At 35.5% G+C, this 72,089-nt stretch overlaps 2 protein-coding genes and 1 pseudogene across 4 annotated transcripts; 2 read left to right on the top strand and 1 right to left on the bottom strand.

Annotated features, from left to right (window-relative positions):
* Nucleotides 2,713-9,450, top strand: LOC109707608 (probable inorganic phosphate transporter 1-3). The gene is made up of 2 exons (XM_020229015.1): nucleotides 2,713-2,774; nucleotides 7,638-9,450. The coding sequence occupies exon 2, from the start codon at nucleotides 7,724-7,726 to the stop codon at nucleotides 9,311-9,313; it is 1,590 nt and encodes a 529-aa protein (XP_020084604.1). The 5' UTR covers nucleotides 2,713-2,774; nucleotides 7,638-7,723; the 3' UTR covers nucleotides 9,314-9,450.
* On the top strand, nucleotides 10,097-23,290 carry LOC109707607 (vam6/Vps39-like protein). 3 transcript variants are annotated; one of them, XR_002215548.1, is made up of 14 exons: nucleotides 10,100-10,634; nucleotides 11,535-11,746; nucleotides 13,115-13,246; nucleotides 13,343-13,486; nucleotides 14,924-15,036; nucleotides 15,476-15,893; nucleotides 16,778-17,107; nucleotides 17,708-17,929; nucleotides 18,025-18,267; nucleotides 18,476-18,910; nucleotides 19,033-19,131; nucleotides 19,350-19,567; nucleotides 19,703-19,791; nucleotides 22,712-23,290. XR_002215548.1 is itself a non-coding variant. In XM_020229013.1 (13 exons), exons 1-12 carry the CDS (start codon nucleotides 10,178-10,180, stop codon nucleotides 19,548-19,550), a joined length of 3,006 nt encoding a protein of 1,001 aa, XP_020084602.1. In that variant the 5' UTR covers nucleotides 10,100-10,177; the 3' UTR covers nucleotides 19,551-19,567; nucleotides 22,712-23,290. The 3 variants fall into 3 exon arrangements, 1 of the variants encoding a protein (XP_020084602.1); XM_020229013.1 differs by lacking the exon at nucleotides 19,703-19,791; XR_002215549.1 differs by lacking the exons at nucleotides 19,703-19,791; nucleotides 22,712-23,290 and having other exon boundaries at nucleotides 10,097-10,634; nucleotides 19,017-19,131; nucleotides 19,350-19,492.
* On the bottom strand, nucleotides 26,869-32,059 carry LOC109707609 (annotated as a pseudogene).

Here is a 72,089-nt window from a genome sequence, read left to right on the forward strand (position 1 = left end):
ACTGTACTTTCACAATTAGAAACAAACAGCAGAAGTGAACTAATTTTCTCTCCAACTCCACTTCAACCCAAAGTCCATTTCCATCCCAAGTCTACTTACGTTGAAACAAACATGCTTAAGCCAAACTCAAGCTTTGCTCGTCTATGTATACTAGCTCAACTCACCCGTTGTATATTTTTAAGCTTAAAGGAAGCGGATACAAGGGAATTGCGCTTTTAATGGTATAGTATATATGGATCCAAAGGCCCAAAAGTCAAAAGTTTATGCTTTTAATAGTATAGTAGCTCAGCTCATTTTGATGTGTCAATTTTGAAAACCCATTTTGTTTTTGTCCTAACTGTTGGAAATCCGGTACTCCCCCTATTATCGAATTTTGAAAATCCGTAATTCGTTCCGATATCAATTGCTGTTGATCTGATACTGATTGTTTGAATTCTGCAACGAAAACGTCGAATCGGATTTTTACGATAAACCCGTCTTTTCAGCAAAATCTAATACAATCACAAAGAAAAGAAAAAAACTAAACTGAAAATATGAAGATAAAATAAGATTTATTAAATAAGAAAAGATTACACCTGACTTCTCTTCTGTAACAGAATGGTTACAACTCGAGCTTTCTTTTGAATCTTTCTTATCCTTCTTTCATCTTCTATAAACCCATAAAAAAAATAACTCTCTCTTTTTCTCTCTTACATGCCCCTGTGCACTTAAATGCATACAACTGGGCTTAGTCTTCTCCACGTTATGGTCACCATCATAAAAAGCTCTCAGTCATTCGTACCCAAGATGTACCCAAATCCTAGCACTAACATTTATAGATTTTTTTTTTTTTGGGAAGCTTTCCACACCATTATGTGATTTATCATTGTTTTATTTTGGTATTTTATAGTTTTAAGGGAAAACTTCAAAAACCCCCCCTGTGGTTTCGTGCATTCTCACTTTGCTACCCTGTGGTTTAAAACGTATCAATTTACCCCCCTGTGGTTTCATTTTTATCTTTTCGAAAGCTTTTTCGTTAATATTTCGTTAAATTATATACAAAAAACTTCAGATAACCATCTATATTTATCGAATAGTCACTTTAGTATCCTTTAATTTTAACTTTGTCACTGATTTTAAAAAATAATAATAATAAAATTGATAACAAAAAAATAGAAACGAAACCACAGGGGGGCAAATTGATACGTTTTAAACCACAGGGTAGCAAAGTGAGAATGCACGAAACCACAGGGGAGGTTTTGAAGTTTTCCCTAATTTTATTGTAGAGGAGTAATTGTATAATCAATAATGTTACACTCATTACATAAAAGAAACTAAAAGGAGCTCTGAGTTTTCGTCTCTGCGCTCCCATCTCATTCCCGGAATTCGAACCTTCGCCGGCGACATTGCCGGCAGCAAGTTTTGCTGATGCTCAAAGTTTGTCTGCGAGCAATTCTACGTCGGTGAATTCATCTTTCTCTTGTCGTATCTTGCGGCTTCATCTCCTTCGCCAGAGTTCAAACCTTCGCCGGCGACGTTGCCGGCAGCCAACTTCGTCGGCGCCTGAAACTTCGCCGGCAGCCAGCTTCGCCGATATAGATTGCGTGCCGATGAAGCTTTGAGCACCAGCATAGTTGGCGGCCGACAAATTTTCAGGCACCGGCGAGCGAGATGGCAGCGCAAAGGCGAAAACTCTTAGTCGCTTGGGCCCCAGTTCATTTCTCTCTCAAATGGAATTTCGCATTCCCTCTCAGGGAACAAGATTAGTGCATAAATAAAATGCTGTGGGTATAGAAATAGTGTTGAATGTATAATACGATATATGCTTGGTGAATTCCAGCATTACAATAACAAGCAAATCTAAAGATCGATTAGTTTGAGCTCCTTTCACTTTTACAATAAATTCACAACATTTTTTTAAGTATTTTTGTTATTTTTTCGACACACTAAAGAAAATATCCAAACAACTTTCCATAAATATAAACACCACCCAAAATTTACTTCAGATATATTTAGTAGCTAAAATGAACAAAAAAACCGTGCTAAAACTCACTACTTTTAAATATTTAAAAATAATAACCATGCCAAAGCTGAAAAAACATGGACCCAAAACCACTAAATTTTACTAGAGACAATCTATTAAGCATATCTGGAGTTTCATTTATTAACAACGAAAAGGTTTTATAAAACAGATTGTGCAACTGCCCCTGAATTCTATCAAAGTGTCCTCGAATTCTCAACTGTCAAATTCAAGCATTTCACACCCCAAACTCAGGAAAAGTTGTCTAATTATCATCCTTTCTATAAAAACTTAGGTTACCACATCTAACATTTCCCGATTTTTGATGAGACTAAAGATGGAAATGGATGCCGACGTATGACATGGTGCAGTCAAAGAAACAACCATTCATGTTGGTATCCAAATCTGAATTCGACAAAGTCGAAGAGGTAAAAAATACCTAGTGGCAAACTAGTTTCATACAAACACAAACCAACAAAACAACACCAAACAGATTCAATCAGAGACTGCGAAGTTGCTATCACCGAAAATAAAAAGCCAATAAAAATGTACCGCTTGATGACCAGTTATTAACACCANAGTTGACCACAAAAAAAATGAAGTTATTGTTGTGGTTAAAAAATACATAGCATATCTCTCTCTCTCTCTCTCTCTCTCTCTCTCTCTCTCTCTCTAATATATATATATATATATGCACCTCACTAAATGGAAAACTCAACCACAAGCAATCTATACCGGCCTCCTCTTCAAGCCTCAGCAAATCTCCTCTCTCAAGGTTTGCAAAACTCTCTCTCTCTCTCTCTCTCTCTCTCTCTCTCTCTCTCTCTCATCTTTATCTTTGACTTTCATTTTTCTGTATTTTTTCTTCTCTTTGTTCTCAGCAGCTAGCTAGCCTTTGATATTTAGTAAAATTAGTACATGTATGTGACTAGTTATTACTTCGAGTTCAGCTCAGAAAAAGTCACACTAACAAACAATAGTGCAAATATTTATTCTGCATCTCAGTTTTCTTTATAACTAATCTAAAATTGCAACCCAAATGTCTAATTAGTTACAGATTTCATTCAAAGTGTATTGCATATATGCATGGTTTCTGTAAGTTATAAGATAGCTTCATCTAAGTCAAAATCTTCTAGTTTTAGCAAAGGCTAATTAAGTACAGCTTAATGAATGTAATGAATATTGTTTTCCCTAATTAATTTTTGTTTCTATATTTGGTTTTAGTTAATCGAGCTAGAATTTTTAGCAAATTAAACACAAATTTGGATATTTGTATATTTGTGTTTTGGTGTTTGTATTAGCAGGGAAGAAACTAGACTTTCGGTTTGGAAGGGGTAAGAATACATAATATATTTATTGTAAAAAAAAATTATAAAAAAATCATAATAAAAGTTTCAATGTGTAAGGTACAAGCTTTTTTGGAAAAAAAAAATCACTTATAACTTCTAGAATTTGTACTTATGTAATTTTCAAAAGGGTAAACTTCAAATTGTGGCCCTTTGGTTTAGAACAAGTTTGTAGTTCATAAGGTTTCACTTTGGCCCTACTTTTTATTTTATCAAAAAATTCTACATGAAAAAGGATGACAAAGTAAAAATTTTTAAAAAATCATAAAATGTCGAAGTAAAGTAATACAGTAAACCACGGTCGGGCGAATTACAACTTTTTAAACTATAGCGTGACAAAGTGAAAAATAAATTAAACCACAAGGGGATAGTCTCTCAATCGCTCTATTCCTGTGTACTAGTACGGATGTATTTAAATTAAGGAATGATTGTTTATAGCTTTTCATAAACATATCGAATAGCAGATATATATCTATAAAGTTTAAGTTTCAAATTTATCATTAAAAAAGTTGTAACGGTTTCAAATATACCCATACTGTTTGTGTCCGTTAGAAAAATATAGTTAATCATAGATAAAATACTTAGTGTGTGAGATAAATTGACCTTTTTTTTCTTATGATATTATTTTTTTTTCCCTCAATCAAAATCCTAGTTTGATTAAAACCCTAGCAATGGAAATTTTTCTTCCTCTTCCTCATCCTCTCTCTCCTTTATGCTAGTTTCGAGTTCGTAACTACGGTTTTTCTATCCCTATTCGTTTACAACGTGTGTTGCTTTACCCATATCAAGTGTCGGGAAGTCATAGATAGGTAAAGGAGAAGATGTTTGAGAGATGTAGAGAAAATGTTGCAATAATGATAGATTAGATTAGTTTTTATAGAGGAAGAAGCTAGATGACCATTGAAATTTTTTTTGAAAGGATATTTCTGTACGATTCTAACAGTTGGGCATTTAGAGGGACTTATTTGTAATAAGCAAAATTAATATTTTACTTAGCTTTTGTTTAAAAATAAACAGCCAGCTAACGGTAACACAAAGGGACAAATATGAATATCCCTAAACTTTTGAAAGGACAAATATGAAAACTTCAACTTTCTAGAGATATATCTACTATCCGATATGCTTATAAGGAGCGTGTACGAAATTACCCCTTAAATTAAGTACGATCTATAATAGACACTAAAATTTTAAAATAAAATGTCTTTGTTTCTTATTTATTATTATGTATACACTATGGAATAGTCAATTTAAGTCTTATTAATATAGNTGACTATTCCATAGTGTATACATAATAATAAATATGAAAACTTCAACTTTCTAGAGATATATCTACTATCCGATATGCTTATAAGGAGCGTGTACGAAATTACCCCTTAAATTAAGTACGATCTATAATAGACACTAAAATTTTAAAATAAAATGTCTTTGTTTCTTATTTATTATTATGTATACACTATGGAATAGTCAATTTAAGTCTTATTAATATAGGCACAGAAAACAAAAATTAGTCTTGATTTAAAATGAAATGACGAGAGAAGGCATTAATTATAAGTCTAAACAACTTGGATTTTTTAAAACTATCAATTAGATGATTCTTTTAGTATCGATCCTTTTAAATTACAATTGTGATTCAGGTTAATTGTTGATCCTAAATTCCAAATAGAATAGCTTATAAAATAAGGCACTATTTTTTTTTTAGTTTTATTGGTCGACCCGCTCCACAAATTAATGCAACTGGCCATAATTTGCGGAGTCAAACTAGATTTGCAGAGTCAATTGTAAAAAGTTTTGTTTATCAGAGGTTGCATGTATTTCCATTACGGCTCTGTTTGGATATCAGAATAAGAAATTCATTGACAATTTACGTAGAATGAAAATCTTTTTGTGCTTTCGAAAGTTTGAAGTTTGATTTTTTTTTTTTTATCCTTCTTGAACTTTGTTTTGATGTCAGTATAGGTTATTCAAAAATAATACATTTGGTATGAGAATTTTGTTGTGTGACTGAAAGTTAGGAGTTTAATTTTTGCTCTTTGGAGGCCTAGTTTGGATGTACGGAAATCTTATTTAGCACATTTCTCAGATTTATTTGAGGAGCTTGTATATTTGGTAGATGAAGAGTGTGATCAGACTTTCAAGTTATTTTTTCGAATAAGATAATTAATTATCTTATAGGTAAAATATACTATTCTATCAAATTATGAGTATCAAAAAAATTTAATTAGCAAAAATCAAATGCACGTTTTATAATCATATTAGAAAATTTTTATCCTGATAAGTTATCCTAGGATAACTTTTATGACTTTCAAAAAGGGTAAAAATGTTCTGATATTTATAATTTGATAGAATAGTATATTTTACTTACGAATTAATTTATTTTATTTCAAGAAAATAATTTAATTTAAGGCCGGCCAAATATACTATTCCATTTGAGACATTAATCACACTCTCATTTTACCAAGTACTATAAGCTTCTCCATTAAATCAAAAAAAAATTTCTAAACAAAACAAGCATGCATCCAAATAGAGCTAAAAGTCTTGATATTTATAATTTAATATGATAATATATATATATTTTTTATAGAAGTTGTTTTATCTTATTTCGAAAACAGACTCAAAACCAAGAATATTTTTTATTTTAGACATTTGATAATAATTTCTCATCTACCGAGGAGTAGGTCAAATTAATATATGTGTCGAATAAAATATTTGTGCAACCTAACAGTGTAGACATGTTTGTGACTTTTCACACTTTAAACGAAAACTATTTTTGAGTATAAAATTTTCCTTTCTTTGTAATCAAACCTACAAGTTGACTAGAGAAGTTGCTGTGGAACTACACTGGAGTAGGGATGCAAACGGGGCGGATCCGGAGGCGGGAGAGTTTCCCCACCTTCCGCTTCATTTCTTATCGGGGTGGGACGGATTCGGGGCCGGTTACTTTTCATTTTATTTTTGACTCTTACTTACCATTCCATTCGGGGCGGATCGGGGCGGGAGCTGAATTTTTGACGGATCGGGGCGGATTGAAGGAAGAAAAGAGTCTCCCACCTCCCCCTCCATTTACTTGGCGGATCGGGGCGGATTCGGGACGGGTTATATTTTTTTATATTTTTTGTTCCCACTTACCACCCCATTCGGGGCGGATCGGGGCGGAGCTCCACCAACCCGGATCCATTTGCATCCCTACACTGGAGTTCTCTCTCACAAATATTCTTATTAAAAAATAAACACTTTTATTTATTTATTTATTTATTAAGAGAAAGGTAATAAGCTATATCCGTCTTCGTTTATATCTTAAAAAAAAAAAATTCAATTAGGAAAATAAAATAAAAAAGTTTCAACCTTGGAACCTTAGTACTTACCATCAAATTAATTCTTAACCAATACTATTAGGTGCAATTAGCAACATAACTTTTTTCTTATTGGTGTTAAAAATGTACGTAATTTATTTGAACTATGAATTATGGATCATTTTAGATCGACTATCTAATCTTTCAAAATTTTGATTTTATTACTTAATCTTTCAATTTATTTAATTTGAATTAATTCTTCAATGATATTTTGGCTTTAAAATTTAAATTAATTACTTATTTTAATAAATTTATAACGGTGAGAATTGTATAAATTAAGTATACTGCCTAACCATTTAAAGATAGACCCTGTATTCCAAAATTGAATCAATATATTGTCAACCGACTCAGATCAAATAAATTAAAGGAAAAACTTTAAATACCCCTCCTGTGGTTTAGCACTTTCTCAGTTTAGCATCTTATAGTTTAAAGTGTATCAAGTTAGTACCCTGTGGTTTCGCACCTTCTCACTTTAGTACCATGTGGTTTTAAGTGTATCAAGTTAGTACCCTGTGGTTTTATTTTTGTATCAAGTTAGTATCATGTGATTTTAATTTTTTCTTTCTTTTATCCTCGTCGAGGTATATAATTTAATAAAATATTAAATCACATGGTACTAAAGTGAGAAAGTGCAAAACCACAGAGTACTAACTTGATACACTTGAAACCACGTGGTACTGTGGTACTAAAGTGAAAAAGTGCGAAACCACATGGTATTAACTTGATATAATTTAAACAATATAGTACTTAAATGAAAGAGTATAAACCTACAAGGGGGTATTTGAAGTTTTTCCATAAATTAAATAGTTAGATAGTAAAATTAAAATTTTAAGAAGTTAACCAGTCAACGCAAGAAAGTCCTTAGATCTTATAATTTGTGGGCTAGCTTCTAGTCCTGCGCCGCTTGATCAGTTTGAGAAATTTTTGAAAAACTACATGCAGGTCAGGTAGGAACTTAAGCAAAAACTGCTACTATCACCACCACTGCCGCCGCTGCCGCCACCGCCACCGCCGCGACCGTGACCGCCATGGGTCGGACGGAGCTGAATGTTCTGAGCAAGCTCGACGGGGCGAAGACGCAGCTGTACCACTTCACGGCGATCGTGATCACCGGCATGGGGTTCTTCACCGACGCCTACGACCTCTTCAGCATCTCCCTCGTCACCAAGCTCCTCGGCCGCATCTACTACTACGACCCCTCCTACCCGGCCCCCGGCATCCTCCCCCCCAACGTCGCCGCCGCCGTCAATGGCGTCGCCTTCTGCGGCACCCTCGCCGGCCAGCTCTTCTTCGGCTGGCTCGGCGACAAGCTCGGCCGCAAGTCCGTCTACGGCTTCACCCTCCTCCTCATGGTCCTCGCCTCCCTCGCCTCCGGCCTCTCCTTCGGCCACTCCGCCAAGGGCGTCATGGCCACCCTCTGCTTCCTCCGCTTCTGGCTCGGCTTCGGCATCGGCGGCGACTACCCCCTCTCCGCCACCATCATGTCCGAGTACGCCAACAAGAAAACCCGCGGCTCCTTCATCGCCGCCGTCTTCGCCATGCAGGGCTTCGGCATCCTCGTCGGCGGCATCGTCTCCCTCATCGTGTCGGCCGCCTTCAATGACCGCTACCACGCTCCGCCCTTCAGCCAGGACCCCGCGGGCTCCACCGTCCCGCAGGCCGACTACGTGTGGCGGATCATCCTCATGTTCGGCGCCGTCCCCGCCGCGCTGACCTACTACTGGCGGATGAAGATGCCCGAGACCGCGCGCTACACCGCGCTCGTCGCCAGGAACGCGAAGCAGGCAGCGGCCGACATGTCCAAAGTACTGCAGGAAGAAATCAGGGAGGATGACACTGAGCTTGCAGAGCAGCCGACGGTCGCCGACGACTGGGGCTTGTTCTCGCCGCAGTTCGCTCGGCGCCACGGCATCCACCTCCTGGCGACGTCGACGACGTGGTTCTTCCTCGACATCGCGTACTACAGCCAGAACCTATTCCAGAAGGACATCTTCAGCAAGGTCGGGTGGATACCGCCGGCGGGCAGCATGAACGCCGTCGAGGAGGTGTTCCGCATCGCCCGCGCGCAGACGCTCATCGCCCTCTGCGGCACCGTCCCCGGATACTGGTTCACCGTGGCGTTCATCGACGTGATCGGACGGTTCTGGATCCAGGTGATGGGCTTCTTCATGATGACCGTGTTCATGCTCGGCCTCGCGGTCCCCTACCACCACTGGACGACGCCCGGGCACCACGTCGGGTTCGTGGTCATGTACGCGTTCACCTTCTTCTTCGCCAACTTCGGGCCGAACGCGACGACGTTCATCGTGCCGGCCGAGGTGTTCCCGGCACGGCTGCGGTCGACCTGCCACGGGATATCGGCGGCGGCGGGGAAGGCGGGGGCGATCGTCGGGGCGTTCGGGTTCCTCTATGCGTCGCAGGGGAAGGCGCTGGCGGAGAGGGACCGCGGGTACCCGGCGGGGATCGGGATACGGAACACGCTGTTCGTGCTCGCGGCGTCGAACTTCCTCGGCCTCGCCTTTTCGCTGCTGGTGCCGGAGGCCAAGGGGAGGTCGCTGGAGGAGATGTCCAAGGAGAACGAGGGGGAGGATGAGTTTGTCATGGATAAAGCTCCTTAAAAGTTAATTACGTAATTAAAAAAAATAATAATAATTTGTGAAATATGTACATGTATTCCATCCCTTGCCTCAATTTGAACTTTGAAGCTTTTCTTGCATGTGTGTGGTTTATGAACATTTGTTCATTTTGCAAGTCTCTGCAGTTTCTTTTTCTTTCTCCTAAAAGGTCGAATATGATATCCTACTGCAGCTATTTTCTTTTACCGTCTTCAATCATCAAATATTATAAAATTTTATTTAAATATCAAAATAAAATTTCTAATAATAATATATTCGGTATAAAAATATTTTTGTGTGATTAAAAATCAGGAGTTTAAGTTTTGCCCTTGAGATAGTTTGGCATGTATAATTTGGTAGATTTTTTTTTTTTGAGAGAGAGGTAACGTGTTACCCGCTTTATTTATTTTTTTAGAAATAAATTTAGCTGGAAATGTGAAACAATCATATTTCAAATTTGAAATCTCGAATATCAACCACCAAGTCTTTAGCCACTTGCGCTGGGGACAGATAGCGCGCTTTCTCCAAAAAAAAAAAAAAAAAAAAAAAAAAACAGAATGCATATAGTTACAAATTTACAATTGCTGCATTTNAAAAAAAAAAAAAAAAAAAAAAAAAATGAAGGCCGAATACCATACCAAGGAGAAGGGAAGTGGCTAGACCAGCTCAAGTTTTGGGCTAGCCAAAGGCCTAGGCCTAGCTTCTTTGGGCTAGCTCGAATCGTACCGACACGGCCCACATTGCAACAAAAAAGAGTTGTGAGGCCAGCGACTCAATTTATCATTCTACCCTCGTCCCCTACGCCTCTCTTTGCCCTTCGCCCCCCGCGAAGCAGCGCGTCGCTCGATCCCGCGCCCCGCGCCCGCGATGGTGCACAGCGCGTACGACTCCGTGGAGCTCCTCCGCGGCTGCCCCGCCCGGATCGACGCCGTCGCCTCCTACGCCTCGAAGCTCCTCCTCGGCTGCTCCGACTCCTCCCTCCGCATCTACTCCCCCCGCTCCCTCTCCTCCTCCGACGACGCTTCGGCATCCTCCGCCGCCGCCGCCGCCGATGCCGCCGCCGCCGAGATCCGCCGCGACTCCTACGCCCTCGAGCGCGCCATCCCGGGCTTCTGGAGGCGCCCGCCCCTCGCCATGGAGGTGTCCGCCTCCCGCGACCTCCTCCTCTCCCTCTCCGAGTGGGTCGCCCTCCACCGCCTCCCCTCCCTTGAGACCCTCGTCGCCGTCGCCAAGACCAAGGGCGCCTCCGTCTACAGCTGGGACGACCGCCGGGGCCTCCTCTGCGTCGGCCGCCAGAAGCGCGTCGCCATCTACCGCCTCGACGGTAACGCCCCCATCCCTCCTCCACAACCCCTCTTCTTCAGGTCTCAATCGAGACGCGTGGTCGCAGTGTCTAAACGTTTTATTGCAATTGATTCTAACAACCTTTCGAATCGTCGTAGTGCCGACATCCAACAATGTAATTGCGAATGTTTTGGCTACAAGCTTTATATGCAGAGGAAAAGGGAAGATCTTTGATAGTTTTCTATTCCAGATTTCTTATATCCTAATATAAAGGTGATTGATATAATGCAAACTGATTTATAAGTTGAATGGACCTGAAAAACCCCGGTTTTTATGGCAGAATTTCTTACAAAGGTCGTGTTTTTATTAGTTTAGACTTAAGAAGCAGTTCTGATCACTTGATATTTATTGGTTACTTGCCTCTTCAATGGAACATTTTTCAGGTCGAAGAAATGATTCTGACTTCCTTTTGAGGTTAAATTGGCGTAAATATGTATTTAATTTGGAATATCTAGATCACTTTCCTTTATGCCGGGCCAACAATTCGCCTACTGGAGATTGGGGTATTCAGAACTGTAGGTTAATTTAATAATTTACCAGCCAACAATTCAAGAACTGAGGGGCAATTTAACAATCTGTCTACCGGCCAACAATTCAAGAAGTGCGGGGCAATTTAACAATTCACCTACTGGGTAACAAGTCTAGAAAGAGTTACTAAAACCTGAAATCGGAGTAATTTCTGTGTAAAACTATCTGATTAAGGCATCTAGAAGGCAGTTATGTACTTATAGTATATTTATGTCTCTTTTTTCTTTTAGTTATCGTTACCTGTGAGATATGATGGTTCGTGCATCAATAGGGTTCTTACCTGGTGCTCTATATATGGTCTTTCCCTTGGTCATCGTAATCTTTGCAACTTAAAATGTTCTGCTTTGGTTAGGTGGTCGAGAGTTTGTGGAAGTAAAGGAGTTTAGCGTTCCTGACGTGGTTAAGTCTATGGCTTGGTGCGGGGAGAACATATGTCTGGGGATTAGAAGGGAATACATGATTATGAATAGCTTGACTGGTTCATTATCCGAAGTTTTCCCTGCTGGGAGGATAGCTCCTCCATTGGTTGTCCCTCTTCCGTCAGGGGAGCTGCTTCTCGGAAAGGTACTTTTTTATTTATGCTTTTGTTTTTTTTTTCCGGGTCATTTTCCTCCGTGGCAATTTTAAATTTTTATCGCAAATGTTCTCTTATGAAAAAGGCATGATCATCTACATTTTTAGCATTTAATGTGTAACATGGTTCTGATTTTTTGCTTTTTTTAACTTGATTTAGTAATCAGTAACTTTTGCTTATGAGATTCATGTATTCTTGTTTTGTCTCTCTCAGGTAATTTTCTTTGATAAGGACACGCAGATTCTAGTATCGCTAAATGATGTTTCTCTATTTTCTTTTCTCCTTGTAATTAGCACATGTAAACTGTAGTATCACTAATGTTTCTCAACACTCTATTATTATCCACAAAATTAGGAAAATGTAGATTCTGCATCCTTAATTGGTCTTCTATTCTCCATGTAATCTCTTTAAGAGTAAATTTTATTGTGTAATTGTTGGCTACTGGATCAAACTCTAAGGTCTATGTATCATGCTAAAATGATACTATGCTAAAATATAGAAAAAGAGTTTAATACTTGTTAAATTGTTAATCAAATAAAAAAACCTCATATGGCACATCTTAAAGCTTTACAAGTCTATTTACAAGCATTGTCTTAGCTGTTGTACTTTTCTAGTAGTTGTTCTAGTCCGTGCAGTGGAGTAAATTATTCCATGATAGCAAGTTCCTTCGTTGAATAATGCCTTCTTCCACCATGATCTGGATCTTTGAGGAGTATAGTGCATGTTGATTATTGCTTTGATTCTTTGAACTGCATGACCTTTAAACGCTTACTTTATATTGCAAGTTTTCCTACTAACTAGTTGGCCTTTACTGTTTTTTTGTGAGCATTCCTCTCTGTTTCCTTGCCTCCACTTAGGACTCAGAAATATGTACCATTTAGTTCTGGGCAGAGAAAAAGTACTTTTTTTGTGGTCATGGCATTAATTAACCATAGGTTTGGATTGCTAACCTATTTTAACATGTGGAGTTAGGGTATTAAGGCAATCCATGCAGCTAATAGGTGCACTTTTCATGACCTGGCTTAACGGGAAAAATATCATCACATCATGTGACACTCCAATAGTCCCGCATCGGATGGAAATGGGGTTGTCATTGGGTATATAAGAGGACTCCACCATAATAATAATAACTGGACTTAAGCATTTTTGGCCGGTGGTTTTGGCCCAACGAGTTATTATTGCTAGTAGGCCGGATCGTTATACATCATCACTCACGCTCATTGAATATGATTCGGTTACCAATGGAAAGTAGTATATAAATATTTTAGATTTCTTCCTTGTCATTCTACTAGTACCTAATGCATTTTGGTCTTTTCATTGGCTTGTTGAAATTAATCTTTTGATTTGCTATTTTACAGGACAACATTGGTGTATTTGTTGACCAAAATGGGAAGCTTCTACAAGATGGCAGGATATGTTGGTCCGAGGCTCCTGGATCTGTTGTCATCCATAAACCGTATGCTATAGCTCGCCTACCCAGACATGTCGAGGTGGCTCAAGCATTTTACTTATAGTTGAGATAGGTACATTAATCCATTGCTATCGTTGCATTAGATTTATATGGCCTAATGCATAAATTATTGCAGGTACGGTCGCTTAAAGCTCCCAATCAACTGGTTCAAACAATTGTTCTCCGTGATGTTCATCTGCTTCTTCAAACCAACAATTGTATACTCGCTGCATTAGGCAATTCTGTTTATGGTCTATTGCCTGTCCCTCTTGGCGCGCAGGTATATCCTCTATCACTTGAGTTTTATTGCTTCCATCATTCATTTTGTCAACACATATTTGTATCAACTCTACTGTTATATTATTTTTCTCGCAATACTAGGAAGCTAATTTATCTAAATATCTGTGTGCCCATTTTAATGTCTTATCTCTTAATGTATCCATATGGGAAATGTTGTGCAAGGTAATTCTTTGTTTGGTTTATCAGGTTTGATTGTCCAATATAGAAAAAGTGCCATAGGTGGGAAAGATGAGAAGAGAGGAAAATGAAATGGGGGGAGCAGGAGTCACTTTGGGTAGGGAAAGATATAGGAAATAACCATATCCTTTTTAATTAGGGATTGCCCTACTGTGCTGAGGCCGTGGCGACATGTGGCATGGGATCGTGCCGACACTGTATCAACAAAATAATAATTTTTTCTTGTTGTGGGATCTTTTTGACTTTTTTATGTAAATGCTTCACAAAAGCTTTTTCATACTTCAAATATATAGATCTTGTAAATCTACTTACATTTGGAGCAATTATGTTCCATTGCATAATAAGACCAATTTTGGTGAAAAAGTACGAATAAGAAGATTTTCTCCAATTTCTTTTACCATTTTTTATCTAGTGGTTTTGCCTTTAGTAGTGTTGTCCTATAAATTTTTATCCAGTAATGACTTTGGTTTTGGGTTTTTGCATATACTTTCCTAATATATATAAAATAATTTTTTTAAAGATTTTAAGATGTTTATTACTTTTTCTTACTAAATTGTGTGAGATATAATACATAAAATATTATTATATCCATTAGAGATATTAAAACACTCTTAAAAAACTAATTTTTCTTAAAAATTTAATAAAAAAAGCCTGAGCCAGTGAGGGCCAACATGCCAATGGCATGCCACTGGCACGGGGCGCACGCCGTCATTGGCATGCCCAATGCCGTTGTATCCCAGTGCCGTTGTATCGTGCCATACTGTTCTGCCGGCACAGTGGCACGGGTTGTGCTAGTGGCACGACAATCCTTTTCTTTAACTAAAACTTTTAACTAAAACTTTCAGCACTTTAATATCAATTACCAAATGATGCCCAGGTTACTTACTATAGGTCCTGTTACCCATTTCAAATGTATACCAGGAAGGGAATAAGGTGAAAATAGATAGGCCTTGATGGTTGATGCCATCTCATAGGAACATATCATTCATGGAAACTCTGCAAAGAGTCAACCTGATTAGCATATACTTCTTTTTTATGCTTGAGTGGAATTTCTTTTCATTCCCGAGGACTGCTGGAAATTAAGGGCCATTAGTTGGTTTTATTATTCAGAGAATGGTCAGACTTCTAGAATATTTCATTACTTGCTTCTGGACCATTCTTTGTTGTTTTTATGTGCCCTAAAATACCTTTTTGATTTGCTATGGCTTTTTCTCTTTCTTTACTGTCTCTGGGAGTACAGATAGTACAATTAACTGCATCGGGAGATTTTGAGGAGGCCTTGGCTTTATGCAAGCTACTTCCACCCGAGGATTCAACTCTGCGAGCAGCGAAGGAGAGCTCAATACACATAAGGTGATTTTCTCCTTCAATGACCTACTCATAATATGGTGAGCAGTCAGTTATAGTTGATGTTTGAGTAGTTGTCTCTTTAATGTCTAGGCTGACCTAACTAAATCTCCAACTAGTCTAAGTGCTGTCTCATTCACTAAAGACGGTAAGAATATCTGTATTGGATGTAGACACTTTTATCCTAAGTACACAGTTACATGTATTACAATGTGAATTGTGTTGGCTGATATATTGCCCTAAATAGGTCCTGTACTTAAGTTTGCTATATTGTATCTGTTCAGTTGAAATGCTTGATTTTTGATTTATACGCTTATTCTTTTTCTTATTTTAAAGTACTTTCTATTGATCATATCAGGAAGGTGCAAGCTTATTTTCCTTATCAGTATGTCCCTTTCCTTCTCGTAGTCCTTTTTCTATCAGTTTATTTGTTTTTATTTTCCAGATATGGTCACTTCTTGTTTGACAACGGAAGCTATGAGGAGTCGATGGAGCAATTTTTAGCTTCACAAGTGGATATCACTTATGTTTTATCGCTATACCCGTCCATTATACTTCCCAAGACGCTTAATATTACCGAGGCTGATAAGCTCCATGACTTGACAGATACTTCACATCTATCCAGAATGTCATCTGATGCTTCAGATGAGATGGAATCCTCCCTCCCTATCCAACATCAGGAATCTGATCTTGAAATGAAGAAAATGAGTCACAACTCGCTTACGGCTCTTGTAAAGTACTTGCAGAAGAGAAGATTTAGTATAATTGAGAGGGCCACTGCAGAGGTAACTGAGGAGGTTGTCTCAGTTGTACAGGACAGTATGGCCTTGTCTGATCCACATAGACCGAAAACATCAAACAAGGTGACCTGATCGTAATTCTTCCTTAAGAGTTCTAAGTTACTTATGGCTATGTTTAATTTTATGCACTATAAAGGATATTCTGCAAAATTTCAGAGTTCAGTTTTCAACATGGAAGTCTTACCTGAGCATTTCCTATTTCACTTTATGAACCTCATTTTGGATCATTCTTGTTAAGGGACATTTGGTGTCATCGCAGGATATACTATTTGCATAGTTTGCACTTTGCACTTTGCACTTTGCACTTTACACATTTCAACTTCACTTTTTGTTCAATACAGTGTTGCTTTAGGCTTCATTTGGTAACACCTACATTCTTTTTTCTTTACTTAAATTCTATGCAAATGAATGTGCCCGCAGATGATAGATTGTTTGCAACCTATACTCCTATGGGTCTTGTTAGGCATTAAAACACGAACAATTTTGTAGCAACTTTGCCCTTTTAATATCTTTCTGTAAAAAGATGGGCTTGCAAACTAATGTACAATAACAGAACATAGAAGTTGATTGAATTGTGAACTGAAATATAATTTGAGTTTTTTAAAATAGAAATAAGTAAGACTACGAGTCAAATGAGATCCGTACTTTTTATCTTCAGTCCTGTCATGGAATGCATGATTTTTTTTTTTGTTCATTTTAGCCTAATTAAAATGAAGATACCTTATAAGATAAAATATTGTATTGGAAGCATTAAAGCAAATTCCAAATGTTTTATGGTTGGTGATCGATGAGTCACAAAATGTTACTGCATCATCTCTTCAAAGTCGTAATAAATACATATTCTATATATTATGTCAAAAAAAAAAAAAAATGAACGCAATCTTTACTAATTAACTGAAGATGTACTATCTGATATCTGATAATTTAACTGTATTTTGTATTCCTAGAGGCACAGCCAGATACATATCAGCTCAGTAGCCAGAGAGATGGCGACTGTACTGGATACCGCACTTCTTCAAGCCCTGCTTCTTACAGGGCAGACATCAGGAGCACTTGAGTTACTTAAGGGCCTCAATTATTGTGATTTGAAGATATGTGAAGAATTTTTGAAGGAAAGGAATTTCTATATAGTGTTACTGGAGCTGTACAAGAGTAACGAATTGCACCGCGAAGCTCTTAAACTTCTGAATCAACTGGTCGAGGAATCAAAATCAGGCCTTGCAAATTCTGAGCTCAATCAGAAGTTCAAACCAAATATGATTATCGAGTATCTCAGGGTATTATTACCTTATGCTTAGTCGCTTACTTCTTTTGGACAAATTTATGTTCTCTTTTATATGTAACTTGCCATTTTCCCCTGATGTTAACTAGCAATTGTATGGCGACTTTGCTCTAATTGAGAGCTTTTATTATAACAGTGCAAGTTTCAAACTAAGGGGTCGTACTAGATGCCAGTAAGCACTTTTAACTACTCTGATAATTATACCTATGTGCAAGAAGTATTGAAAATACAGGATCTAAACTTACGAAAAGGAGTAATTCATATTTATGTTTCATAATTCACCAGATCAACACAGCTGCTTCCATTTAGTTTGATAAGTTTTGTTAAACTAATGGTGAACACTCAAAAGGATTTGTATACAACATTGCTTTTTGAAGAACTTGTTGGATTGCATCACTTGGATTTTGAATTCAGGCTGTGTACTTGTACTGCTGTCTAAACAATTTGAGCATATCTCGGCAAAACTTTCTGGTACTTTGCAAAACTTTGAATAGCCAAGAACTTATCCCTGGTGCTGTATCTAGCTGTCATACTAAATCATTGTCCTTTATGAAACATGATTCCCTTCTACTGACTTTTCTGATTATATTTGCAGCCTCTTTGTAGGACCGATCCTATGCTTGTTTTAGAATCCTCCTTGACTGTTCTTGAGAGCTGCCCAACAGAAACGATTGAACTTTTCCTGTCTGAAAATGTTCCAGCAGACTTGGTAAATTCATATTTGAAGCAGCATGCACCAAATTTGCAGTCTACATATCTAGAGCTTATGCTTTCAATGAGTGAAAATGGGATCAATCCTAACCTGCAAAATGAACTGGTATTTGCGTCCTTTTCATTCTGTCTTTTATTGTGATAAATTATAGTTTGTTTGAGCTGTTAAGATATTCCTTTTTTACTGAAACTTGTTACCAGGTGCAAATATACCTTTCAGAAGTACTCGATTGGTACCAGGATCTCAAGGACGAACAAAAATGGGACGAGAAAACTTACTCTCAAACCCGTAAGAAGTTAATATCTGCATTAGAGGGTATTTCGGGTTATAATGCTGAGGTCCTGTTAAAGTGTCTCCCACAAGATGCACTCTTTGAGGAGCGCGCGATACTACTTGGAAAATTAAATCAACACCATCTTGCTTTATCTTTGTATGTTCACAAGGTAACATCTATGGGGACGAACAATCAGTTCTTTCTGCTGTGCTTTTCTCATTTGGGTGAAAATCTTGTTCACAGGCTTCCAGCTCTGTTTGGAGGTTTTCTTTTTTGAAGTTATATGTTTCTAAAGACTTCTTGTTAGTTGTGATTAGTGCATTTAAAACTCTAATGCTATGTCCGCTGTAATAACTACTCCTTGGTGAATTATGCAGCTGCATTTATCAGAGCTAGCGGTAGCATACTGCGATCGTGTTTACGAAGCAGGATCATCACAGCCTCCAAAATCAAATGTGAACATCTATCTTATGCTACTACAGATTTACTTAAATCCACAAAAGACAAAAAAAGAATTTGAAAGAAGAACTATTTCGGTACCTTCCCAAAGCCCTATAACCCAAAAGGTTGGTTATACTAAATTCAAAGGGAGCCGCAATTCTAAGAAAATTGTGGAGATTGAGGGTGCTGATGACATGCGCATTAGCCTCAGCAGCACTGATAGTGGACGAAGTGATGGTGATGGAGATGAATATGCTGAAGGAGGAGGTTCTGCAATGTTGAATGAGACACTTGAATTGTTGAGCCAGCGATGGGATAGGATAAATGGTGCACAGGCTCTAAAACTATTACCCAGAGAAACAAAGCTCCAGGTATGGATTTATTTGTTCAAGAAAATTTTTTTTTCAATTTTTTTTATGTAAGAGGAAGTTCAAATAATTGAAAACTCTGAACCCCAATGAATTTACTATTTCCTAGTATGCTTTTTTGGCAGAATTTGCTTTCTTTCCTTGAACCACTTCTCAAGAAATCTAGCGAACATCGGCGGAATTATGCAGTTATTAAGAACTTGATATTCAGGGCGCATTTGCAGGTTAACTCTATTTGCTTTGTCTTCTTTGTCGTTATGCTGTTGTATCAAAAAGCTGGTTTGGAGACTTTGCAACAGAAAGGAGCATTTTGTGTTTAGATTATTTCTTATCTTGGAAATACAATGTTTCATGAGAATGTTTAGTCTCCAATCCCCTATAAGCCCAGGTTGATGATAAATGAAATTTCTAACTGCTCAAGTCTACTGACATCGTGCATTAGGTAAAGGAAGATCTTAGTAAATCCCGACAAACAGTTGTGAAGATTGATGGAGAGAGCACCTGTTCTCTGTGCCGTAAGCGGATAGGTAACAGTGCTTTTGCTGTTTATCCAAATGGAAAGACACTTGTGCATTTTGTCTGCTTTAGAGACTCGCAGCGCATCAAGGCTGTCCGAGGTGCACCCCCAGTCAAGCGCCTGTAGTTTGCTCCTAACGTGAAGTATGATTAATCTCTTTACTTTTGACAATAGTTCATACTTATTAAAGGAAATATTATATTTTCGTTGTTGCTTTCTTTTGCTCTGAAAGTAAACAATTGTAATACCTTGCATTAATCAAATTTGTGAAATCACAGATGCCGAGAAATATTAATTTGTAGTCCAGATTTGATGTTAAAAGAATCCATGCGGTCCTGAAAATAGTTGAAACTTTGGCATATGGAAGGTCAGTTTGCTAATGCATTTCTATGATCCTGTGACTGTTAAATTTCTTATGCTTTGACAAAAATGTGGAGGCTTATTTGCATTGCACCTAAGAGGTGAGATGATTTTTCTTATTCTGAGATATGACTTTTAAGTCGTTTAGACTATGCCATTTGAGACTTTCTAATCATACTTGTTAAATTAAATGAAACAACCGTTTTTCTGTAAAGGCTTAAGCTACCAGAGAACATTATTTTTTATATTTATATTTTTCAACTAAGGCTTTAAATTCAATAAACTTATCAAAAACTTCATACTTAAATTTTAAAAGATAATTCAAGAATAATGAGTGAAATCATTCACAAAGAGAACATAATATTTATAACTAGAAACCGAGTAAATAAGAGATTGCCGAACATCAGAGTGAATAAGTTGAAATGGAAAATCAGAATGCGAATCTGATTTATTAAAAGGAAGTTTCACATGTTTTTCCAACATTACATGCATTGTACTGAGAAGCCTTAATGTCCAAAGTTCTTTAAGTTTTATTTTTCTTGACAAACTTAGACAAAATTTTAAAACTAAGGTGACCTAACCTCCTATGCCAAATATCACCATTATTAATTTTTGAGGCAACTAAAGTACTCGTAGGTTTATTTCCTACTCTTGCAACTTTGGAAGATAGTGGGTAGAGTGTTGTTCCTGAACTAGGGGTGGCAATCCAGCTCGCTGTTCGCGAGCCTCGAAATAAGCTTGAGATCGAATCGCTCGTTTAGTAAACGAGCTGAACACGAGCTCGTTTAGTAACGTTCGTGTTCGGCTCGATAATAGTTCGAATACATATATTTTATATTTATATATAAATAAATAATTATATATATACAATACGGATTTTTATTTTTTGANCGTTCGTGTTCGGCTCGATAATAGTTCGAATACATATATTTTATATTTATATATAAATAAATAATTATATATATACAATACGGATTTTTATTTTTTGATTTTTAGCCCAACTTGAATATAAAGCCCAACTCAATTATAAAAAGGTCCATTTATGTGTAAAGTTTCAACCATTAGATCAAAGCCTAATCGGTAAGATCTCGAAAATTTATATCCTATATATATCATTTCTAATCTTTTAACTTGTTGTTATTAATGAGCCAAACATGAGCTGAATTTTTCGGCTCGATATTTTAATGAGCCAGCTTGAGATTAGCTCGTTTATGAAACGAGCCGAACACGAGCCGGCCCCAGCTCGCTCGTGTTCGGCTCGTTGACAACCCTATCCTGAACTACGACATTGGTGGTGCTCCTTTCTTGTTTCGTTGTCCTTTACACCAGAAACAACAAAATCAAATTCAAAAGAAGAGTTATTATCATGATAGAATTTGCGAATAGAGAGCAAATTTCTTTTAATAGCAGGAACAATACGGACATTCTTAAGGTTAAAGGATTCAGGAGTACTTAAAGTTGTTTCGCCCTTATGAGTTATAGAGAGTAGACCTTTACCAACAAAAATTTTATCTGTTCCTAAATAAGGTGTAGATTTAAAAACTACACCTGAGTCTGATATCATGTAATTCGATGCTCCAGTATCAGGATGCCACACCTCCTCTGAAGAGTCATGGAGATTCATAGTAGCAAGATTTGCCGTATATCATCCGCAACAAAGGCATTGGTTGAACCTCTGCCTTCACTGGACCGCAGTGTGGTTGAACTTGCCACATATTTGGCACTGGGTTTCACTGCGAGGCATCATTGGTCCAGGCTGTTGCTGAGGTTGTGGATGAGGTATAGGTAGGTAATATTGATGTTGTTGGGAGGGAACTGCTTCATATTGTCCCTATCCAGACTCTGGGTTACACCCTCCTCGCTGCTGCCCTCGACCTCTTGATCTACTGGTCCGGCCTCCCCAGTTTTCTCTTCCATGATTTGCATCTAGATTCTGTAGGAGTTGTATGTTGAATAGAAATATTAAAACATCATTCTCTGGCAGCTGAAACTTTAGAGAGAAATAGTTGTTTTATTTAATTTAACATGGTAGCAGAGTAAAAGGTCTTGAGTTCGAATCACGTTAGACTTCTAGCGTTATTCAATTTCCTCCCATTTAATTTAGTTCATGTCTTGGGCCTATCAAGAAGTTTTGATCCTAGACGTGAGGAGTCTTGAATATAAATGTTAAAAACACTGTTCTCTAATAGTTTAAGCTTTTGGAGAAAAATGATTGTTTCATTTAATTTAACAACTCATTTACCAATGTTGCAAGGCCCTTTGGCAAACAAAAGAGATGTCCTAGAGAAGACTTGATGCTTTAGTACACTTTAGGGATTTGTCTGGTACTTAAGTAATCCATAGAGCAATTCTGTGCCTTGATGACTAAAGTTCAATCTTGCCTTCATTGTTGTAACTTTTATCATTTGTAATTTTCGAGTAGGAGTTTGTTCGGAGAGATATGCTGAAATATCTCGGTCTTTGCAGCTGAGATGAAGAAGAATAAATTCACAGTAGTATAGGTAGAATTTGTCATGGAGATTGGAGCGAACAAATGGGTGTACTCTCAAGTTGGCTTTTTTTTTTTTTACTGGGTCCATGTGAGCTGAATTTGGTCGAGTTTCAAATTTGAACCTTTAAAGGAGTTATTACAAATTTGAAAATAGTTGTTAATGTTTTTGCAAATGCGTGATTCCCTGACGGTTGCCTCTTATAGATATGTATCTATTTTGAACTATTCTTCTTTGCATTTGGTTAACTGTAGCATGCCCTTCACAAACATGATTATCATGTTCTGATTTATTTTATTTTATTTTTTTTCCTGAACTTATGTTTTTGTAGTTTCACCTGCAAAAGACTTCTTTTTTTTTTTCTTTTCCTAAATGAATGAGACAATGAAAATTGATTCATTTTCCCAGAAATTTGCTTACATTTTCTTTCAAAAACAGGTGACAGGGTTCAGGGTGTGCGTACCGTTCTTTACAAATTCAGCCAGTGGGTGAGCTTTTCTTCATGGCCGGCCGTGAGCTAACAGTGACATGTACAAATACAAACTCGTGTTAAATTATTTGTATAAGAGTCCATGCGATCGCTACTATCTGCTATTCATGGCGGTATTCTTGTTCGGCTGCTGTGATGTCAATGCACAAGAAGACCTGTCTACACGTAGGCTAAATTGCTGATGTCTTCTCGCTATGATCGCAGTTTCAGTGAAGTTCTTATGTTGTTGTGTTTACTACTATTATGGGAATAAATGAGTTCAAAGGCGCAAGCGGAAGGGTTGCACTCATTATCATGACATCTTTGCAGAGTTCACAGTTTTTGTAATTTGATGTTAACTAGATTATGTGCTGTGACATTTCTTCTTCTTTTTTTACCCCTCTGTTGTGAGCTTGGTGTGTAGCTAAGAGGGAGAATGTAAGCCAATATTTTCTCATGAATGTTTGTTTGCAAACTGCTTGTGTCATTTATCAGTTCTCCTTGAGAAGGAAATAATAAAGTTTGATTATTTATTGGGTTGGAGGAAATTTTGTTTTGATTTTGTTGTACTCTCTTTTTTTCCCCTTATTTCTTTGTTGAATATAGGTAAAACATTTGTGACTGCAAATCTGCAGTAAATTTTATCCCTATGGGACAATCGAAAATGCAATGTTTTTTCCCCCCTTCACTCCCCAATTTCCTCATTCTTTTCTCTGCTTTTTTTTTTTTTTTTTTAATTGCTTCCATTTATTCCCTCTCTCTGTACCTTCATTCCTCTGTTCCAATTGGACTTGAGATTAGTAAGAATGAAAACATTAGTTATGCTCAGAACAGAGTCTAAGTTTGGACTCTATTCTTTGTAAAAATAACCTTTCTTTGTGGGGAGGTTTGTGACTTATGAAGCTCTACTCATTCAAATACACTTGAGATGTTACCGGAGAAAAGTTAAAGAAACATTTAACCTCATAGATTTCAACCTAATGTTAATCAAGTCCTAAGTTATATTTAATATTTTTAGATTGTTGATTGATTTAGAATTGATGAATTTAAGTATCAAAAGCTACGGGGCCTGCTTGACTTTAAGGCTTAGTTTGATATTGAAGCCTATCTAACGCTATTAGATAAAATCGAGTTGTGGAAAAAGCATATAGGGATATGCTTCTGCGTTCTTCGATGGGACCGTAGAAAATATATTGTAACCGACTTATCGCGATATGCGGAACGCAATATTACGTACGGAAACAAACAGGGTATTTTTCCAACGTACTTTCTCACCGCACGTAACGCAATCTCCCCGCAATCCCTAACGAAGCCTAAGTCTTCTACTAAGGATGTAGTAGTGTTTGACGAAGCAGTCTAATAGTCTTTTAGAAGAAAACACTATTTTATAACCAACAACAATTAATTGATGTAGTTTTAGCAGTGAAAAATAAATTTATTAAATCTGATCATTATTCGCATATTGAATCTGACTAGAGGAAGTAATTTTCAGACTTAGTATAATTTTTTTTTTTTTTTTGAGAGATAGATAGAACGCTACCCACTTCGTTTATTTCATTTAGAAATTAACTTAGCTGGAAATGTGAATCAACTAGGATTCGAACTTGGGACCTCGGATACCAACCACCAAATTCTTTGCCACTTGTTCTAGGGATGGTTGGTAGGCTTAGTATAAAATTAAATAGAGAAATGGTTTGGGTACCTCACTTTTGGACAACCCATTATATTGTTGATGTGTTGGGCTCTCCATATGGAGTGGTTAGGGTTTAGGATTTAGTATATAATAATAATAATAATAATAATAATAATAACACTTAGGGTTCGGGTTCGATTCCAAGCGTAATTGATCCCTGAACCAAAATGCACTATGAGGCTTCTCTACCTTCTTTGTTTCAACAAATGGACCACAAATAGAGTCCCCTGTATACACCATGTGAATGAGAATCCAACTGAATCTTATTGCCTTTGCAAAGGAAGATACAGTTTGAGCCCCAAAAAGATGAGCATTTGCCACTATGAGACTCTTCCAACCTAACCATATCAGAAAGTGCCGCAACTATTCATCTCACTTACCGACCATTTCTAGAGCAAGTGACAAAAGACTTGATAGTTGGTACCCGAGACCCAAGTTCGTGAAAGGCATGATCATTTTCGCTTTGATGAAATCCAAAGGAAAGAATAGCAGACTGAAATTTTTCAAACCAAGCTCGGGGAGCTTGTTTAAGGCCATATAAAGCCTTCCGTAGCCGGCAAACATGACCAGATGAATGGGAAAGACCAGGAGGTGGTTGCATATAAACTTCTTCATGAAGATCCCCATGTAAGAAGGCATTTTTGACATCAAGTTGATAAAGAGGCCAGCTACGAGAGGCAGCAAGAGCGATAAGGATGCGAACAGAGGTCATCTTAGCAACAGGGGCGAATGTCTCCTCATAATCAATGCCATATTCTTGAGAGAACCCTCGAGCAACTAAACGGGCTTTATAGCGATCAATTGAGCCATCAGAATTTGTCTTGACTTTATAAATCCACTTACAACTTATTGGAGTCTTGCCNTCCTAGTTGATTTACATTTCCAGCTAAGTTTATATCTAAATAAAATAAACGAAGCGGGTAGCGTGCTACTTATTTCTCAAAAAAAAAAAAAAAAAAAAAACACTATTCATCTCACTTAATTATCTCTCCATGTAGTAACATCTCTCTTTCCATTGGGTCCAATTATTTCTTCTTGGTGAAAAGCATGGCTCACAATGTTAGAAACGTATCATGTTTTCTGCTTGCTGTTGAAATGAGAAAGGGCACTTGTACAGAAGTGGCTATGGACCCCCTGAACATTTTAAAAGTTACGCGCGAATCGCTAACTATTTACGTATAGTGAATTGGTTATGCTTGTGCTAATTCTTTCAGTTTCAATCGCAACTACTGAATCAAATTTAAACTAAGATAGTAGATGGAAATTGAGAATTCTCATTGGATTCAGTTTTTGCTTAGAAATAGCTAGCTGTTGTTATTTTATTTCTTTTTTTTGAGAGAGAAAGATAGCATACTATCTGTTTCGTTTATTTTTTTCTTAATAAATAAACTTAGCTGGAAATGTGAATCAATTAGAATTCGAACTTGAAATCTCGGATACCAACTGCGAAACTCTTTGCTACTTGCATTAGAGACGGTTCGGAATAATTTTGTCTATCTTTCATTCCAGTTATCAAGTAATTTTTTTTTCCACCACAATTAGAAAGATGTTATAAATAAGAAAAGAAAAATTAAAAGCAGCTTTCTACCTCAGAACAAACAATTTTGGGAAAAAATTAATATAAATATATCTAAATTACATTGCGATTGACTTTAACATGCATTTGAGTCTTTTTGTGTTTTTGAAACAAAAAATGTGCTCACTTTGAGATATAAAAGTGCATAGTGTAAGTTGTAATGGAGGACACAGTGTTCTAGAATGTGTCAGAACCTAACTTGGGTGATCCACATTATGTGAGCTCATGAGCGGCGTCCAATTTATTATTCACATAAATTTAAAATTCGTGTCATTTATGTGATGAGCGTCAAATACAACGGTTCACATGTTAGGCCCGGTCTCTACCAAATTTTTGTTCTCACTTCATCATCATAAAAAAAAAAAAAAAAAAAGGTCATCTTTGAGATCCAATTTCCAAATGCATGCAGTGTCTAAAATTTAAAAGTTTTTTTTTAAAATTTTTATTTTTCTGTTTTAACATTATAAAATGATGGTAAAAGTTAGTGACAACTTAGCTTGTGGTATAGTTTTGATTCAACATATCATCCAACCGGAGGATAAAGAATTGTTAGAACAAAAGCGAAAAAGATCTAATTCATAGGGTGCAAAAATATCAAAAAAGAATCATGAATGAGAGAAGAAAAATAAAACACATAATATTTACGTAATTCGACCGCTAGCCTACATTTACTGACGAAGATATAGAAGAGATCTTCATTATAATTAATGTGGTATACAAAATATGTCTTTTTTTACAAAATTCTAGTCCTAAAATATATATTCATATTCTTTCTCATCTGCGACATCAAATTAATAAAATAAAAGTATATTTCTAATAATAGCTAAATTCTAGTATACTTACAAATACAAATTTAATAATATAATTTAAAATAGAATAAAATTTTAGAGTTCTAGAATTCCGTACATAACTAACAAGAATCCGTTACAGCCCCTGCTCATTCTCCTCTGTTTCATTCATTCATCAACTCATGCATCAAACGCTCCCTCTATCAAAACATGCATCACTCGGAACTCCTCTTTAATTAGATGGATAAAGAAAGAAGAAAAACAACAGGAACAACAATTGAGCATGCATCTAATTAATTGATTTCTTTTTTAAAATTAAGGTATTTAATTAATTAATTACTTTAAACAGGCACAGTCTTGGATGTGTCCTCCTCTGGCTGGTGCTCATGCTCATCATCCTCATGCTCGCCAGACAGCTCCTCCAGCGACTTCCCCTTCGCCTCCGGCACCAGAAAAGTGAAGAGCAGCCCCAGCAGGTTGCAGCCGGCGAGCGCGAACAGCGAGTTCCGCACGCCGATCCCCTGCGCCGCGTAGAGGAACCCGAACGAGCCCACGATCGCCCCCGCCTTCCCCGCCGCCGCCGATATCCCGTGGCACGTCGACCGCAGCCGCGCCGGGAATATCTCCGCCGGCACGACGAACGTCGTCGCGTTCGGCCCGAAGTTGGCGAAGAAGAAGGTGAACGCGTACATGACCACGAACCCGACGTGGTTCCCGGGCGTCGTCCAGTGGCGGTAGGGGATCGCCAGCCCCAGCATGAACACGGTCATCATGAAGAACCCGGCGAGCTGGATCGCGAACCTGCCGATCACGTCGATGAACGCCACGGTGAACCAGTACCCGGGGACGGTGCCGCACAGCGCGATGAGCGTCTGCGCGCGGGCGATGCGGAACACCTCCTCCGTCGCGCTCATCGTCCGCGCCTTCGGTATCCAGTTGATCGCGCTGAAGATGTCCTTCTGGAACAAGTTCTGGCTGTAGAACGCCACGTCCAGCGCGAACCAGCAGACCGCCGTGCCCACCAGCTGCCGCCCGTGCCGCCGCGCAAACTCCTTCGAGAACAACCCGAAGCCGACTCGGCGACTCACCGAGCGATCACGCGGTTTATTGTTATTATTATTATCTTCTTCTACGTCGGTGGCGGCAGTGATGATGTCGACGTTCAGCACCTTGGACATGTCGGCGGCGGCCAGCTTGGAGTTCCTGGCGACGAGCGCGGTGTATCGCGCGGTCTCGGGCATCTTCGTCCGCCAGTAGTAGGTCAGCAGGGCGGGGACGGCGCCGAACATGAGGATGATACGCCACACGTAGTCGGCCTGCGGGACGGTGGAGCGCGAGGGGTCGTCGTCGTAGGCGGGGGCGCGGAAGCGGGCGTCGAAGGCGGCGGAGACGGCGAGGGTGACGACGCCGCCGCAGAGGATGCCGAAGCCCTGCATGGCGAAGACGGCGGCGATGAAGGAGCCGCGGGTGCGCTTGTTGGCGTACTCGGACATGATGGTGGCGGAGAGGGGGTAGTCGCCGCCGATGCCGAAGCCGAGCCAGAAGCGGAAGAAGCAGAGGGTGGCCATGACGGCGTCGGCGGCGGGGCCGAAGGAGAGGCCGGAGGCGAGGGAGGAGACGACCATCATGATGAGGGTGAAGCCGTAGACGGACTTGCGGCCCATCTTGTCGCCGAGCCAGCCGAAGAAGGCGACGCCATTGACGGCGGCGGCGACGTTGGGGGGGAGGATGCCGGGGGCCGGGAGCCTGGGGCGTAGTAGTAGATGCGGCCGAGGAGCTTGGTGACGAGGGAGATGCAGAAGAGGTCGTAGGCGTCGGTGAAGAACCCCATGCCGGCGACCACGATCGCCGTGAAGTGGTACCACTGCGTCTTCGCCGCGTCCAGCGCGTTCAGCACCTGCAGCTTCTTCTCCTGCGCCATCCCCCCGCCGCTGCCACTGCCGCCGCCGCTGCTGCTTCTTCTTTTCCTTCCTTCCTTCCTTAGTGACTAATGATCAATTTATGATCTTCTTTTGATGACTGCTGCTGAATTCCTGAATTCCTGAATTCCTGAAGAAGCTGCTGTCTGTAAAGGGGAGAAGAAACAGAGAGAAAGAAGAAGAGCTGTGAGACAAGATTCTGATTTAAGAAAGCAATAAATATATATATATATATATATATATATATATATATATATATATATATATATATATATAAAAATTGAACGCGGATACTTTGAAAAGCACTAAGAGTGGTGTTTTTAAATTTGTAATCTTTAGGGTGGAGTTGTTGCAAACTAGAATGATAGAAACCATTTAAAATTTAGTTGATGATAATGAAATAATGTTTGATTTAAAAGAGCTGGAAATGGTCAAAAGGTACTCCAATAGTAAAAAATCTAAAAAAATCAGAATTTTGTGTTTTTAATATATTCTAGCTTAACTCTCTCCCTCTCCCCCTTTCTTTCTTTCTCTCTCTCTCTCTATATATACTATATTGTAAAACAAAAATATTTTTGATAGTAAAAAAAATAGTGTTTGCTATTATTATTTTTTTCCCATTGAATGTGTAGGATGTAAACATCTTTCAAATTTTTTCTTTGTACACTCAATCATATTTTTTATATTTATTATTTATTTTATTATATTTATATAATTAAAATATGATTATTTATTATATTATTTTTAAAATATATTCTATCGCATTGGTACTTTTAATAACGAAAGATTCGACTACAGAAAATAAAAGATCGAAAACCGAATTTCTTTTTTCAAAAAGAAATGCATTGGGCCCTTTATTGTGTGTTCCTCACTATATTGTGGATGTGTTAGACAACAAAATAAATTTTTACGTGAAACTGAATAGAAATTAAAGAAAAAAAACCAAAATAGTTTACTTTAAATTATAGAAAAATTACTATATCATATGGAAGCTTTTGAAAATTTACTTTTAAAACGTGAAGATGATTATAAAAATGTTGCCTTTCTTTTTATAAGTCAGGACAAATTTGTTGACCACAGTAGTAGTCGAAGCAATGTTGATGACTAATTTGAAGAATAAAAAAAAAAAACAAAAAGCTTTTACTTGGCTCTATATCGTGACACGACAACATCATGCTCCACTTTAATTACACTGTACCTCAAACTTTTTCTTCCGCAAATTTTAATTTATTATACTTTTTAGTTCGAGTTTAAAGAATTATAATTAAGTTTCATAATTTAATTTAATTGACTGAATATTAATATATTATTAATATAAAAGTAATGTGGTACCTCAATATTTAATGAGCTAAGTTTGGTTTGTGAATTTGATTATAATAATATAAAAATTTGAGCGAAAACTTATAATAAATTAATAAATTAAAATATGAGAACCGAGTGTCACAAGCCTTATGTAACTTAGCTAAATATTAATATTAAAAGCTTAAAAAGTTTTTGAAAAAAATGTAAGTAATTAAAGAGACCAGCAACTTCTAGAGGAGTGAGTCAGCGAATCCAAAATTCTAAATGGGTAAGTTGGAAGCTAAGATGAGTGGGAAAAGCTATGCAAGATTATATAATTAGTTAATTACAAAGTTAAAATAATAATAATAATAAAAATGGTAGATTTGGTAATTAAATTCGCGCTGATAAGTTAATACGCAGATTATCTGAGCGAAGAAAGAGAGTGTTAGACGTAATTAAAATTATTCTATGGTTACGTATTTGGGTCAAATAATCAAATGTAAATAAACTAATATAATGACATAAATATATAATGCGTAAAACATACCGACAATATATATATATATATATATATATATATATATATATATATATATATATATATATATATATATATAGAGAGATGGNGGTAAAACATACCGACAAAATATATATATAGATTATTTCGCATGATTATTTTTACTTAAATTAATATTTAATTGTACATAATTAGGGGCCGTTTGGCTAGACGCAGTTGCAGAAAAAGTATAATTGAAAGTATATGCAGTTATAAATACTGCAGTCGTAACTACACCAGACTGTTTGGTTTTATACAGTTGCAATGGCTGCCGTTATATTTTTTCTATTTGGTATACTTCAGTTGAGATTTGTATTTGTAAATCCGGTCACTTTTAGATAGAAAGGTAAAATTATCTCTTTTAAATATAACATAATTATGAGATCTTTTAATTATTAATTAAGATTTTTATATCTATATATAATTTACATATTATAAAATTATGTATGAATTTAATGAATTTTAAATGAAAATATAGGGAAAACTTCAAAAATCCCCCTTGTGGTTTTAATTTTTTTCACTTTAGTACCCTGTGGTTTAAAATGTATCAAGTTAGTACCTTGTGGTTTCTCACTTTATCACTTTAGTACCCTGTGGTTTAAAGTGTATCAAGTTAGTACCCTGTGGTTTTGTATTTTATCACTTTAGTACTCTGTGGTTTTGATTTTGTATCAAATTAGTACCCTGTGGTTTTTTAAACTATAGGGTACTAAAGTGATAAAGTGTGAAACCACAGGGTACTAAAGTGATAAAGTACAAAACCACAGGGTACTAATTTGATACACTTTAAACCACAGGGTACTAAAGTGATAAAGTGGGAAACCACAGGGTACTAACTTGATACACTTTAAACCACAGGATACTAAAATGAAAAAGTGTGAAACCACATAGGGGGTTTTTGAAGTTTTCCCGAAAATATATTATAAATTTGATCAAAATAAAAATTAAGATATTATTGAATGAGTATATTGGGAAAAATAGAAGCGTATGAAAAAAATTTATTGGACCACAGCAGACATTATTGAACCTTAGCAGCTTTCGTGAATAGGTATTCTTGGGGGAAAAAAAAAGTAAAAAAAAAAAGCCTATGAAAAAAAAAATCACACTATTTTCTCTTAATAGGTGAGCTGATTTCGGCAACTGCAGCAGTTGGACTTTTTCATACCGATACAACTATAGCAGTTGAGCCTAATTATATAAAATTAAATAAAAATTTAATAGATGCATGCATTTTTAACTGCACTGCAGGTGGAAATGCATGCAACCAAACAACTCCTTATTACTGTATAAAAATTTCTGCTATATACAAATTTAAAAATAGAATTTGAGTTCAAGTGTTACAGTTGGAACTGTATATATAGCATTGCTAGTAATAACAATTAATCAAATTATCTTACCTGCTACTCTCTTTCTTGCATTCAAGAAATGTAGAACATTAAACCCAGGAGCTGCAAAAGAGAGAGAGAGAGAGAGAATGATAAGTTGAGAAGAGAGAGAAAATGTTAAGGGAAAGTTAGGGGAGAAGGTGTAGAGTTAGAGGCGGTATTTATAGTGGCGGAGCATAACGGAATCTGTATACGGAATATTACTGCGCCGTCATTTTCGTCGGGGTCCGTCGGTCAACGCTGGTTGACGGCGTAGCATGTAACGTACTATGCGGGCGTGGCGCCCACACGACGCGCCACCTCAAACGCGCGCAATTGTTCCGTTCCCACGAGCATTATTTGTTTCAAACCAAATTATCGAACTAAACAAATTTATATTTTATATCAACCGTCCCTGTAACAAGTGGTAAAAAATTTGATAATTGAAACTCAAAATTTTAAATTTGAATCTTGATTCATATTTTCAGTTAAGTTTATTTTTAAATAAAATAAACGAAACGGATAGCGTGCTATCTATTTCTCAAAAAAAAAATATTAATATATTTAAAAAGTATGAGTTAGATCCTATGTTTTTGAAAGTACGGCGACCTCCGTACTTGTAAATTATTTTTGATGATGCGACGTTCGATTCGGAGATCGATTCAATTAGACATGATTTATGCTATTAAAACTATCTAGAAATCAAATTTCATAATTATTTTATTTTATTTGGCTAGTAAATGAGAGTAGTTTTAGAATGAACGACTGAAAATAAAAATTTCATAAAAAACTGAAACTTTAAATCAGAAATATTAATTCCACTATTGATATTAAGTAAAATTTTTTATTAAAGTTTCATATAATTTTGATTGTTCTACGCCGTTGAACTTAAAAATATACCATATTGACTGTTAAAATAGTTATTTTTGAGATCTTTTTGATCACTTAGTAAACTATATCAAAAAATTATGAAATTTGGTTAATAGATAATTCCAATAGCGTAGATTATGCCTAACGGAGCTGATCGTCAAATCAAATATTTTATCATCGAAAACAACTTACAAATATGGAGACCTCCGTACTTTCAAAAACACAAGAGACATACTCTAACAAGTATTATTATAATTATAAAAAATTAGTTTTTAAAAAAATTATTATAAATTATGCGATGAATAATTCACCGCTTAAATTTAATTTTATAATCAGCTCGTACTCGACGTAGGAGGATCGGATTGCGACGAGACTTAGATTCGTTGGATTCGGAATTTCGAGAGGAATCCACAAGCCCTTACTTGCCGGATTTGGTGAAGGTTAGCTTGGTTGAATCCCTTTTCTACTCCGTTGCTGTGAAATTCGGACTGAATTGGTGGATTTTGATCGTAGAGCTTGGAGTTAGCTCGAGTGCTAGACTTGGAGGGTTCCAGTTGATCCAGCAGGGATCACTTTGGTTCGAGGCTTCATTCGCTGCCAGGAGCTAGCTTTTTGAGGTGGGTTACATCGGTTTTGACTCCTAAGTTCTAATCGTCGACATGTATGATTTTGGTGTAGTCTATTCTAGCTCGAATTTATGGATTATATTGTAGATTGCAAATCTGAATTTGGAGCATGTGGTAATAAGTTGAGTAGTTTATACATGTTGGACTTGGAATTTGACTTAGAAGAAAACCTGCGATTTGGACCTGTCACTTGTTTAAACTGCCTGATTTAGCTCTAGGAGCCGTTATAAAATTGTACTGTCGCAGTATTTTTGATACGAGTACTCCAGATAGTTTAGAATGCATTTACGCTCGTGTTGGTACGCCGAGTGGATTTTTACAGGGTCATTTGGCTGTTTCGGACTTTTGGGCGCCGTTGGAGTTGACGGTGGGCCCGGTTCGCCGTTTTGGCGTCAGATTGTGCCGATGGCACGTTACTTGTTTATTGTTAGACCAGTTAGAGTCGGTTACTTAGACTTTGGCTTGACAGAGCCTGATTGAGCTCGACAGAGATACGCTGCATACTCAGTTGGGTAGCGCTCACGAGTGCCACTCCGGAGACGGCTTCGTGCTTTCGCGTTGGTGTCGCTCATGCCGGTTGGACTTGCTCTTCATGGACCAGTTAGTATGGAGGTAGCTGGATAGTCGCAACTGGGCAGGGACGGGTGTATTCACAATCCCAGGGACGGGTATGTTTACAGTCCCGATTGGATTGGGTCAGATTTCACATTTCCTACAGTTGGTTAGTGTAGAGCATGACAGTGTAGTGATTTGTAGCGGTTGAGTTTATTTCCTGCATTTTCCTACTATCCTGGCTCCCCTCTGTAGACTTAGTGGGTGGACCGATGTTGTTTGGCGGCACCCACTGAGGACTATTTGTTTTTATAGTAGTTCTCACGCCCAGTTGTTATCCCTGTTTTGCAGAGCCACAGGTTTCGGCTGCTGCGCCTTCCGCGGATCAGGATTGAGGCAAGGGCGTCGCGAGTTAGAGCCCTACCCGACGTACTGAGCTAGAGGTGCCCCTACTGCAGGTAGATGTTTTGTTTCGAGTTTATGTATATAGTAGACTTAACTCGCCAGTATGAGTAGCTCGGTATTTTGGATTTGGACTATGTATATGAAACTCAGTTTGTTTAGCTTCTGTTTTCACTACAACAAAACTATGTTTTAGCGGCGATTATTTTTTAAATTAGCGGCAATTACAATTACCGCTAAAATGTTTTGTGGCAATTTTAACAATTGCCGCTATTGGCAGGGTCGCTAAAAGTTTTAGCGATATTTATTCCGGCGGTTGGTAAAAATCTAAATAAATGCCGCTAAATATTATACAATAACGACTATTATAAATACCGCTAAATAGTATGCAATAACAACTATTATAAATGCCGCTAAATAATATACAATAACAACTATTATAAATGCTGCTACAATTAATTATAATTGCCGCAAAAAACATACTAAATGATTGATTAATAAAGCTTATAGCGGCAATTAAATTAATATTAAAATACTTGATTAACAACTAAATACTACAATGAATTGAAATATTAAAAAATATTAGTAACCAAAAAGCATTAATAATTTGTATAACAAATAGTCTCAACTCTCAAATTACAATCTCAGTATTCAAATTAAATTTCGAACATAAGTTCTAACAAAAAATACTTGTTCAAAATGTAGCAAAAAAATAACAAACACCGCATGTCTTGCTTCCCACTTCAATTTTCGCAGCTGCAGTTGATCTGGATCAACCAAAAAGAAGTCATAAAATTAGTATCTGAAATTACCAAATAAAAATCATCATATCAAATTTCTGAAAAACATAAAAGTTAGGTTGCACTGTTCATCAACAAATAAGAAGACAATAGTTAACAATATATAAATACCATAAAGCATATCCGCACAATAATTAATAATGTAAAAGACCAAGTTCTGATTGATGATTAATCCTATTTGTGCTTGGTTGAGGAATAAAGATTGTTCCGCTATGGGGGATAGTAATAACTGATCACAAAGTCAATTTACTGGAGATATAACTTGAGGTTATCTGATACAATCTACTGGAGAATTAACAATGTAAAAGATTTCAAAATTCTCTGTTATCTCCTAAGCAACAATTAGCATGTATAATCGAAAAGAATAGCAAGCCATAAAAGAATAGCGAGCCATACCGTTGATTGTGCTTCAGCTGACAACTCACACACAACTCAGATTTCCTCCTGAAAAGATTTCAAATTAGAGAAAACATAAATATATAAAACGGGTGCTTCAGCTGACAACTCACACACAACTCAGATTTCCTCCTGAAAAGATTTCAAATTAGAGAAAACATAAATATATAAAACGGGTGCTTCAGCTGACAACTCACACACAACTCAGATTTCCTCCTGAAAAGATTTCAAATTAGAGAAAACATAAATATATAAAACGCTTGAACATCATATGGAGCAAAATTTCTTTCATATCATGCTGAAAAAATAACATCCATAAAACATAATGCAAAACTTGTGCAGCCCTCAACAAAACTAACAAATTGACACCCATAATTTAAATAAGTCCAAGTAATTAGAAACCAAACACTTCATAACCGAGTTATAGCAAAACTCGGGCAGTGATCATCTTTGCCAAACAATGTTGTAAGTATGTGAGCATTCTTCCACAACATAATTTTGAGTCAAGATGGCTTGGTTATCCCTTGATCAACAGTAGGAAGAACCAAAGGAAAAATTAAAATTAAGTACTGGCTCTAAAATAAATTTAGAGCAATAATGCACATTGTCTATTTGCAAGTTAAGCCCTTTTTTTTCCTGATCAAAGTACTAATATATTATTGTTTGGATAGAATTATTTAACAAAATTCTACAAAACTCAAAAGAATAAGTTTCAAAATAGAACTTCTACTTTCGCTAATGATCATCTCGAACGGTAAAAAAACCATGAATTTTGCAGATATATGGGGTGAAGAAATTGTTACAGAAACAAAGCCAGATAAGCACTAATGCCGCAAAGTGTGTACAAGAGATTCATGGAATTAATTGAAAATCTCCAATGGTAATAAATGTGATTTAGAACCTAATAAGCCATATATATGTTTGCAAGAATTCGAAAATTCTGAAACAATTTAAAACTCTAATTTTAATAGAATAAGTACTACAAGAGGCTATAATTAATGTAGCAACTCATTAAAGATTAAGATTATGAAAGGCTATACAGCTACGCAGTAATAGAAAAGCAAAAAAAGAAAACTAAGATTCAAAGAGAACGTTGCGATAATGAGGGGGAAAAAAAAAAGAAAAAAAAAAAACTAGCATCAGATCATCATCATTGTTAAGAAACTTTTAGTCTAATATAAATATTTGAAGGAAAAAGATGCTGGAGGGGAAATTGTGTTTGAAATAACCATGCTTTTTGGAAGGAGTTTTTTTTTTTTTCCTCTTGCGTTCGCATCGACTCATTTTCCGCTTTGTTGCTCTTGCTTCACCCTGAACTCCGCCACGGCATTTTCAAACGTCGTCGTCACGTGCTGGCACATCACCATTAAGTCCTGTAATCCATCTTTCAGCACATCCTTTGCTGGATCACCCATTGGTCCAACCAAGTATTACAAACAAGAAGAGAGAAACAACGGCCAGAATAATTTTAAAAAAGACGAAGAAGAAGAAGAAGAAGAAGAAGAAGAAGAAGAAGAAGAAACTTTTCTAACTGCAATTTGATTCTTCTTTCAATTTAATTAGAGAAAAACAATAATATTCTGTAATCAACAACTGAAGCACAGATTGGGTATTCTAAGGAAAACTGGCATAAACTGGGCTCAGCTACTTGAGAATAGCTTTTCTCCGTGCAGTTATATATGAAGTAGGAAAGCCATCGAAATATTTTATCCGTCTTCGAGTCTCTGCGTATCATCTTGAAATTCAATAAAAAAATGCATTAGTTAGTCCTTGCACTTTTAGTGAATCGCAACTTCGTCACTAATCCTTACTAGTCATCAGAGATTGTCGTCTCTTCTCCTAGCAGAGGCTAAAGATTAGACAAATTGAATCACACTGCAAGAAATTGACCGAGTTTAGAGCAAAATTCTGCTTAAGTGAAAGATCAAGGACCGAATTGCCATTTGAGAAAAGTTTAGGGACTACCAATACATTCTACCAATGTTAAGAGTGCAAGACCTTCTAAAGCTATTGTTCGGCATATTATCCCCAATGTATGGTTACTCCTAATAGAAAGAGGATGGTGGGTTGCCGCAGAAGCAGAAGCTTCAAATTGGAGGTCCTGCTTTTAGATCCTAGAAGCTCATTTTAGCTTCCAACACAGACAAAACTCTGCACTTCTTTTCCGCTAAAAACCTTGATTGTAAAAGATTTTGCCTTCTGGAGTAAAGAAGCTAGCTCTAGAAGGCAAGCCAAACAAGCACTCAATAATAATCAATTACAACAGATCGATAGGTATACTAAAAGTAAAACGAGCGCGAGCAGAACAGTTAAACTAATCCCTTCGAAGAGCATATGAATATATCATGCCGCTTAACAAAGATGTTCATCCGAATGACAATAATAATGATACATTCAGATAGAAAGTATGGGCACAGCGCATACTAGTCAGAATCAAAAACTGAAATCTACAAAATAGAGAGAAAAGAAGGTGCATTTATAACCTGTAGTCTGAACTCTGATGTTAACTTTATTATCGGAAGGATGAGGGATGCTATATCCGCAAAATGCCACCCTTGGACTGCAAAATTTGACAAAAAGGTGAAAAGAAGAGAGACAAGAAAACATAAGATCAAGAGTTCGTTGAGTTTTCTAAATGTTGGGATAAGCAAACACTAAAACTAAAATAGGCATAGGGAAAAACAATTCAGTGGCGGATAATCAAAAGAGGAAATGCTTGAACATAAGATGTTGCTTGAAGCTTGAAAGTATAAGGTAGTAGGTAAGTTAGCTGTGCTTCATATCCATGGATTTACTGAAACATTTTTTTATTTTCTCCCTATTTTATTTGACATGCATCATTGGAGAGCAAGCATAATTAAGCAAACGAACTTACTCTTGATTCAGAACAAATCTAACAGAGTTTGCTAACGTGTGGTCTTCATCCAATATAGAAAAAGCATAAGAGAAATGATTTTAGGACACTTCATAATCAAAGCTACCTCATAAAGCTTCAAACTTGTAGACACAGCAAAATTGATATAAGAAATGCAAAGAAGAGATATTTACTAAGATGAAAATTGTCAGCAATAAGTAAATAGAAAAGATGGAAATTTGGTGCAAGAAATACCTTTTTTACTCCAAGATAACAACTAAAGTGAAACAAAGTTGAAAATTTGGTGAAGAAGGATCAATGATTGAACCATCTGATGAGGCTTGTCACTTTCTTTCAGGAACCCATGTATTTCATTTATCATCTGAAGCCAATTTCTATGCAAGACACTTTGGTTACGAATATGAGGTACTAGGGCTTGAAGATCAATTTGTAATCCAAGTACTTAATTGGGGAGATTATGTGATAGAGGCTTAAAGATGAATTTATACATGCAAGCATCAACTAACTAACCTAATAAAGGCTTTAAGGGCATCAGAAGTTGAAAACAAAGTAAAAGCATATAGACCTCACCCCAATTACAGCGCACTTTGGAATGAGCACCTTAATTTAAAAGTTGGATTTTATTACAAAGCCTTAGAGTAGGACTTGTTTAAGATTCTATCTTATTCAAGGCCTCTTAGTCAGAATTTGACAGTATTTTTACCTTTTCTAATGGAAGATTCTTTAACCTACAAGAATATTCCGTTACTTGACAGAATATTCTGTTACTTTTTGACAGAAACTGTCAAGTTCTAACTTTGCTCGACCAAATTTTCTGAAATCATTAGTGGAGTTTTATGTAGTAAAATTAATACTTCTAAGCCGACCGTCTCTAGTGCAAGTGGCAAAGGGCTTGGTAGTTGGTACCCAAGGTCGCAAGTTTGAATCCGAATTGATTCACATTTCCAGCTAAGTTTATTTCTAAAAAAATAAACTAAGTGGGTAGCATGCTACCTTTCTGTCTCAAAAAAAAAAAATAATAATACTTCTAAAGTTTAGGCACCTATTCAAAATATGCTGAAGTTCAGGTCAAGTTTGTACATTTTGACTCAAAAATAAAAAGTTCGTGGATGTTGAAACAACTTGAAAACATAGAAAACAAATATTGATAGAAAACCTTTTGTATGGACAATCAAAATATATGTGAAATAAAGATTATGGACAAGATTCTGGAGTTCCTTCTTTTACTTTTATTGCCCCAGGATAGAAGTTTTGAGATGATTAATAAAAGTGTTGCCGGAAATTTGTAATACCTTAGCAGAATAGAGAATCACATCCTCCTTGCTCAATTTGAGACAATGGCTGCCCCCATATGAGGCAAGATTTAGAGCTGCACGTGGTTCTGCCTAACACAACATTGAGCACACTAAAATGCTACAAAACTTCTTAAGAGGAACTAGCAGGTAAATAAAATGAAAAGTTCTTGCACAACAGTAGAATGTCTTACTTGTGAGCCAGTTGTAACAATCAACAGATCTTTCGGGGCATAGGCATCAATATCCTCTACTTTCACCTGCAATAATAATTGATCTTGGCATAATTAGTCAGCCGGAATAAAAAATTAGGGTAGGGTTTCACTAAATAAGGAGCAAACTTTTCTGTCTCTGATGTGTAAACCTAAAACTCTTTTAGAGTTTGCAATTTTTCATAGTGAAAAGACATGGCACTGAAAAAACATCTTATACACATCCCACTCTGTTTCATGAAAATAGCCATTCTTCTCGGTAAATGATAATAAAGAACAAGATGGTAAGCTTGAATTAGTATGGAAAGCAAAATTATTGGCAGGTAATGCAAGTTATTTAGATACGGAGCTAATGAATATTTGAAGGAAGCATAGGCACATGCGCATATCAAAAAAAATAATAATCATCATAAGTTGCCTCCTTCACCAAATCCATAGTCCTAATTTACCTCATAGAGTTTTAAGCTGCCTTAACATTTGTCATTTAAGAGGTATCTATATGATTACAAAATTAACACAGCTCTTTCATATGACCATGCAATTAGTTGGGTGTGTTTCATGGGAATAATTTGAGGCCTAGAATAGAAATACGAATAAATTATTCCCATTTTGATTCCAATTGCTGGCTACCGCCTTGCTGCCATCGTTGCCTCTGCCACCACCACCAATGCCGTTGTCCTGCTACTGGCTGTCATCATCATTATAATCACGACTGCCATCCCAAGGGCCATAACAACCACAATTGTTATAACTATCGCTGCCGCCACCACCAATATCTTGCCATCACTACAATTACCATCCTCACCGCTATTACCACCATTCTCACTTGTAGCACCATACCTTAGCAAACCAAAGATGGACATCATTCAGGTCAGGCCCGTTCTCAACTAGTGTAATTTTGCGGGCTAGGTCCGCAATATTCAATACATATTCCAAATCTGAGCCTGCTCCAAATTGACCGGCTTGCATAAGAAACCGGCTTGGGCCAAGTAAACAGAAGAAAGAAAAACTTGAGACTGACCCAGATTTTCTCTGGCTTCAAAATTTGAGGCCATATCAGGACTGATGAAGCAAGCCAGCCTCAACCCAACTTGCAAACAATTGTGATGGTCTAACTCAAGGTTTAAAGTGCCGTGACACGGGGGCGTGCCGTTATGTCCCTGGCACGGTACGGCACAGACACGCTTGTGTGCTGATAGATACGCATGACCTCCTACTGGCATGCTTTGGCACGGACTTATTTTAGTTTTTTGGTTTCACTTTCAATAACATCAACAAATTCAGACAGTAAGCCTTTTAGAAGCAAACTTGGACACATTACAAACTGATCAAATATTTCAACATCATCACATATAATTAATTAATATTTACTTTTTTTTTTACTTCAGATTAGCAATATCAGAAATCTAATACTTTGAAAACACCAAGACATTCAATTCAGTTAAAACATGAAATTCGACTAAAACACCAACATACTAGAATGCTTACATCTAAGGAGAAATAAAATAGTAAATGGACAAAGCCATTCAAGTCCGCTTATAATCTAAACGTGATGGCTATTTACTGAAAACAGTAGATATAATATGATTCAATCCCTGTTTACGTAAAATCCCACTCACATTTAGTTTTTGACCAGAGTCAGAGCTGTACTGCTGCTACATATGCCTCATAATATTACTTTATATCTTACTAATATATTAGTAAATTTATTTAACACTTTAAATTACTTACGTGTATAATTCTATTACAAACGGACCCTCAATCAATTAATAGAGAACGATTACACTGAAAAGTTTGACACTATAAGGGATCACAAAGACATATCATTACAGTAGTAGAGCAATTTACCATGACATTAGATTATTCACACAAAATTTCTCATTAAGAGCAGATGAAAAGCTTCAATAGCATCAGACAAATACAAACACACTATATGCAGTGTGTGTACAGAACAAATATAAGTTGCAAATTCTCTGTTATGCGCAATCAAGTATTGTTCTAAGAATGCAGTATGAAATGGAACACGAAAACTTCGAACAAATTCACTAGAACTGAATTCGATCTACTGATACTTGGCATTCTCATTCTACATCTTCACCACGATAATCACTACTACATATATATGAATGCAAAGGAAGTAAATAGAGATATATGTATGTATATATGTATGTACACTCTGCTTTGAATCCTCAAGATAGGGTGATGAAGTGTTGCAGTGAACTGACCAAGCTTGGAGGCCAATGCTTAGTCTCTTTAACATACGACAGATCGATGTAGTGCGGATCCAATACAGTGGCTATTAGGGCAATAACCAGAACGATTGCGGGAGAAACCAAACTACAAACGAATTGAAGAGCTCATCGTTTTAGATACGGATTTCGNTCTTTCTTTCTCTCTCTCTCTCTCTATATATATATATATAGTAAAACAAAAATATTTTTGATAGTAAAAAAAATAGTGTTTGCTATTATTTTTTTTTTCCCATTGAATGTGTAGGATGTAAACATCTTTCAAATTTTTTCTTTGTACACTCAATCATATTTTTTATATTTATTATTTATTTTATTATATTTATATAATTAAAATATGATTATTTATTATATTATTTTTAAAATATATTCTATCGCATTGGTACTTTTAATAACGAAAGATTCGACTACAGAAAATAAAAGATCGAAAACCGAATTTCTTTTTTCAAAAAGAAATGCATTGGGCCCTTTATTGTGTGTTCCTCACTATATTGTGGATGTGTTAGACAACAAAATAAATTTTTACGTGAAACTGAATAGAAATTAAAGAATAAAAACCAAAATAGTTTACTTTAAATTATAGAAAAATTACTATATCATATGGAAGCTTTTGAAAATTTACTTTTAAAACGTGAAGATGATTATAAAAATGTTGCCTTTCTTTTTATAAGTCAGGACAAATTTGTTGACCACAGTAGTAGTCGAAGCAATGTTGATGACTAATTTGAAGAATAAAAAAAAAAAAAAAAGCTTTTACTTGGCTCTATATCGTGACACAACAACATCATGCTCCACTTTATAACTAAATATTAAGCTTAATTACACTCTGATACCTTAAACCTTTTCTTTCGCAAATTTTAATTTATTATAATTTTTAATTCGAATTTAAAAAATTATAATCAAATTTACAATTTAATTTAGATGACTGAATATTAATATGTCGTTAATGTAGAAGTAATGTGGCACGTTAACATTTAATCAGCGAAGTTTGGTTTGTGGACTTGATTATAATAAAATAAAAACTCGAGTGAGAAATTATAATAAATTAAAGTATGAAAATTGAGTGTGACACGCCTTTTGTAACTTAGCTAAATATTAATATTAAAAGCTTAAAAAGTTTTTTTAAAAAAATTTAAGTAATTAAAGAGACCAGCACAACTTCTAGAGGAGTGAGTCAGCTAATCGAAAATTCTAAATGGGTATAGTTGGAAGCTAAGATGAGTGGGAAAAACTATGCAAGATTATATAATTAGTTAATTACAAAGTTAAAATAATAATAATAAAAATGGTAGATTTGGTAATTAAATTCGTGCTGATAAGTTAATACGCAGATTATCTGAGCGAAGAAAGAGAGTGTTAGACGTAATTAAAAATTATTCTATGGTTACGTATTTGGGTCAAATAATCAAATGTAAATAAACTAATATAATGACATTAATATATAATGGGTAAAACATACCGACAAAATATATATATAGATTATTTCGCATGATTATTTTTACTTAAATTAATATTTGATTGTACATAATTAGGGGCCGTTTGGCTAGATGCAGTTGCAGAAATAGTATAATTGAAAGTACATGCAGTTATAAATACTGCAGTCGTAACTACACCAGGCTGTTTGGTTTTATACAGTTGCAATGGCTGCCGTTATATTTTTGGTAGACTTCAGTTGAGATTTGTATTTGTAAATCCTGTCACTTTTAGATAGAAAGGTAAAATTATCTCTTTTGAATATAATATAATCATGAGATCCTTTAATTATTAATTAAGACTTTTATATCTATATATAATTTACATATTATAAAATTATGTATGAATTTAATAAATTTTAAATAGAAATATATTATAAATTTGATTAAAATAAAAATTAAGATATTATTGAATGAGTATATTGGGAAAAATAGAAGCGTATGAAAAAAATTTATTGGACCACAACAGGCATTATTGAACCTTAGCAACTTTCGTGAATAGGCATTCTTGGGGAAAAAAAAGTAAAAAAAAAAAGCCTATGAAAAAAAAAATCACACTATTTTCTCTTAATAGGTGAGCTGATTTCGGCAACTGCAGCCGTTGGGCTTTTTCATGCAGATACAACTACAGCAGTTGAGCCTAATTATATTAAATTAAATAAAAATTTAATAGATGTATACATTTTCAACTGCGCTGCAGGTGAAAATGCATGCAGCCAAACAACTCCTTATTACTGCATAAAAATTCCTGCTATATACAAATTTAAAAATAGAATTTGAGTTCAAGTGTTACAGTTGGAACTGTATATATAGCATTGATAGTAATAACAATTAATCAAATTATCTTACCTGCTACTCTCTTTCTTGGATTCAAGAAATGTAGAACCTTAAACCCAGGAGCTGCAAAAAAGAGAGAGAGAGAGAGAGAGAGAGAGAGAGTGATAAGTTGAGAAGAGAGAGAAAATGTTAAGGGAAAGTTAGAGGAGAAGGTGTAGAGTTAGAGGGGGTATTTATAGTGGCGGAGCATAACGGAATCTGTATACGGAATATTACTGCGCCGTCATTTTCGTCGGGGTCCACCGGTCAACGCTGTTTGACGGCGTTAGCATGTAACGTACTACCCGGGCACACGACGCGCCACCTCAAACGCGCGCAGTTGTTCCGTTCCCACGAGCATATTTGTTTCAAACCAAATTATCAAACTAAACAAATTTATATTTTATACCGAACCATCCCTATTGCAAATAGCAAAAGATTTAATAGTTGATACCCGAAATTTTAAATTTGAATATTAATTGATTCATATTTTTAACTAAGTTTATTTTTAAATAAAGTAAACGAAACGGGTAGCGTGCTACCTATCTCTCAAAATTTTTTTTAATATATTTAAAAAGTATGAGTTAGATCCTATATTTTCAAAAGTACGGCGAACTCCGTACTTGTAAGTTATTTTTGATGATGCGACGTTCGATTCGGAGATCGATTCAACTAGACATGATTTACACTATTAAAACTATCTAGAAATCAAATTTTATAATTATTTTACTTTATTTGGCTAGTAAATGAGTAGCTTTAGAATGAACGACTGAAAATAAAAATTTCATAAAAGACTGAAATTTTAAATCAGAAATATTAATTCCGCTATTGATGTTAAGTAAAATTTTTTATTAAAGTTTCATATAATTTTGATTGTTCTACGCCGTTGAACTTAAAAATGTACCATATTGACTGTTAAAATAGTTATTTTTGAGATCTTTTTGATCACTTAGTAAACTATATCAAAAAATTATGAAATTTGGTTGATAGATAATTCCAATAGCGTAGATTATGCCTAACGGAGCTAATCGTCAAATCAAATATTTTATCATCGAAAACAACTTACAAATATGGAGACCTCCCTACTTTCAAAAACACAAGAGACATACTCTAACAAGTATTATTATAATTATAAAAAATTAGTTTTTAAAAAAATTATTATAAATTATGCGATGAATAATTCACCGCTTAAATTTAATTTTATAATCAGCTCGTACTCGACGTAGGAGCATCGGATTGCGACGAGACTTGGTTCGTTGGATTCGGAACTTCGAGAGGAATCCACAAAGCCCTTACTTGCCGGATTTGGTGAAGGTTAGCTTGGTCGAATCCCTTTTCTACTCTGTTGCTGTGAAATTCGGACTGAATTGGTGGATTTTGATCGTAGAGCTTGGAGTTAGCTCGAGTGCTAGACTTGGAGGGTTCCAGTTGATCCAGCAGGGATCACTTTGGTTCGAGGCTTCATTCGCTGCCAGGAGCTAGCTTTTTGAGGTGGGTTACATCGGTTTTGACTCCTAAGTTCTAATCGTCGACATGTATAATTTTGGTATAGTCTATTCTAGCTCGAATTTATGAATTATATTGTAGATTGCAAATCTGAATTTGGAGCATGTGGTAATAAGTTGTTATACATGTTGAACTTGGAATTTGACTTAGAAGAAAACCTGCGATTTGGACCTGTCACTTGTTTAAACTGCCTGATTTAGCTCTAGGAGCCGTTATAAAATTGTACTGTCGCAGTATCTTTGAGACGAGTACTCCAGATAGTTTAGAATGCATTTACGCTCGTGTTGGTACGCCGAGTGGGTTTTTACAGGGTCATTTGGCTGTTTCGGACTTTTGGGCGCCGTTGGAGTTGATGGTGAGCCCGGTTCGCCGTTTTGGCGTCAGATTGTGCCGAGGGCACGTTACTTGTTTATTGTTAGACCAGTTAGAGTTGGTTACTTAGACTTTGGCTTGACAGAGCCTGATTGAGCTCGACAGAGATACGCTGCATACTCGGTTGGGTAGCGCCCACGAGTGCCACTCCGAAGTCAGGCTTTGTGCTTTCGCGTTGGTGTCGCTCATGCCGGTTGGACTTGCTCTCCATGGACCAGTTAGTGTGGAGGTAGCTGGATAGTCGCAACTGGGCAGGGACGGATGTATTCACAATCCCAGGGATGGGTATGTTTACAGTCCCGATTGGATTGGGTCAGATTTCACATTTTCTACAGTTGGTTAGTGTAGAGCATGACAGTGTAGTGATTTGTAGCGGTTGAGTTTATTTCCTGTATTTTCCTACTATCCTGGCTCCCCTCTGTAGACTTAGTGGGTGGACCGATATTGTTTGGGCGGCACCCACTGAGAACTACTTGTTTTTATAGTAGTTCTCACGCCCAGTTGTTATCCCTGTTTTGTAGAGCCACAGGTTTCGGCTGCTGCGCCTTTCGCGGATCAGGATCGAGGCAAGGGCGTCGCGAGTTAGAGCCCTACCCGACGTGCTGAGCTAGAGGTGCCCCTACTGCAGGTAGATGTTTTGTTTCGAGTTTATGTATATAGTAGACTTAACTCGCCAGTGTGAGTAGCTCGGTATTTTGGATTTGGACTATGTATATGAAACTCAGTTTGTTTAGCTTCTGTTTTCTCTAACAGTTCTCTACTACTGTTCGTAGTAGTATTGGATTTACAGGTACAGCTGTCGCTTCATATACAGGAAAAATTTCTTTGCATACGGTGGATTTATCGGCGTGCCCGGGGAACGAGACATCCGAGGCGTGACAATAAATCTTTCAAATTAACGAACGATACCGTTGAAGATGATTTAGAACATTTAATATATCTAAAAATCAAAATTCACGTTTTTATCGATATTATTTTCTGGTCCAGCAAAAATGATAAAAGAGCTATTCTATTGCATCTACACCAATTAATTTCAATCCAAATCAGTTTCATATCATCTCAAACTTCTCGGAAACCTCCTAAATAGTATCGAATACGATCTCATACTGAGATTTCGCTAATTTGCAAAAAATCAATATATTACAATAAATTAACTCGATTCAAAAGCCGGTCACAAGCTCAGCAGAAAAAGTAATGCTATGCCCACTTCTAATCAAAGAATAGATACAAGTAAAACTTGATTAGTGAGAAGTGCATGCATTATCATTACACGTAATATAGTTACGTGCCTTCACATGGAGTTACAATAAGTGCATTATCATTACACGTAATATAGTTACGTGCCTTCACATGGAGTTACAATAGTGCTAACGAAAAGAAAAGAGAAAATGAATCCTAAAAGGAGTTTTATGTATATATAGAAGAGTCTAAAGGAAATAAGGAGCTCTCCCTATTAACTTTTTCTTTAAGTTTTGACCACTCAAAGTGCAACTGCACATAGAGTGGAGTTATTGCTTCCTTTGCCACGTACCTTCACCTTTTCTTTTATATATGGAGAGAGAGAGAGCAGTGCTGCGGTGCTCTTAAGAGTACATAGATTTTCATGTTCCTAAATTATTTTCGATAATAAAATTTTCGAACAACAATCGACTCTGTTATACTTAATTAATCTAACGTATTTGAAATATCTAAAAAATAGATTTTGCGATTTTTTGATATTAATTCTCAACAGTAGAAAACTAAATGGTTTAAATTGCAAATTTTCTTTTATCTTGACTATTAGAAGATGCATCGACCATTGTCAACAAAATAGAAGGGAACTATAATTATCGGTGCCAATGTTCATTAAACAAGAATTTGAAAATGACGTCAATACTTAAAAAAGAACTTCTCTTAATACTTGTTCATTTAAGGAAAAAAGCAACAACAATAAATTAAATAACATACTAAATTAAGTAACATACTGGGAGATGCCCAATAAATTAGAAAAGAGATGTACTCTTCCCTTTCTTGTCTCCACCAATCTCAAAGTGCTTGCATCTCTACATAACAAGATACAAAATTAACTAACTACTCAAGAAACAGATAAAATAAGCAGCACATTAAAACATAAACAAATATAACTAAAAATAGAAAACCTTAATTGGGTACTGAGAGTAATACTTGCAACTCTGACATTGCAGCTTCAACATAATTTTCTTGGTCGTTTTTGCCTAAAATATATAAAATTACCATGCATTCGTTAGTTCTCCCAAGAGGACAATAATAATCTCTCCTTTTTAAAATGTTTCTGTCTTTTTGTACTTTGATAGATCATTCCACAATTACAAAGTTGGATTTGGAAAAGCAGGTGAAGGCATTAAAAATAAAGATTGAATAAGAACAAGCGCAAGCTAATCAAATTTCTAATGAGCAAGCAATAGACGAGCAATATAACAAGAGATTAAAAATTGCGCAGGTCACGGCCGGGCATGTAAGAATTGCACTATACTGAATTTTATATGTCCCAGGGATTAAAAGAGAAGTTAGAAAAGTAAAAAATTTCTAAGATATAATCATGAGGATGAGAAACAAGGGATACAGTAACATAATATATATAATAACATACCACAATAGTTCATGGCTAAGCATAATGCACATCGTTATTATACAAACAAAGACTCGGAGTCTTGCACATCTTTATTATACAAACTGTGAAAGCATAAAAAATGTGTAGAAACAAACTGTAAGTAACTTTCCAATAATAAATATTCAGAGGCAAAAAGAGAAACTAGTAACTACTCACATTCTTCAACTCATACAACCCCAAAGCACGAGCACGTTACTTAAGCTGGGAGAGTAGATGATATAGCACTTAAAGAATATCTTTACCTATATATTATTTCTCCTAAAGTTGCCACATGTCAACTTTTCCTTCATGGTTGAATGTGGGCTCCACTCAGAACCAGCTCAAATCCTTTTTCTTTCTTTTCCTTCGTCTGTTACTTTCGTTCATCGGTAAGATGAATCCCACCTCTCATCATCGCTTTTTACATCACTGTTTTCTCTTCTTTTATCATTATTTTTTATTTTTTCTCCAATTATCTATCCATCGCATCGCACGAATAACATGAAGCACTCAAAATACTACTAACAGAATCAAATTTTGTGCTAATTAAAATATCGAAATCATGTAAACAAAATTAAACAATCATAAAATAGTATCAAACTAAAATAATGCTCTCTATCTATCAACAAAACAATACAGGTAAAATATTGATTTCTTTGAAGAAAATGGCTAATGATTTCCTTAGGTAAATCAATTATCACTCTCTAACATTCGTCCTAACCCAACCAATACAATCACTTAGGGCGCGTTTGGTTCGAAGTCGGAGTCGGAATCGGAATCGAAATCAAAATAAGCTGGAATCGGAATCGGAATGACTCATTATCTAATTCTGTTTGGTTCATCACCTGAATCGGAATCGAAATAAATAATTTCCATTGTTGGTGTTTGGTTCAGGTGGATATAAAAAACGTAATCAAATTAGTATATTAACATTATTTTTATAATATATTAATTTAAATTCAAATTAAATATTAAATATTAAAAAATTACATCAAAATTTTGAAATAATGTCAAAATTTTAAATCTATGTTTTTTTTAAAAAAATTAAACTTTGAAGTTGAGTATATAATTCAAAATATGAAACTAAATTTTGATTTATTCAAATTCAAACTTAAAATTACAATTTAAATTTTAATTTGAATCCATAAATTTAATTTAAGTTTGAAATAAAATTTGAATAAAACTTTATATAAATTAAAATTTAATTTAAATTCAAATTCATAAGTTAGATTCGAAATACTTGATTAAATTTTAATTTTTAATTTAAGTTTAAATTAAAATTTAAAATTATATATTTAATTTTTAAATTTTAACTCATATTTTAATTAAAAAAGTTGAAAAAATAAATTTAATCCGAATAAATATCCATTCCGTCCGGATTCAACTTTCAATCCGGCCTCCTAGGCCGGATTGAAAAAAGAGGTGATTGGGGGATTCCCATTCCACTCGGGAATCGGAATCGGAATGGGACTCCCGCGTACCAAACACCAATAAACGGATTCACCCATTCCGATTCCGATTCCAGGATGAAAAAGAAGCGAACCAAACACGCCCTTAATTCATCATTATGATGTAATTCCATGGTGCACATTGGGTATTAGTCTCCTCATCTTCCACGTCCAACTGTTCTCCCGCATCATATGAGTGATCTTGTGGTTTTGTCCAAATTACATAAAACCATTCATTATTTTTCGGATCATGCATATAAAATACTTGCTTTGCTTGTGAAGGAAAAACAAATGGATCATCATGTAAAAGTTGTCCAGTATGTATCAACTTGGAAAAGTTCACAAGAATAACACCATCTAGATCATTCTTCAATCCTCGAGGTGATGTTATGTTTACCCAATCACAACGAAATAAGATAATCTTAAAAGATCCAAAATAATCTAACTCATAAATATCGGTGAGTACACCAAAATAAGTTTGGCCATCGGCTTCCACTGAAACTCCTGAATTTTGAGTTTTTCTAAACTTTTCACAGCCCTTTGTGTGATATCTATATCCATTTGTAAGAAAACCACTAAATTTTCTAACTATTTTGTTTGGACCCCAAACAATTGCTATGATTTCATGTGAGCACTTGCTCTCAGCCATCTTAGGTAATTACCAAAATTTGAAAAAATAAATATCACAAGATTAATATCTAATTTGTAAAAAAAGATAAAGGTAGTTTTTTTTTTATATATATCGTTATTGTAATTCTCATTTGTTTAACAAGCCATTCTGGAAACTTTTCTGCTAACCACTTTTGTTCAATTCTTTTATTAGCTCGAATGTTACGATTGGCTCGTCGTTGAGCAGTCAAAAAATTGCTAGAAACAAAATATAACCGGTTTATGCTCAAAGAATATACTATTACATGACTCATAGATAAGATATAGTAAACTAACCTACGATAATAAAAAATCTTGTCACAATAAAGTAACACATAACGATGAGCTTATGCTAATGCAATTTCATCCATAACAACACTTTCAACCTTCCCCAAGATGCTTCCACCGGATGAAAACATATAAACTTCTGCATTATCGATATTATCGTAGTTCCTTTGAGGTCGAGTAAATATTGTCTCTACATCTTCAAGGTACATGAATAAAATGTGTCAAACATTCCTCGACAAGATATCCTTCGGCGATTGAACCCTCAGCTTGAGCCTTGTTGCATACATAAGAAATTAAACGCATCAAGTTCCTTTCAAAATAGATTAATGGCACACATCAATATTAATTAGTATAATAAGATATATTACCATAAGTATATAAAATTAATAATAAATTTCTTACCTCTCAATAGGATACATCCATCTATACTGTACCGGCCCACCCAATTTTATCTTATGCTTTAAGTGAATTATCAAGTGAACCATAACAGTAAAAAAGCTAGGAGAGAAGATTTTCTCTATGTGACAAAGGGTTAGTACAGTATGAGATTCCAGTTGATCAAGTTTTTGTGGATCAATAATTTTCGCGCATAATGCTTTAAAAATATATGACAATTCGAACACAACGGATACAACTTCTCCAGACATGGATGCTCTTAAAGCTATTGTAACGATTTCTTGCATTAGAATGTCACCATTATGGCTCTTGAGGTTAGAAAGTCACTACAATAAAAATTATGATTTAGCGTCATTCAGTTATTGCCGCCTAAAGTCGAAAAATTGCTGCAAAAACTATTAGCACATTAAGCTTTTAATGCCGTTTATATTCATGTTGGTAAATCTTCTACTGACATTTAAATAGATTGTCATTAATATTAAGTAATTAATAACATTAAATAAATACCGTTATGGAGATGACTATTACCGACATTATTTAAATGTTTATATTTTTTGATAATCTCCAGCACTAATAAAATACCGGTAATTATTATTAGTATTCTATTTTTGTTTAAGCATTAATAAATGCTGGCAATTCTATATTATTTTGCAAATATAAATATTATTTAAATTATGCTTTTAAACAGATAAAAATAAATGCCCGCAATTTCTGGATGCGGAGAGCGCGCCGACGTTTCTCATTTTTTCTGTGGCAGGAAAGGAAAATGAAGATATGGGAAGGAAAAATGTAGGGTAGCCTCTTTATAATAGGTTCCCCGACCTGCGTTTCATAATTTTTCAATCGTCGTGATCAAACCAGCTGAGGCCATCAATAATATATTGCTAAGATAAATCGATCGAGTGGTCGGTCTTATAATTGAACCCTATGTTTTTGTCTAGATTTACTAACTTACTAGACACACAATAATCAATTTTTTAGCATTTAAACATAAATACTGCTAAATATTATTATTTACCAATAATAAATTATAAATGTCGATAAATGACATATTTAGCAACAATCTTTTGTAAATGCCAATATATTTTGCATTTACTAATATTTAAATAAACATTGCTACAAATAATGTTGCTATATGTCAAATTTCTAGTAGTAAGTGTCCTCTCTTTTAGGTTAACACATCTTGAAATATTTGAAGCATATTCATCATTATCATTAAGATTCTCTAGAATCGTTAAAAAAAATACGTTTTCCTCTATGTTTATGGTGTAGCATACTACAGGAATCTGAGTTTTGTTGTTGAGAAGAATTTTCGGATGCAAATCATCTCTTATATCCATATCCTTTAAGTCAAGACGTGATTTAAGATTGTCTTTCGTCCTCCCACTAAAATTCAATATAGTTCCAATGAGATTATCACAAACATTCTTCTCAACATGCATCAAACTAAGATTATGCCGAATAAGATTATGTTCCAATATGGTAGGTCGAAGAAGATGCTTCTTTTCTTCCACGCCTGTTGTACTACACCATGTGTTGCTAACTTTTGTGTTCCATCATCATTCTCAACCTCATCAAGGTGATGAGCATCCTCTATGAAATCATCTACATCCTCAAATAACATTGCTTGATATTGAGTATCGACCTCTTCCGCAACTCTTTTATATATAGGGTTGTCGATTGCTCTCTTTTTAGACAACTTTAATTTTTTTCCATACATAAAGCTAATGCCCTCTAGGTGTTTTAAATATCAGCTCCTGATGAATGAATTGGGGCAAATTGCAACTCTATAGTTCCATCAAAATGATCCTTCTGAAATCTAAAAGGATGGTTTGGATCCAATCACCAGCGCATAGTGACCCATGTAACAAAAATTTCCCCCATGCTTTAACCAACGTGAATGAGTTGAATTTCCACAATGTCTCGACAGTTAGTACATATAGACAAGAGTATAAACTTCGATTATATTACCATTAATATTTGGGGTTGAAAGTGTCCCCTTTGTTGATGAACATGCGTTTTTGAAAGCGATTGCTTACCAACCAGTTGCATTCAATCAAAACTAACGCCTATTTCGACCACTACAAAGGTGGTATTATAAAAGAAAGTAAAATGCCAGAGAAATTACCAAACCTAATTATTCTATCGTAATTTGTTATGTACCGGACCTGTTAGCAACCCTCGATGGAGATGGATGGCTAACCGGGATGATGGCGTGACCAACCTGATCCCAATCGCGATCCGATGAGACCTCGGATTGAGGAGCGTGAATTGGGAGATGATGGGAATGAGAGAGAGACAGAGAGAGATACAGAGAGATAAGGGTAGGGATTAGAAGTAGAGAAGAGAGAGGAGAATTAGGGAGCTTAGAAGCAAAGAAGGGTTTCGAGAAGGATTGGGGAAGAAGATAAGCAATATTTCATTCATCGATGCCTTGCAATTACAACCTGTTAACTATATATACTCTATACAACTTGTACCGAAATGTAATTAAACTATCCTACTGGGCTTAACAGCAAAATTGTAAAAATAGAACTGCGGGCCTTCTGGGTTGAATTCAGATGGTTTGTGGGCCTCGGATGGGCTGCACGGGGTCCAGAAATGTATTAACGGGTAAGTGGGTCTCGGTTCTTTCTTCGCCGCACTATCCAGCGCCCGCCGGGTCTTGGGCTCGCCTTTGCCGCCCGATCCGCGATCCGGAAGCTTCGACCCGCAGGTTCTCTTCTTCGCCAGGCTGCTCCGTCAAGCTCCGCTCTTCCTCACTTGCTGCGGCCATCATTGCTGCTCCTGCTATTGTAAAGTTGACATTTTTACTTCCTTCCCCTGCTTACTATTAAACTACTACTACTACTTCTACCATTTATTCTTCAGGGTTGTTACAATCCCCTCCCCTTAAAATCATCTTTGTCCTCAAGGATGGAACTTGTTGAACTGGGTTGGGACTCCCATGTGTTTCCCTCGCGGCACATTCTTCTTCTTCAAAATTGCTTCTTTTAAGCCATTTTCTAATATCGGTTCTGTTTTCTTGCCCCACTTTGCGCCGGTGTGAGGCGTTTCCAACTGTGTCCACACTCGCCTAACACCTCGGGTTGGCAGCATGGACGGCGGCTCCTGCTGGGGCGGGGGCTCACCCTTGGGACCTTCAGGCAGCCGCACCCGGCGCGCCGCCCGACTTGTTTGCACCGAGATGTGGTAAAGTCCAATTTGGTTACTTGTGGGCTCAGGGATTTTTTCCATAGTCTTGATCTCTATATGGTCTTCACGACTGATTTCATTCTGCTCACCATTGGTCCTCTTCTTAAGTGCAGGACAATCCTTCGAAGTTGTTCGCCTACTGAGACCATTACACCATTTTTTATAAGCAAGCTTCCTTATAACCATCCTAGGTATGATGAGGAAACAGCCAGCTTTCTCTTCTAATTCGCTTACATCCTGATCTTCTCCATTTTCAGAGCGAACTAGACTTTCGACTAGGCTTAGAAAGCTGTTGCCTTTAACCATCACACTATGAACATATTTAGCATTACGAAAGTTGCAATCACTTACATCAGATTCCTGCAGTGTGTCTTGTTCATAGGCCAGAAATCGTGAGCATGGGTGAGGCATTTTAAGCACAGTTCCTAGCTTCTTGTACTCATCAACATAATCCCTCTCAAGGCAAGCTTCTGTCAGCCTATAATGTTGGACCAGCCATTTGACCTTGAAGTCCTCAGATTTTTCTGGCTGTCTCTGCATTACTGCCATTTCCATCTCTTGTTGATGACTGATTTGGTGTAGCTCAAAGTATTTCTCATAACTCCTTACCCAATTCCGAAGGTTGTTTCCAGTGAACATGAGAAATCCTATCATCGGAAAGGAATTGGCATGAAATTGGTTGTTCACTTCCCACAGAACTGCAACAGATTCTTTCCCCTAAGTGGGATCTTTAATTTCTCCAGGTGGCTTTTGTATGCAAGCATGCGCCTCCTCCATTGTTGCTCCAGATTTAACCCTATAGGACTGAGCTACTATTACTTGTGCTCTCTGCTTGATTACCAATGGTAGCTTAGTTGTGGTGACAGGCCCTTGTGAAGCTCTTACTTCAATACTATGAATTGTTACCTTGTTTTGTTCAGGACCAAGTAGCACTAGCTTATAGGTCTTCCAGTATTCAGATCTAAGCACTAGATCAACTCCTTCAATGCTATGAGTGGTCACCTTGTTAGGTCCTGGATCAAAAGGCACTTGCCTATATTCCTTCATCCAATCAATTCTAAGCACTATATCAGAATTTCTGAGCCTCAATTCTCTTGAATCAGCCAAGAATTTGTGACCTGGCTTCCTTCTTGCAAACTGAGGGTCAGAATCTTTGCTTAGCACCTTGTGCCCAGGGTCTGCTATCACTGTCAAGGGTGCAACAATAGTAAACTCAACTCTGGTGGCTTTTGCAATCCCGAAGTCAATGAGACTATGTAGCTTTCTATCATCATTCAGAATTAATTGGGTTTGGTTATCTGACTCCATGATACTTATAGCCTCATAGACATTCCTTCCATTTACTTCTTGTGGCTCACTTGCTTCTTCTTTTGCTGTTTCAGATTCAGCACCCATTTCAATCTTTTTCTGGGCTTGTAACATATGCAGGGAGCTGTTCTTGCATTGCTTTCCTGTAATATACTCCTCTCCGTATCCATAGCATAGCCCTTGCGTCTTCGTCTGCTTACTTGTTGCAGGCCATTGTGGGATTGGTTCTTCTTCACTTTCTTGCAGCTTATGAGTTCCTAGCGGAGATTCTTCACCTTTGTTTGCTCTGATAGGAGATGGAATGATGTTATCTCTAAGTTTGCTTCTATCTGAACTTGAATGCTCTATGTTGCGTGTTTCGACATTTGGAATTGGCTTGGTAGGAGATGGTTGAGTTGCATGCAACCTCGGCAATCCCTCAGGTCTGCTGGCACTATCACTCAGCTTTACATCATGCCCATTACTGTCCTCCATCTGTAGAATTTCAAGGTGCTTTTGCTCTACTTCCTTCACTGCAGCCGGTTGGTCGATTACAGAATTAGTTAGTGAACTAACTCTTTTCTCTAGAGGAATGGGTATGGGTATTAGCTTTTTCTCTTCTTTTGGAAGCTGCACTGTTATCTCTTCTTCTCTAGCATGCACAAATCGGCTCCTAATCAACTCTAGGAGTTGTTCATGTCTGCGGGCATTCTCTTGCATCATGATTTCGTGCCTCCTTGCCTCTTCCTTTTGTAGTGCTTCAATTAAGACATCTAACTTTTGATTAACATCCCGAGCACTTTGTAATGCTTCTTCAAAGCTTTTGTTATAGCCAGTGGTAAATTGCCGTAACTTTGTTCCATTAACCATTTTTTACTCCTCTTTGAATTGCTTCACTATTGTATTTAAACTGATTTTCCAATGGATTTCTTCTATTGGCTCCAATGAACTATTGAGGTGCCTATGATGCTATTTGAGGCCTGATGATTATTCCAATCAAGAGAACAATAACCAGCTGTCTACTCCCTCAATATATTTCCATTTGTAGCAATTTAACCAATTGTATCTCAACTCTGGAATTAAAATTGGGGGACAAAACTTGATTACTTGGTGCTTGCAAGGTGTTTGGTGAAATTCCCCTTCACTGGCCCAATTTTAACTATGATACTCTACCAAGAACCTGTTGCTTCTATGACCCCTCTATCAATTTGATTCAAGTAGCAATGATAAAGATTTCTTGTGATGTTTATCAGGTTTGATCCCTTATTAACCAATTCTTGCATACATGCAATCAATGATTCAAAAGGATGCAAAGATTTCTACAATACCTGATGTTATAGCTTTATAAAATCAAATCGCCTCTCTACTAGTTGCAATCTGATACCACCTTGTTATAAAGGCGAGCCCAAGACCCGGCGGGCGCTGGATAGTGCGGCGAAGAAAGAACCGAGACCCACTTACCCGTTAATACATTTCTGGACCCCGTGCAGCCCATCCGAGGCCCACAAACCATCTGAATTCAACCCAGAAGGCCCGCAGTTCTATTTTTACAATTTTGCTGTTAAGCCCAGTAGGATAGTTTAATTACATTTCGGTACAAGTTGTATAGAGTATATATAGTTAACAGGTTGTAATTGCAAGGCATCGATGAAATGAAATATTGCTTATCTTCTTCCCCAATCCATCTCGAAACCCTTCTTTGCTTCTAAGCTCCCTAATTCTCCTCTCTCTTCTCTACTTCTAATCCCTACCCTTATCTCTCTGTATCTCTCCCTGTCTCTCTCTCATTCCCATCATCTCCCAATTCACGCTCCTCAATCCGAGGTCTCATCGGATCGCGATTGGGATCAGGTTGGTCACGCCATCATCCCGGTTAGCCATCCATCTCCATCGAGGGTTGCTAACAGGTCCGGTACATAACATAATTGTTGGATATGGAGATAATGTGCATTATTTTGTTGGATATGGAGATAAGGTGCATTGTAGGACGGTTCCCCTCTAATAGGGCTCGGATGACGTTGGCACATTTTTCTTTTACTTTGCTTCCATGTTGTTTAGCATTTTTTTTTTATTTTGCCATCCTATGCTTTTTTTTTTAAATTTTCAATTTAACACCCTATTTGAGAGATAATTTTTTAGTGAAAGAAAAATTAAACCATATGGGGGTAAAGTAACCTGAGCAAAGTGAAAATAAGCTAAATCGGGTCGAATTAAATTTACTCTTTTTAGATAACAATACTGTATCAAAATTTTAATCTAATTTTAGTAATATTATATTCAAACTGATCAAAATCGACCTCAACTATTTGTATAAGTGGGTTCATAAAATTAATCCAGTTATACAATATATTTACGCGTTTGTATACACCTGTAAAATGTATATAATATAAGTTATTACAAAATTTTATTTACTAACGTAATATAAGTTAATACAAATTTTATTTACTAACGTTTGTTATTTTTTTTTCATTAGCATCTATACGCCATCTCGAGGCAGGAAAGTTCTTTTCATTATGGACATGCAATTGACCTCCCAAACGGAGTAGATTGGAGACAAAGAAGAGCCTTATTCCTATAAGAAACCAACTACTCAACGGTAAAATTTTTATTTCAACAAAATAAATAGAACTACTATTTCTGGATAATTATTTAATATATATTTACTACTATATTATTTTAAGGAAATATATCTTTCATATTTAATTAGATTATTTTTATTAGATAAGAAAAAATGCTAATTAAATTTGAAATTAAAATTTTAAATTATTTTAAAAACATGCTTGGCTTTTGCTACATCAGCTATTTTTAACAAATTTGTACTTTAATTGATCACAATGATGGTAGAAATTAAAACTAGGAAAGTATTTTTGAAAAAGAAAAGAAACACTTAGGGTGCTCTTTTTAACATGAGCTAATGTATTTTTTATATAGTTTTTACGATTTTTATAATCTAACATTATACGGAATATAAAATTATTTTATTAAAAGTAATTTGATTTTTAAATTATTTTAGTTGAACTTTTGAATTATTTTAGGATCATGCTGGTCTTTCGTTACCTCAGCCGCTATTGAAGGTTTGGTCAAGATAAAGAACGGCCACTTAATCGAACTATCTCCGCAGTACATTATGGACGGCCTCAGCAAGGGATGCGATGGCGGGTCTTGTGTGTCTAGTCAGTTAGTAAATCTAGACAAAAACATAGGGTTCAATTATAAGACCGGCTACTCGATCGATCTATCTTAGCAATATATTATTGATGGCTTCAGTTGGTCTGATAACGACGATTAGAAAATTATGAAAAAGCGTAGTGTAGTAACGAAGAGAGCCTATTCTTATATAAATTGTAAATATTTGAAAATGTTTAGGAATTTTGATAAAAAAAATAAATTATTGTATGTCTCGACAGTTATTACAAGGGTATAAATTTCGATTATATTACCATTAATATTTAGGGTTGAAAGTGTCCCCTTTGTTGATGAACATGCATTTTTGAAAGTGGTTGCTTGCCAACCAGTTGCATGCAATCAAAACTAACGTCTATTTCGACCACTACAAATGTGGTATTATAAAAAAAAGTAAAATGACAGAGAAGATTACCGAACCTAATCATTCTATCATAATTGTTATATATGGAGATAAGGTGCATTGTGGGGCGGTTCCCCCCAGTAGGGCCCGGATGAGGTTGGCACATTTTTCTTTTACTTTGCTTCAATGTTGTTTAGCATTTTTTTTTTATTTTGCCATCCTATACTTTTTATAAATTTTCAATTTAACATCATATTTGAGATATAATTTTTTAGTGAAAGAAAAATTAAACCATATGAAGGTAAAATAAACCTAGGCAAAGTGAAAATAAGCTATATCGGGTCGAATTGAAATTTACTCTTTTTAGAAAACATTACTGTATTAAAAATTTAATCTAATTTTAGCAATATTATATTCAAACCGATCAAAATCGACCTCAACTCTTTGTATAAGTGGGTTCATAAAATTAATCTAGCTATACAATATGTTTATATGTTTGTATATACCTGTAAAATGTATATAATATAAGTTAATACAAAATTTTATTTACTAACATAATATAAGTTAACACAACATTTTATTTAATAACGTTTGTTATTTTTTATTCATTAGAGTCTATACGTTATCTCGAGGGAGAAAAGTTCTTTTCGTTATGCACATGCAATTGACCTCCCAAACGGAGTAGATTGGAGACAAAGAAGAGCCTTATTCCTATAAGAGACCAACTACTCAACGGTAAAATTTTTATTTCAACAAAATAAATAGAACTACTATTTCTGGATAATTATTTAATATATATTTACTACTATATTATTTTAAGGAAATATGTCTTTCATATTTAATTAGATTATTTTTATTAGATAAGAAAAAATGCTAATTAAATTTTAAATTAAAATTTTAAATTCTTTTAAAAACATGCTTGGCTTTTGTTACATCAGCTATTTTTAACAAATTTGTACTTTAATTGATCACAATGATGGTAGAAATTAAAGCTAGAAAAATGTTTTTGGAAAAGAAAAACATTTAGGGTGCCCTTTTTAACATGAGCTATAGCTATTATTTTTTTCATATAGTTTTTGCGATTTTTATAATCTAACATTATACGGAATATAAAATTATTTTATTAAAAGTAACTTGATTTTTAAATTATTTTAGTTGAACTTTTGAATTATTTTAGGATCATGCTGGTCTTTCGTTACCTCAGCCGCTATTGCAGGTTTGGTCAAGATAAAGAACAGCCACTTAATCGAACTATTCCCGCAGTACATTATGGACGGCCTCAGCAAGAGATGTGATGGCGGGTCTGAGCACGACAGTTAGAAAATCGTGTAAAAGCGTGGTGTAGTTACACAGCGAGCTTATCCCTATGTTGGTTGTAGGTGTTTGACAATGTCTAGAAATTTTGATAGAAAAATTGATTATTATGTGTCTAGTCAGTTAGTAAATTTAGATAAAAACATAGGGTTCAATTATAAGACCGGGCACTCGATCGATCTATCTTAACAATATATTATTGATGGCCTCAGCTGGTCTGATCACGACGATTGGAAAATTATGAAAAAGCGTAGTGTAGTAACGAAAAAAAGCCTATCCTTATGTAAATTGTAAATATTTAAAAATATTTAGGAACTTTAATAAAAAAATATATTATTGTATGTCTCAACAGTTAGTACATCTAGACAAGAGTATACATTTCGATTATATTACCATTAATATTTGGGTTTGAAAGTGTTCCCTTTGTTGATGAACATGCGTTTTTGAAAACGATTGCTTACCAACCAGTTGCATGCAATCAAAACTAACGCCTATTTCGACCACTACAAAGGTGGTATTATAAAAAAAAGTAAAATGGCAGAGAAGATTGCTAAACCTAATCATTCTATCGTAATTGTTGGATATAGAGATAAAGTGCATTGTGGGGCGGTTCATCCCTAGTAGGGCCCGAATGACGTTGGCAGATTTTTCTTTTACTTTGCTTCCATGTGATTTAGCATTTTTGTTTATTTTGCCATCCTATACTTTTTTTTAAAATTTTCAATTTAACACCCTATTTGAGATATAATTTTTTAGTGAAAGAAAAAATTAAACTATATGGAGGTAAAGTAAACCTAAGCAAAGTGAAAAAAAGTTAAATCGGGTCGAATTGAAATTTACTCTTTTTATATTACATTACTGTATAAAAAATTTAATCTAATTTTAGCAATATTATATTCAAATCGATCAAAATCGACCTCAACTCTTTGTATTAGTGGGTTTATAAAATTAATCCAGCTATACAAAATTTTTACGCGTTTGTATACACCTGTAAAATGTATAGAATATAAGTTAATACAAAATTTTATTTACTAACGTAATATAAGTTAATACAACATTTTATTTACTAATGTTTGTTATTTTTTTTTCATTAGCGTCTATACGCCACCTCGAGGCAGGAAAGTTTTTTTCATTATGGACATGCAATTGACCTCCCAAACGGAGTAGATTGGAGACAAAAAAGAGTCCTTATTCCTATAAGAGACTAACTACTCAACGGTAAAATTTTTATTTCAACAAAATAAATAGAACTACTATTTCTGGATAATTATTTAATATAAATTTATTACTATATTATTTTAAGGAAATATGTCTTTCATATTTAATTAGATTATTTTTATTAGATAAGAAAAAATGTTAATTAAATTTTATATTAAAATTTTAAATTATTTTAAAAGCATGCTGGGCTTTTGCTACATCAGCTATTTTTAACAAATTTGTACTTTAATTTATCACAATGATGGCAGAAATTAAAGCTAGGAAAGTGTTTTTGGAAAAGAAAAGAAACACTTATTTGATCTTAATTTCTTTTTTACTTTCATTTCTTATTTTTGTTTGATCTTTTTTAATTTTTGTTAGGTTTTTTGTTTTGCATGAATAGGGTTGGATTTAGTGTGTAAATTTCTGAGTTAGTTGATAAGTTGTTTGGTGTTATACTGTGTTAATGATGGTAACCCGATAGTATATTAGCCTACCTCTATACATCGAAAGCTCACTCTTCTATCTCTACTCTGGGCCAATTCACTCTGTAGACCTCTCAAACTCTCGTCATCATTGTCATCATTATCTAATCGACAAGTCCATGGCGAAATCCGTAGTGCTCGCGGGACTCCAATGGTTCGCTTCATCCTCGTTCCTGATCGACCTCCTCAAGAAGGGCTACTCCTACCTTGGCATGGATGTGAATAAAAAGCTGCGGGATTTGCAGAATGTCATCATCCCCCGAATGGAGATATTGATCGAGGCCGCAGAAAAGAGCCCACATATAGACCGCCTCCATGGTTGGCTGAAGAGTATCGAGGATGCAGTTTACGACACCGAGGATGCGCTGGGCCTGCACGACTACTATCTTCTCAAACAAAAAGTGAAGCATAGCACAAAAAGTGAAGCATAGCACGGGAGGAATCATAGTCCATCTTGAATCTCTTCCTCTATTCAAATACTTATTAAAGAACCGTAGTATTGTGCCGCAAAATATAAAGTTGAAGAAGAGCTTGATGAATCTGGAGAAAACAACTGCGAATGCCGAGAAGTTCTCCGGCTCCTGGGATTTGGATCTAATTCCGCAAAAATTGTCAAAATTGACAATTTAATGTAGATGTGATGCGTTTGTAATTAACGATGTAAATAATCCAAATCTGATAAAAAATTTGTAGAAATTTTTTTCACTATTTAGATAAGATCAGTATCTGATCTAAATTCAAGTCTTTTATAATCATTTTTTATGAAATTTTTATTTTTCCGCGTTTATTTTAAACTATCGTTTGATAGGTAAATAATCTCAAAAATTACAAAATTTAGTTACCAAATTTTTTAATATTGTAGATCAAGTCTAACGGCGCAATCGTCGATTTGAAAGCCGCATCATTTGAAAACATGATCTATAATTATATATATTATATATATATAATATATATATTATATATATATATATAATTCTGTTACTATCATTTTAGGAAGACGGAAGCTTTCGTCCTCCTAAGTCGATTTAAATGATAGGAATTCCGAATCAATGATCGGAACCGTCAAAATTGATGTAGAGTATTTAAAGCGTTTAGAAACTAAATTTAATAAATTTTAAAAATTGTTATCAAGCTCATCGAAGAGTTAAAAAATAAACAGTAAAAAACGAATAGCCTTGTGAAAATATATATTAGATTTTCTTAATTTATGATCGGAATTATCAAAAGTTATATAAGCATAATAAAAAAAATTCTATCAAAAATTCAAGCGTTTTGAATTGCTCTATACTGTTAAAGAAATAAACGGCTGATATAGACCGTCATAAATCGATTTTATGATTTTTTGATCACTACGTAAATAATTTTTAAAATTTATAAAATTTAGTTTTTAAAAGATAAACGAAGCAGAAAGTTTACTATCTTTCTCTACAAATAAAATAAAATAAAATAAACTTTATATCTACTCTAACACTCTTTGATTGTGATGTATAACTTAATTGTTCTCACAAGCCAAATTCAATTGCATATAAAGCTAACAAGAAGCTTCATTCGTTTTGCATGATATCAACCGAATTCACACGCAACTCCTCAGCAAAAAGAAATGGTCTTCATCTTCCCGCGTTATGATGCACGTATGTAGTTTGTGCTCAAATAATTAATAAGAAAAAGTAAATTATTAATAGTGACAAGTACGCGTAAAAGGGCCAATATCCTACTCTGTAGCGTGAGGTGGGATTGTCAGCTTAATAGGGCCAGCATCCTACTTTGTGGCTGAAGGTTAGATCGGATCGAGTGTTTAAAGTGGTGTGAGGTTGGTTGGGCCGAGCCATAATCGAAGTGACGTGAGTCTTGTTGGGCCAAATCACAATCGAGACCTGTAGTCGCTGTATCTGTACGCTTTAAGGGGCCGTTTGGTTGGATGTAGTTACAGAAACAATGTAGTTGGAAATACATGCAGTTGCAAATGCTGCAGTTGTAACTACACCTAGTCTGTTTGGTTTTACGCAGTTGCAACTGCTGCAGTTACATTTCTTCTGTTTGGTAATATGAAGCTGATAGTTGTATTTGTGAATTTTGTCACCTTTTCAGATAGAGTGGTGAGATTACCTTCACTAAACATAAAATAATTGTATAAGTTTATTAATCATTTAAATTTACTATTTATAAATAAATAAGTAGATATATATAATATTCTTCAACTTATTAATCGACACATTTAAAATTTTTAATTTATTTAATTTTAATATGTAAATCAAACTTTAAAATTTAAACGATTCTCTCTTTTTTTTTTATCAAATTTAATAATTATAATTAATTAAAACTTATTAAATTAACATACACGATCACATTCTATAAAAATTTAGAAAAAAAAAACTATATTTATATTTTAAATAAAATAAATTTAAAAAATTTAATTTTTTGCACAAAGCTTGTATTGTCTAAAAAATTTTATTAGTATGAGTTTATTTACAAGTATTTTTATTTACCTATATACATATATTATTTATTTATTTAGCTATTTATTTATTTATTTATTATTGTTAATTTGTGGGTGATCCTATCCCTCACCAACTGCTGCAGTTGGAACTACGACCAATTTGGATGTAGTTCCAACTGCAGCATTTGGGCCTTCTTGTGCAGTTGGAACTGCAGCAGTTGAACTCAACTACACTAAACCAAACAAAGAAATTGTGGCTGCAAATGCGTACAACCAAACAGCCCCTAAGTGAATTAGTTGTGTATTTCTTATCGAATCATTGGTGCCACAACTAATTCACTTAAAGCGTATAGATACAGCGCGCCCACGGGTCTCGATTGTGACTCGGCCCAACCAGCCCATGCCACTTCGAACATGACTCGACCCAACCCAGCTTAACGCCATTTTGAACATGACTCGGCCCACATGGCCTCTCGCCACAGGGTAGGATGCTGGCCCATTTAAGCCAACAATCTCCACTCATCTGCACACATTAGTAGAATGCACACATTAGTAGCATGCGGGAATCGAATCCATGACCTCTGGCTCTGATATCACTTGTCGGATCGTTGGCGCTAACCATTAATCCCAAAAGCTCAAATTGTTAGAAATACGCAACAAATTTACTTAAAGCATACAAATACAACGCCCACGAGTCTCGATTGTGACTCGGCCCAACCAGCCTCACGCCACTTCGAACATGACTCAGCCCAACCCAGCTTCACGCCACTTCGAACATGACTCAGCCCAACCCAACCTCACGCTATTTCGAAGATAACTCGGCCCACATGGCTTCTCGCCACATGGCAGAATGCTAGCCCATTTAAGCCAACATTTCTAACAACTCGAGTATTGGGATTAATAATTTCTAACAACTCGAGTATTGGGATTAATACTTAGCGCTAACGATCCGACAAGTAGTTTCAGAAACAGAGGTCACAAATTTGATTCTTGTATACTGCGAATTTTAGTTTGATTGTGCAGAAGAAACCTAAATTAATTTACGAAAGGTTTGATTCTCGCATGCTGCGAATTTTAGTGCAGAAGAAACCTAAATTAAATCATAAATTTTAGTTCGATTGTGCGGAAGAAACCTAAATTAAATTATATCAATTCACAAAAAAATTCTAAAAATTTTTGGAGACCCCCTCAACTATAGGCGATTTTGAAATGGTTCCCTCTACTTTAATTTTTCAACTGAGATTTCCATAGCTTTTAATTTCTTAGAATTAAGTGATTCAGTCCCTCAATTTTATCAAATTTATCTATAATTTCATCAAATTTAATTATTTTAATTCTTTTTTAGCTAGTAAAACCGAAATAGTTAATGGTGTATGTACTTTCGATTGAAGCAACTAGAATAAGTAGATTTCGAAACTCGATCAAAAGTTAAAGTTGAAGGAACAGTTCAAAATTATTTTGACATAATCATAATCTCGGAAAAGTGTAGAGAAAATGGAAATTAATTAGTAAACAAATACTTCTAATTAACTGGTTTCAAATTTAGATTAATGAAAAAAAATCTATATAGAAAAAGTTGGATAATTAATATGAACAAACAAATTAAATGCGAATATTTAACTGCTAATTAGCTGTGTGTGAAAAGTATTTATTCCATTCCCAGATGGTGTGTTTTGTTCTGTTTATGATAGCTACATAATTAGTGACTAGTTGTTACAACTGAGTTGTCATGTTAATGCTAGAGAAGTAGTATTGCATTAATTATTTTTGTTGATCTTAATTAAAATTTTGTTTAAGGAGAAAATTAGTTATAATCAGTTTGTTTAGTTTGATTCACAACACTGATTCCTCTTATTTTTTTTGAAAAAAAGATAGTTTTTTATCTGCTTCATTAATTAAGTAAAATGAACTAAGGTACAGAATTTGACACAGCAAAACCTTTTAAAAACATGAAAAAAGGAAAAACAAACACCAAGGTTTATAAAAACAAAAACAAAAAAGTAGGCAAAACTAAAAACACTAAAACACCAAAATTCGAAGCCTAGTTTTTAATGTTTGTAACTAAGTTTATTTTTATAAATAAACGAAACAGATAGCTTGTTACATTTCTTTCTCTCCAAAAAAAAAAGTGCTTGTATATAGAAAGGATTTTCTTTTGCAATTGTACTTTTAATTAACTGCTGTGAGATAGTAATTAATAATTTTTAATTTTAAATAGTTTATGGCAATTAGGATATATATGATTTGTTGTATTATGGAAAAGATGATAAGGAGACGAGGCCATTTCGATCAATTAGTGCTAATAATAACGAGTCATTTCGATCACTTCATGCTAACTAAAAATGGTCAGAACATCAACGGGGAAAACATGGAGGAATAATTGTCTATTTATGGGAACAAAATTTTATCACACATGCATGCAATAAATATATAATATCACTACAATTAATAACTCTCAATCTAAGTCCTATTGTGCCAACTTTGAGACCCTCGATCATCTCCTTTATTATTCTAATTAAAGGGCCACCAATCTCACTCAGCCATACAATCCATCTATGTTTTTAAAAGTACAGAAGCATTTATGCTCGTTACTTTTTAGCTCTTAGATCGCCTGAATATCCGTTTTTATGGCATGCACTACCAACGGTGTGCTCCATTAAGTTTTCATTACTAATGCTGTATGAATTTTGAGACGATTTGACGGCTAATAAGTCATAAATATGTTCTGCTCATGTACTTTTAAGAACAAAGGAGCTCAACTTTATATATATATATATAGAGTGAGGCTACTATGCTTCTGGAAGCACGGAGCATCTCGTGCTTCCAGGCCGCTTTTGATATTGCGACTTTCGAATCGTCAATCGGCTCCGTTAAACTTGATCTAGAGTATTTGAAGTATCTAAAAAATAAATTTTGCAATTTTTCGATATCATTTGCCTAGTAAACTAAGGGGCTCAAAATCAACGGCTGAAAATAAAAATCTTACAAAACGTGATAATATGACATTAAAATTTTAGATCAAAGATATTGATCTTGTTTTATATAGTATAAAGAATTTTCTATCAAAATTTCACGTGATTTGAATATTTCTACACCGTTAAACTTGCAAACGGCTCACCACGGCCATTAAAATTATTGATTTTGAGCCCCTTCGATCACTAGGCAAATGATATCGAAAAATTATAAAATTTATTTTCTAAGTACTTCAAATACTCTAGATCAAGTTTAACAAACCGATCGACGATCGAAAGTCTCAACATAAAAACGACCTGGAACGTACAGAGCAAACCTCTCTAGAAGGCATAGTAGCCTCACTCTATAATATATACTATATAATAATATATTATGTGTGTTTGTGTGTTGTGTGTGTGTGTGTTAGAGTCGTCTATTAGTTTTGGAAGACGGAGCGCTTCCGTGCTTCAAGGTCTGTTTTCGATGTGCAAACAACACTTCACACAACCGATGATCGGTCTTCGTTAGACTTGATACTAGAGCCACCTCCCAGACACAAAACAACCACTCTAGAAAATAAATTTTTGCGATTTTTTCCCGATATCATTTCTATGACCGAATGGGCTCAACAATCACAGCTAGAAAATCAAAATACTTACAAATATAATCGACATAATGAACATGAAATATTTTAGATCAAGTTACTTATCTTGTTTTTATACTGTATTAGAATCCTTCTATAAAATTCACCGTGAATTTAACATATTTCTCACCGTCTAAAACTTCAATGCTTAACCAATCGGCCATCATAAACCATATTGATTCTGAAGCCCAGCTTCGATCGACTAAGCAAAATATATCGAAAAACACTCAAAATTTATTTCCTGGGTACTCACAATCAATACTACTAGATCAAACATCTAGCGGACTTTGATGTCCGCATTCGAAAGTCCAAATAACACTCCGAAAAACACGACATTGGAAGCCCCAGAAGGCTCCGTGGACTTCCAGAAAGCATCCACCAGCTCACCTATACATATACTAGAGTGAGCTGTATCTTCTGCCTGCCGGCTTCCCAGGTTATTTTCGATGTTCGGCCTACTTCCGAATCATACGTCGTCGGCTCCGTAAATAAACTGATAACTAGCGTTATTGCAAGTACACCAGAATATAAATTATGCGATATTTTCTAGTGAAACTAAGGGCTCAAAATTAACCCGGGCTGAAAATTCAATTTCTTACAAAACTATAATAGATATTAAAATTATAATCAAAGATATTGATATTGTTTTAATAGTATAGAATATTCTTATCAAAATTTCAACTATATTTGGATATTTACCACCGTTAAATTACAAACAGGCTCACTACGCCATTAAAATATTGATTTTTGAACACCTTGATCACTACGCAAAATAAATATCGCCGAAAAATCATAAAATCTATTTTCTAGTATTTTAATACTCTAGATCAAGTTTTACGGAGCTCAGGCTACTATGTTCTGAAGCAAAGCCTCTGTGACTTGCATTCCAGGTCGTGTTTCGATGTTGCGACTTTCCGACACTTGATATTCGCCTCCGTTAAATTGATCTAGATATTTGAAGTACTAGAAAATAAATTTATGATTTTTCGATAATCATTTGCCTAGTGATATGACAGAGGCTCAAAATCAATAATGTTTAATGGGCCATAGTGGCCGTTTGCAAGTTTAGCACGTGTGAAATATGCCAAATCAGTAAAATTGATAGAAAATTCTTCTATACTAAACTATAAAACAATATCAACTATCTTGATCTCAAAATTTTAATATATATTCTCATGCTTTAAGAATTATTTCAGCCGTTAATTTTGAGCACCCTTCGTTCAATAGAAAATCGCATTAATTTATTTTCTAGGTATTTCAAAATACTCTAACCATCCAAGTTAAACGAGTCGTTTCTGAACGATTCGAAAATCGCAACATAAAAACGTCCTTAAAGACGAAAGGTTCCCGTACTTTCAAGAAGCATAGTAGCCTCTACTCTTCTCTCTCATCCTCCTCTCATCTATATAATAATATATCATAATCTACTCCTATAAGTATAAAGCTATTGGTCGTGTAAATTTTGTCATATTTTGTGATAAAATTTGTGGCGGTTAGAATTAGTAGTTAGAATAAATGGGTGAATTGATTGAATCAATATATACTAACCAGGTAGGAAATGATTAATGGAGTAGATCTAATTGCCTAAAAACTACACAAGCACCAAAATACCTTTTTGTGCTTTTAAAACCCACCATAGCAGACCTATGTGTGTATATATAATAATAGTAATATAGTATATACATATATAATAATATATACGAGAAGAAGAGAGAGAGAGATAGAAGAGAGAGAGAACGAGAGAGAGAGAGAAGAAGAGAGATCCGATTAGGTGGGTTGAAAACAATAATCATTTTGTGTTTAAATTTACCCGCTAGACTCTAACCTATTTGATCATTTCCATTCCTTAATTCATACTATTCACAACCAACCACCCACTCAACCTTAGGGCTCACTATATCAATCCCTAACTTGCACATGCATTAATCCCAATGGCTAACAATTTACAACCACCAATACCTTGGTACTTTTAAAAACATAAAAGCTCATTATATATATATATATATATATATAATAATATATATTATATATATATATTATAATAGTATATGATATATTTAAATTATAAAATTAATAATTATAATCTACGCAGCGGCTGTGTGCTCTCATGAGTACAGCCTGCCTCACTAAAGCTATTTTGATAATGAAATTTCAAATCAACGATCGCTCCGTAGTTAACTAGCATTTATTTACCATAGCGATTTGAAAATGTCAAAATTATACATTTTTAATGTTAATGTCGGCTCTCCAAGTTTAAGGGCATAGAAAGTATACAAATCAATAAATTTAAGAAAATTCTTATGCATCTATAGTAAGATCAATATCTCTGATCGTATAAATTTTTGTACTATATCAATCCTGCTTTTTGTGAGTTTATTTTTAGCTCCGTGATTTGAACTTTCTGCGTCACTTACTATAAATATATGTAGTTAGCCAAACAAAATTAAATTAAGTCAACTACACATTACTTTATCAACGAACCCCACACCATTTATATATTGTGAAAACATAATTTCCATAATTAAAATTCAACTAATAAATTATGCACCCATCGTGTGAGTGGAGTCTTTTTTATCTATATATATGTCCTCTGTTTAATATCGACGTGCATTTAAATTTATCACTAACTCTTTTTATTTTTTTTCTGAAACCTTATAGTATTTGATAAATAAATAAATAGTAGATTGAATATATTACAGAATAATTTTTTACAACTATAAGATTGTTGCGAATTATTGGAATTGGTATTATTACAAGACAAACAAATTTGCATAAATTAATAAATTACAATAATTAATTTTGTAGCTGAAATTTATAGTAATCTTCACTACATCACAAAAACGGTCTTGTAGCGACAACTTTAAATATAGTACTGTCAAATAAAATGCTGCTAGCTAAAATTACCCGACACTTTAAAAATTTTTGATATAGTTGGGTCCTAGCTATTACTAGGCGACAGTTAAAGAGTGTCGCTATAACCTAAAAACAGTGCTGCTTAATTTCCAAACACTTATCTTAGTATTTAACAACCGCCGAAACTCTATCTCGTTGGCTCGCGCTGGCGGAGAAGGACGACAGTAAAACTCTTCGTTTAGAATTCATGAATTGAGTGAAAGAGAAAAAAAGGTAATTGATTTTTTTTTTTTTTTTCTTTTTTCTGTTGTATCCGGCCAAATGACTGGGGTTATAGTTTATAGAGTAATCTTTTATTTTGGTTGATTGGGCTTATATTTAGTCATTATTAATGTGTTTTAAGTTTTAAGTATACATAGAACTTACCAACCATAGTTCGCGCAAATATGT

Source organism: Ananas comosus, linkage group 3, assembly GCF_001540865.1.
Source record: "Ananas comosus cultivar F153 linkage group 3, ASM154086v1, whole genome shotgun sequence".
Lineage (NCBI taxonomy): Eukaryota > Viridiplantae > Streptophyta > Magnoliopsida > Poales > Bromeliaceae > Ananas > Ananas comosus.

Coding starts and splice junctions, on each gene's coding strand:
- LOC109707608 (XM_020229015.1), top strand. CDS start 7,724: ATGGGTCGGACGGAGCTGAATGTTCTGAGCAAGCTCGACGGGGCGAAG.
- LOC109707607 (XM_020229013.1), top strand. CDS start 10,178: ATGGTGCACAGCGCGTACGACTCCGTGGAGCTCCTCCGCGGCTGCCCC. Junction 11,747..13,114: donor GGGAGCTGCTTCTCGGAAAG/GTACTTTTTTAT, acceptor GCTATTTTACAG/GACAACATTGGTGTATTTGT. Junction 17,108..17,707: donor TGATTATCGAGTATCTCAGG/GTATTATTACCT, acceptor TTATATTTGCAG/CCTCTTTGTAGGACCGATCC.